General features: G+C 40.6%; 1 protein-coding gene and 1 pseudogene across 1 annotated transcript; both read right to left on the bottom strand.

Annotated features, from left to right (window-relative positions):
* Positions 1-8,426: 8,426 nt before the first annotated feature.
* Positions 8,427-9,859, bottom strand: LOC116622762 (annotated as a pseudogene).
* Positions 9,860-14,987: 5,128 nt separating this feature from the next.
* On the bottom strand, positions 14,988-29,499 carry FMO1 (flavin containing dimethylaniline monoxygenase 1). The gene is given in 7 exon segments (XM_032389393.1): positions 14,988-15,757; positions 17,277-17,349; positions 17,840-18,195; positions 20,257-20,456; positions 22,857-22,999; positions 26,665-26,827; positions 29,317-29,499. Coding segments are annotated over 7 exon segments (1,404 nt in total). The 5' UTR covers positions 29,443-29,499; the 3' UTR covers positions 14,988-15,414.
* Between the last annotated feature and the right edge of the window lie 21,668 nt (positions 29,500-51,167).

Genomic DNA, 51,167 nt, shown 5'->3' with positions numbered 1-51,167 from the left:
TTGAGAGAGAGAGAGAGATTGAGAGAATGAATGGGAGGAGGGGCAGAGGGAGAAGCAGGCTCTGGAGCCCGATGCGGGGCTCGATTCCAGGACCCTGGGATCATGACCTGAGCTGAAGGCAGATGCTCAACCGACTGAGCCACCCAGGCGCCCTGAGTGTAGTCTTTAAACACCAGGGATGCCATCAGGATATTCCAGCATATATCTCACAAGAATAGAGGCACTCGTCCACACATTCACGTTACTATTACCACATCTAAGAAAATCTATATAAATTCAATAATACCAGCCAACATACCCAGTCTACTTTCAAATTTCTTCAGTTGTCTCCAAAGCGTTCTTATCTAGTGGCATACCAGAGCTGGCTTGTACAGTGAGAAGGTGTGCATCTCTTCCAACTCCAAGTTCAATGATATCACAGTAGCTGGACATTCATTGGTCAGGGTGGGAATATTTATACCATGGAAATTGGCAATTACGCTAAGTCTGGGATCCTCTCTATCCCATGGCTAGTTTATTGGCACACCACTCTTTTTTGAGGTATAACTGATACACAGAAAAACCCTGCATATATTTAATGAATGTAATTTGATGAGTTTGGAGTTTGGACACATTCCATACACTTGTGAAACCATCACCACAATCAGGGTAATAAACATACCCATCACCTTCAATAAGTTTCCTCATGCTCTTTTGTTTGTTTTTGGCAAGAATACTTGACCTGAGATCTACCCTTTTAACAAATTTTTATGTGCACAATATGTATTTTAACTATATGCACTGTGTTGGACAGCAGATTGCTAGAACTTGTTCATCTTGCATAACTGAAAATTTATTTATTTATTTATTTATAAAGATTATTTATTTATTTGAGAGAGAGAGAGAGCACAAGGCGGGGGAGCAGCAGTCAGAGGGAGAAGCAGGCTTCCCATGGAGCAGGGAGCCCAATGCGGGGTTTGATCCCAGGACCCAGGATCATGACCTGAGCCGAAGGCAGACGCTTAACGACTGAGCCCCCCAGGCGCCCTTATTGTGTTTTTGATAATAGCCATCCTAACAGGTGATATTTCATTGTGGTCTTCATTTGCATTTCCCTGATGATTAGTGATTTTGAGCACCTTTTTATATATCTGTTGGTCATTTGTATGTCTTTTTAAGAGAAATGTCCATTCAAGAACTTAGCCCATTTTTTAATCAGGTTATTTGGTTTTTTTTTTTTTTTTTTTGCTATTAAGTTGTAGAAGTCTCTTACATGTTTTGGATATTAACCCCTTATTGGGTGTATGGTTTGCAAATATTTTTCCCATTCTGTAGGTTGTCTTTTCATTCTGTTAATGATTTTCTTTGCTGTGAAGAAGGTTTTTAGTTTGACGAAGTCCCACTTGTCTGTTTTCGTTTTTACGTCTGTACCTTTGGTGTTATATCCAAGAGATCATTGCCAAGACCACTGTCGAAAGGCTTTTTCCCTATTTTATCTTTTAGGAGTTTTATATTTTTGGTCTTATGTTTAAGTCTTTAACCCATTTTAAGTTGATTTTGTGTGTGTGGTGTGAGATAAGTTTCTGATTTCACTCCTTTGCAAGTGGATATACAATTTTCCCAGCATCATCTGTCAAAGAGACTGTCCTTTCCCCATTGTGTGTTCTTGGAAGCCTTGTTGGAGATTAATTTCTGGGCTCAAATTCTGTTCTATTGGTCTATGTCTGTCTTGATGCCAGTACTATCTTGTTTTAATCATTGTAGTTTTGTTTATTAGTTCTAGCAGGATTTTTGTTTTTGTTTTTTTGGAGTCTTAAAGGTTTTCTATATGTAAGATCATCTCATTTGCAAACAGATAATTTTACTTCTTACTTTCCAGTTTGGATGCTTTTTATTTCTTTTTGTTGCCTAATTGCTCTTGCTAGGACTTCCAGTACAATGTTGAATGTAAGTGGCAAGAGTGGACATCCTTGCCTTGTTCCTGGTCTTAAAGGAAAAGTTTTCAGCTTTTCGCCATTGAGTATGATGTCAGCTATGGGCTTGTCATATATAACCTTCATTATGTTAAGATAAATACCTTCTGTACCTAGTTTGTTGAGAGTTTTAACCATGAAAGTGTGTTGAATTTAGTCAAATGCTTTTTCTGCATCTATTGAGATGATTACATGACTTTTATCCTTCATTTTGTTAATGTGATGTATCACATTAATTGATTTGCATATTTTGAACCACACTCCACTCTTTATAGTTATATTTTTCCTGATTAAACAGCCAATCCAAATTTACAAATTGCATTTAACTCTGAGGTCTCCTTAGTTTGCCCTATTCTGTCACAGTCTTCCAGCATCCAAGGGTCCAATTTAAGATCGGTCAGTATTTTTTTTTCTTTTTCTTTTTTTTTATTGTTATGTTAATCCCCATACATTACATCATTAGTTTTAGTTGTAGTGCTCCATGATTCATTGTTTGTGCATAACACCCAGTGCTCCATGCAGAACGTGCCCTCCTCAATACCCATCACCAGGCTAACCCATCCTCCCACGCCCCTCCCCTCTAGAACCCTCAGTTTGTTTTTCAGAGTCCATCATCTCTCATGGTTCGTCTACCCCTCCGATTTCCCCCCCTTCATTCTTCCCCTCCTGCCATTTTGTTTCAGAGGTACAGATCTGAGATTCAACAGTCTTGCACAATTCACAGTGCTTACCAGAGCACACGCCCTCCCCAGTGTCTATCACCCAGCCACCCCATCCCTCCCACCCCACCCCCCACTCCAGCAACCCTCAGTTTGTTTCCTGAGAGTAAGAATTCCTCATCTCAGTGAGGTCATATGATACATGTCTTTCTCTGATTGACTTATTTCGCTCAGCATAATACCCTCCAGTTCCATCCACGTCATTGCAAATGGCAAGATCTCATTCCTTTTGATGGCTGCATAATATTCCATTGTATATATATACCACCTCTTCTTTATCCATTCATCTGTCGATGGACATCTTGGCTCTTTCCACAGTTTGGCTATTGTGGACATTGCTGCTATAAACATCGGGGTGCACGTACCCTTTCGGATCCCTACTTTTGTATCTTTGGGGTAAATACCCAGTAGTGCAATTGCTGGATCCTATGGTAGCTCTATTTTCAACTTTTTGAGGAACCTCCATACTGTTTTCCAGAGTGGCTGCACCAGCTTGCATTCCCACCAACAGTGTAGGAGGGTTCCCCTTTCTCTGCATCCCTGCCAACAGCTGTCATTTCCTGACTTGTTAATTTTAGCCATTCTGACTGGTGTGAGGTGGTATCTCATTGAGGTTTTGATTTGGATTTCCCTGATGCCGAGCGATATTGAACACTTTTTCATGTGTCTGTTGGCCATTTGGATGTCTTCTTTGGAAAAATGTCTGTTCATGTCTTCTGCCCATTTCTTGATTGGATTCTTTGTTCTTTGGGTGTGGAGTTTGATGAGTTCTTTATAGATTTTGGATACTAGCCCTTTATCTGATATGTCATTTGCAAATATCTTCTCCCATTCTGTCGGTTGTCTTTTGGTTTTGTTGACTGTTTCCTTTGCTTTGCAAAAGCTTTTTATCTTGATGAAGTCCCAATAGTTCATTTTTTAAGATCGGTCAGTATTATCTAGTTTGCTACTGCTGAAACTGTTCTCCTGAAATAGCCTTTTAATTAGTGTCCTTACTTTCATTTGTTCCACTATAATCTATTCTCCAGAACGATCTTTTAAACTCATGAATTAGATCGTGCTGCTCTGATATATAAAAGCATTTGCTGAAGGGAATGTGTGGTCAGGGAGGGTTTTCAAAAAACAGGAATATTATGCCATATTTATATATTGTGGAGAATGGTCCAGGAGAAAGGGAAAGATCAACTTGGGAGGGTAACTGGACAAATTATAGGAGAGATGTTTTTGGGTAAGTGTGAAAGGATGGAATCCAGAACACTAGTAGGAATTGCCTTTCAGAGCACAGGTAGTCACACTTAGTAACAAGAAAGAGTATATGGACACAGCCCCAGGTGGATTGGGAAATATGGTGGTGGGAACCTGGTGACGCTTTCTGCTAATTGTCACTATTTTCTCATCTGAGAGTGAGCTGAGAAAGGAAGTGGTGGAGGATGTGGTGAGAGGTGATGATATAAAATAGTCATCTAGGAGATCAGACTGGGGAGGGAAGGAATTAGAGCAATCTATCAGGATTTGGGGGCAGTAGTGTTGTCATGAATTGGAGAGTGATCAGTTAGGGGGCTGAGTGTTTTTCCTTTGCCTAAGGTCAAGTGCTCAAGTGGAAGTTTGAAGTAGGTAGAGAGTTGGCTTTTTTTAAATTTTATTTTATTTTATTCTGTTATGTTAGTCACCATATAGTACATTATTAGTTTTTGATGTGGTGATTCACGATCCATTGTTTTCATATAACACCCAGTGCTCCATGCAATACATGCCCTCCTTAATACCCATCACTGGGCTAACCCATCCCCACACCCCCCTCCCCTCTAAAACCCTCAGTTTGTTTCTCAGAGCCCACAGTCTCTCATGGTTCATCTCCCCCTCCGATTTTGCCCCCTTCATTTTTGCCTTCCTTCTCCTAATGTCCTCCATCTTATTCCTTATGTTCCACAAATAAGTGAAACCATATGATAATTGACTATCTCTGCTTGACTTATTTCACTTAGCATAATCTCCTCCAGTCCCATCCATGTTGATGTAAAAGTTGGGTATTCATCCTTTCTGATGGCTGAGTAATATTCCATTGCATATATGGACTACATCTTCTTTATCCATTCATCTGTTGAAGGGCATCTCGACTCTTTCCACAGTTTGGCTATTGCAGACATTGCTGCTATGAACATTGGGGTGCATATGGCCCTTCTTTTCACTACATCTATGTCTTTGGGGTAAATACCCAGGAGTGCAATTGCTGGGTTATAGGGTAGCTTTATTTTTAATTTTTTGGGGAAACTCCACACTGTTTTCCAAAGTGGCTGTACCAACTTGTATTCCCACCAACAGTGTAAGAGGGTTCCCCTTTCTCCACAACCTCTCCAACATTTGTTGTTTCTTGCCCTGTCCTTTTTTGCCATTCTAACTGGTGTAAGGTGGTATCTCAATGTGGTTGATGATGAATATTTTTTCATGTGTCTGTTAGCCATTTGTATGTCTTCTTCAGAGAAGTGTCTGTTCATCTCTTCTGCCCATTTTTTGACTTGATTATTTGTTTTTTGGGTGTTGAATTTGAGAAGTTCTTTATAGATCTTGGATACCAGCCCTTTATCTGTAGTGTCATTTGCAAATATCTTCTCCCATTCTGTGGGTTGCCTCTTTGTTTTGTTGACTGTTTCCTTTGTTGTGCAGAAGCTTTTTATCTTGATGAAGTCCCAAAAGTTCATTTTTGCTTTTGTTTCACTAGCTTTTGGAGATGTATCTTGAAAGAAGTTGCTGTGGCCGATGTCAAAGAGGTTACTGCCTGTGTTCTCCTCTAGGATTTTGATGAATTCCTGTCTCACATTGAGGTCTTTCATCCACTTTGAGTTTATCTTTGTGTATGGTGTTAGAGAATGGTCGAGTTTCATTCTCCTGCATGTGGCTGTCCAATTTTCCCAGCACCATTTATTGAAGAGACTGTCTTTTTTCCATTGCATATTTTTTCCTGCTTTGCCGAAGATTATTTGACCATAGAGTTGAGGGTCCATATCTAGGCTCTCTATTTTGTTCCATTGGTCTATATGTCTGTTTTTGTGCCAGTACCATGCTGTCTTGGTGATCACTGCTTTGTAATATAGCTTGAAATCGGGCAATGTGATGCCCTCAGCTTTGTTTTTCTTTTTCAACATTTCCTTGGCGATTCAAGGTCTTTTCTGATTCCATACAAATTTTAGGATTGTTTGTTCCACCACTTTGAAATATGTCATTGGAATTTTGATCGGGATGGCACTGAAGGTATAGATTGCTCTGGGTAGCATAGACATTTTTTTTTTTTCAAAAAGGCAAAAGTGAAACATTACTTTATTCCAGGACTTCTCAAAACCTTTAATAATGCACACTAGAAATTTCTGGGGTAACGGATGTTGTTAGTAGTTCCTTCCTGAGGTTTTCTTTTCTTTTCTTTTTTACATTTTTAAAAATTTTATTATGTTATGTTAATTACCATACATTACATCATTAGTTTTTGATGTAGCGTTCCATGATTCATTGTTTGCATATAACACCCAGTGCTCCATTCAGTATGTGCCCTCTTTAATACCCATCACCAGGCTAACCCATCCCCCTACCCCCGTTCCCTCTAGAACCCTCAGTTTGTTTCTCAGAGTCCATAGTCTCTCATGGTTCATCTCCCCCTCCGATTTCCCCCACTTCATTTTAACAATGTTTATTCTTCTGATCCATGAGCATGGAATGTTTTTCCATTTCTTTTTTGTCTTCTTTAATTTCTTTCATGAATGTTCTGTAGTTCCTAGAGTATAGATCCTTTACCTCTTTGGTTAGGTTTATTCCGAGGTATCTTATGGTTTTTGGTACTATTGTAAATGGAATCATTTCTCTAATTTCTCTTTCTACAGTTGCATTGTTAGGGTATAAGAAAGCAACTGATTTCTGTGCATTGATTTTGTATCCTGCCACATTACTGAATTGCTGTATGAGTTCTAGTAATTTGGGGGTGGAGTCTTTTGGGTTTTCCACATAAAGTACTATGTCATCTGCAAAAAGAGAGAGTTTGACTTCTTCTTTGCCAATTTGAATACCTTTTATTTCTTTTTGTTGTCTGATTGCTGTTGCTAGGACTTCTGGTACTATGTTGAACAATAGTGATGAAAGTGGGCATCCCTGATGTGTTCCTGATCTTAAGGGAAAGCCTCTCAGCTTTTCCCCATTGAGGATGATATTTGCTGTGGGTTTTTCATAGATGGATTTTATGAACTTGAGGAATGTTCCCCCTATCCCTATACTCTGAAGAGTTTTAATCAGGAAAGGATGCTGTATTTTGTCAAATGCTTTTTCTGCATCAGTTGAGAGGACCATATGATTCTTCTCTCTCCTCTTATTAATGTGTTCTATCACATTGATTGATACCACCTTTGCATCCCAGGGATAAACCCCAGTTGGTTGTGGTGGATGATCCTTTTAATGTATTGTTGGATCCTATTAGCTAGGATTTTGTTGAGGATTTTGGATTCCATATTCATCAGGGTTATCAGTCTGAAATTCTCCTTTTTGATGGGGTCTTTGCCTGGTTTGGGGATTAAGGTAATGCTGGCTTCATAGAATGAGTCTGGAAGCTTTCCTTCTATTTCTATTTTTTGAAACAGCTTCAGGAGAATAGGTATTATTTCTTCTTTGAATGTTTGGTAGAATTCCCCGGGGAATCTGTCAGGCCCTGGACTCTTGTTTTTTGGGAGGTTTTTGATCACTGCCACAATCTTGTAACTGGTTATTGGCCTATTCAGTTTGTCAATTTCTTCCTGTTTGAGTCTTGGCAGTTTATAGGTTTCCAGGAAGGCATCCATTTCATCCAGATTGCTCAGTTTATCGGCATATAGTTGTTGATAATAATTTCTAATAATTGTTTCTATTTCCTTGGTGTTAGTCGTGATCTCTCTCCTTTCATTCATAATTTTATTAATTTGGGTCCTTTCTCTTTTCTTTTGGATAAGTCTGGCCAGTGGTTTAGCGATCTTTTTTTTTTTTTCTCATTAAACTTCTTTTTAATGGGTCTCAAAATTCTGTGACAGATTTTTGGTCAAGTTATTTCCATTAAAAAGTACTGATTTTTTTTTAAATTTTTTTTATTGTTATGTTAATCCCCATACATTACATCATTAGTTTTAGATATAGTGTTCCATGATTCATTGTTTGTGCATAACACCCAGTGCTCCATGCAGAACGTGCCCTCCTCAATACCCATCACCAGGCTAACCCATCCTCCCACCCTCCTCCCCTCTAGAACCCTCAGTTTGTTTTTCAGAGTCCATCGTCTCTCATGGTTCTTCTCCCCCTCCGATTCCCCCCCTTCATTCTTCCCCTTTTGCTACATTCTTCTTCTTCTTTTTTTCTTTCTTAACATATATTGCATTATTTGTTTCAGAGGTACAGATCTGAGATTCAACAGTCTTGCACAATTCACAGCGCTTACCAGAGCACATACCCTCCCCAGTGTCCATCACCCAGTCACCCCATCCTTCCCACCCCACCCCCCACTCCAGTAACCCTCAGTTTGTTTCCTGAGATTAAGAATTCCTCATATCAGTGAGGTCATATGATACATGTAAAAGTACTGATTTTTAAAACTAATAACTTAAAACTGCCACACACACACACACACAAAACAAATCGTCCACAAAACATTCTCCTTTCCTTCTGAAGGTTTTACGATGCATTGTTATCATTAACCAGTCTTTTACTATTGAACTTAAATGGCCAATTAACACAAACAGTTCTGAGACCGTTCTTCCACCACTGATTAAGACTGGGGTGGCAGGTATTGGGGATAATATTCATTTAGCCTTCTGAGCTTTCTGGGCAGACTTGGTGACCTTGCCAGCTCCAGCTGCCTTCTTGTCCACTGTTTTGATGACACCCACAGCAACCATCTGTCTCATGTCACGAACAGCAAAACTGCCCAGAGGAGGATAGTCAGAGAAGCTCTCAACACACATAGGCTTGCCAGGAACCATATCAACAATGGCAGCATCACCAGATTTCAAGAACTTGAGACCATCTTCCAGCTTTTTTCCAGAAGGACGATCTATCTTCTCCTTCAGCTCAGCAAACTTGAAGCAATGTGAGCTGTGTGACAATCCAGCACAGGTGCATATCCAGCACTGATTTGGCCTGGATGGTTCAGGATAATCACCTGAGCCATGAAACCAGCTGCTTCCATTGGTGGGTCATTTTTGCTGTCACCAGCCACACTGCCACGATGAACATCTTTGACAGATACGTTCTTGACATTGAAGCCCACATTGTCCCCAGGAAGAGCCTCACTCAAAGCTTCATGGTGCATTTCAACAGACTTTACTTCAGTTGTAACATTGACTGGAGCAAAGGTGACCACCATGCCAGGTTTAAGAACACCAGTCTCCACTCGGCCCACAGGGACAGTACTAATACCACGAATTTTGTAGACGTCCTGGAGAGGCAGACGCAAGGGCTTGTCAGTTGGACAAGTTGGTGGCAGAATGCAGTCCAGAGCTTCAAGCAATGTGGTTCCACTGGCATTCCCATCTTTACAGGTGACTTTCCATCCCTTGAACCAAGGCATGTTAGCACTTGGCTCCAGCATGTTGTCACCATTCCAACCAGAAATTGGCACAAATGCTACTGTGTCAGGGTTGTAGCCAATTTTCTTAATGTAGGTGCTGACTTCCTTAACGATTTCTGCGTATCTCTTCTGGCTGTAGGGTGGCTCAGTGGAATCCATCTTGTTAACACCAACAATTAGTTGTTTTACACCCAGTGTGTAAGCAGAAGGACATGCTCACGGGTCTGCCCATTCTTGAAGATACCAGCTTCAAATTCACCAACACCAGCAGCAACAATCAGGACAGCACAGTCAGCCTGAGATGTGCCTGTAATCATGTTTTTGATAAAGTCTCTGTGTCCTGGGGCATCAATGATGGTCACATAATACTTGCTGGTCTCGAATTTCCACAGGGAGATATCAATGGTGATACCACGTTCATGTTCAGCTTTCAGTTTATCCAAGACCTGGGCATACTTGAAGGAGCCCTTTCCCATCTCAGCAGCTTCCTTCTCAAATTTTTCAATAGTTCTTTTGTCGATCCCACCACATTTGTAGATCAGATGATCAGTAGTGGTAGACTTGCCCGTATCTACATGTCCAATGATGACAATGTTGATGTGAGTTTTTTCCTTTCCCATTTTGGTTTAGGTTGAGGGAAGGTTTTCACGACACCTGCATTCTGACGGCAAACCCATTGAGAAAAAGACGTGGTTTATCAATCTTATTAATTCTTTCAAAGAACCAGCTTCTAGTTTCGTTGATCTGATCTACTGTGTTTCTGGTTTCTAATTCATTGGTCTCTGCTCCGATCTTAATTATTTCTCTTCTAATGTGTGGCTTAGGCATCGTTTGTTGCTTTTTCTCTAGTTCTTTAAGGTGTAGAGTTGGTGAATTCAAGATTTTTCTATTTTTTTGAGTGAGGCTTGGATGGCTATGTATTTCCCCCTTAGGACTGCCTTTGCAGTATCCCATAGGTTTTGGACCGATGTGTCTTCATTCTCACTGGTTTCCATGAATTGTTTAAGTTCTTCTTTGATTTCCTGGTTGACCCAAACATTCTTGAGCAGAGTGGTCTTTAGCTTCCAAGTGTTTGAATTTCTGCCAAATTTTTTCTTGTGATTGAGTTCCAGTTTTAGAGCATTATGGTCTGAGAACATGCAGGGAATAATCTCAGTCTTTTGGTATCGGTTGAGACCTGATTTGTGACCCAGTATGTGGTCTATTCTGGAGAAAGTTCCATGTGCTCTTGAGAAGAATGAGTATTCTGTTGTTTTAGGGTGGAATGTTCTGTATATATCTATGAGGTCGATCTGGTCCAGTGTGTCATTCAAAGCTCTTGTTTCCTTGTTGATTTTCTGCTTAGATGATCTGTCTATTGCTGAGAGTAGAGTATTGAGGTCTCCTACAATTCGTATTGTTATCAATATGACTCTTTATTTTGGTTAACAGTTGGCTTATGTAGATGGCTGCTCCCATGTTGGGGGGGTAGATATTTACAATTGTTAGACCTTCTTGTTAGATAGACCCTTTAAGAATGATATAGTGTCCTTCTGTGTCTCTAACTACAGTCTTTAGTTTAAAATCTAATTTGTCTGATATAAGAATTGCTACCCCAGCTTTCTTTTGAGGTCCGCTGGCATGGAAGATGGATCTCCATCCCTTCACTTTCAGTCTGGATGTATCTTTAGGTTCAAAATGAGTCTCTTGTAGACAGCATATGGATGGGTCTTGTCTTTTTATCCAATCTGCAACCCTGTGTTATTTTATGGGAACACTTAGGCCGTTCACGTTGAGAGTGATTATTGAAAGATATGAATTTATTGTCATCATGTTGCCTGTGAAGACCTTGTTTTTATAGATTGTATCTGTAAATTTCTATTCTATATAACTCTTGGGGTCTTTCTCCTTTTATAGAACCCCCCTTAATATTTCTTCAGGGCCGGCTTAGTGGTCACATATTCTTTCAGTTTCTGCCAGTTTTGGAAGCTCTGCATCTCTCCATCCATTCTAAATGACAGCCTTGCTGGATAAAGTATTCTTGGCTGCATGTTCTTCTTGCTTAGTACCCTGAATATGTCTTGCCAGGCCTTTCTGGCTTGCCAGGTCTCTGTGGATAGGTCTGATGTTATTCTGATGTTCCTCCCTCTGTACGTAAGGAATCTCTTCCCCCTAACTGCCCTTAAGATGGTTTCCTTGGTTCTAAGATTTGCGAATTTTACTATTACATGCCGGGGTGTTGGCCTATTTTCCTTGATCTTGGGAGGGGTCCTCTCTGCCTCTAAGACATGAATATTTGTTTCATTCCCCAGATTAGGGAAGTTCTCAGCTACGATTTGCTCAAATACATCTTCTAGTCCTCTCTCTCTCTCCACCCCCTACAGGATTCCAATAATTCTGACATTGGAACGCTTCATGGTGTCACTTATTTCTCTGATTTCTATTTTCATGGATTCTGAGTTGTTTTTCCCTGGCCTCCTCTTTTCCCTTTTTATCTATTAAATGGTCTTCTGGGTCACTAATTCATTCTTCTGCCTCACTTACTCTAGCTGTTAGATTATCTAGATTAGATTGGATCTCATTGTAGCATTTTTAAGTTCTGTCATTCAGCTTTCATTTCTGTCCTTAGAGACTCTGTGTTGCCATGAATTGATTTCTCCATTCTAGCTATTGTCTTCAATGTGCTAAAGCACATTCAAGTGTGATATTATTGAATCACGAAGTCTAAGAGGGGTAATGAGGGAAATGAGAAGCTAAGGGGAGGCGGGAAGTGAAAGATAGTTGAGTGTTTGGATTGGAAGGCCCAGCGGTTAGAAGAGAACGTTGCATGAGAAGGACTTAGCTGGAAGACGATGGCGCGGTTAGTGGAGAATGGGATGTTTGTAAATCAGACTGTGGAGAGCTGCTCTTGCTGAGAACGACAAGGCCAAGACCTGCACTGGCTAATACAACAGCCACTAGCCATATATAGCTATTTAAGTTGAGATTTAAATTAATTAACATTAAAAAAATTAAAATATATTTCTTTATTGACACTAGCCACATTTCAAGGGCTTAGTAGCCAAACGAGGAGGGTGGCTATCACATCGGAGAGTAAAGATGAAACATTTCTGTGATGGTGGGAAATTCTTTTGGACATCACTGGTCTAGAGGGTGAACATAGTGATGAGTGGTTGAGACAGGTGGAGGGTAAGATCATTAGAGGTAACGGGTTTAGGGAACTGAGAGGGCATGATGGGGAAGGATTGTATACTTGATTGTGAAATCACTGAGAATTATGAGAAAAGTAATGGTGAAGAGAGAGACGTTGAGTCGGAGATCCATTCACTCCTCCATGCAGCTCTGAGCCTGGGAATGCTGGCTCCTCTCCTGCTCCAGGTGTGGGTCTTTTGATCAAAAGGGAAACTCATTCCCTGAGGAAATGATTGTGTCTGATGCAATTCTGGCCATGAGGACTTGAGAAACGAGGAGAGATTCATTGGAGACTTTTGTACATTTTTGGTCTTGCCAATGATCTCTTGGATATAACATCAAAGGCACAGACAACAAATACAAAAATAGACAAGTGGGATTTCATCAAACTAAAAACCACGAAGTGGAATTCAAGCCTGGCAGGCTGACTCTGTGGCCTGTGCTTTCACACACAGTTCCAGTGGATCCCTGCTCTGCAAGAGAGACACACTGATAGGATTGATGACTGTTAGAGGGGGGGGGGGGGGGGGGAACCAAGGTGACTTCTTTCGTGTTTCAGTGGAAAACTATGGATGAATGGAATTGTTTTTCCCTGAGAGAGGTGCTAAAAGAGAATTCTCAAAGGAGGCAAAATCATGACTCTCATACAAATATAAAAGGAATACAGTTGAAAGACTTTATTTAACTTGTTATTAAAGAGGGAGGGGATTGGTAAGATGTGACCATCAGTTTGAAGGTGACACACATTTATAGATTCAGGGATATTGAAATGAATATCACAAAGTAGAGGCAAAACTAGTCTTTCCCACAGTGGGGAGGGGAGGCCAATTATACCTTTAGTAGATGTAATTTACATGTCTATAGACAAGATAATTTTGCATTGCTATTATCGTCTATAATTTACAGAGTTTTAAAATAGGGGCTTTTTTTATAGTGGAAAAAGAGGCAGGATCTCACTAGAGGTTGTTGGCATGAAGGAGGTGGAAGTGGGCTAGCTAGAAGCAAGGCATCATATATGACTGGTTTTGAGGAGTATATCTGACTTTCTTTTGTTGGTCCTGAGTTGGAAGCAGGGACAAAAGTGAGAAGCTGGCACTCACTGATCAAGTCCTGACTGTTTTGGACTGGTGTGGAGGTTGTGGGTCAGAGTTCTACTGTTGTAGGTGGTCTGGCCATCGTCCATTTGTACATTCAATCCCTCAGATCAATGTATTCAGTGCAATAGAGGAGACTAGGTTCAGGTTCCAGCTTGTGTTCTTGTGGTATGTCACTGTGACCTGGGTAATTTGTCTTGCCACATTTCACCTTGAGCACTGAAACTCTCTAGCCAACTTCATGAGGAATGCTCTGCTTCAAGGGCGAGTATTCAATGGAGCAGTTTTTCATTATGAGTTTCTATGTTAAGGGTTCTGCACCCAATTCCAATGTGTGTGGGGGCTTTTCCCCTACACTGCAAAGTAATTCTTGGACATCAGCTGGGTGTCCTACCATTGAACTCAATTTTGACATTGTCTGCCCAGAGATTGCATCAGATTCCACAGGTGAAGGGCTCAGTCCTACAAGATGCCCTCCCCTCTCACTTCAGCCCAGATTGTCATCCATGCTTCTGAGGACCAGCTGTAGATTGGAGATTCCAATGACCCCTCCTTGGGTTTGACTAATTTGCTAGAGTGGCTCACAGAACTCAGAGAAACCATTTTACTTGCTAGAGAACCAGGTTATTATAAAAGGATATAACCCAGGAAAAATGAGATGGAAGACATACATAGGGCAAGATATGTGGGAAGGGGTGAAGAGCCTCCATGTCTTCTTTAAGGGCATCAGTCTCCCCAAACTTCTATGTATTCACCAATCTGGAAGCTCTCTGAACCCCATGCTTTTGGGTTTTTATGGAAATTTCATTTCATGGAGCCTGGCTCCATGAACGAGTGGAGGTGGTTGATTTTCTGTGGGGTAGATCTGATTTGAGTTGTTATTATGCCAGCTGGAGCACCCCATTTTGTTGTAGAGTGCATTCTAGGGGAATAAGCACTCCCAGGCAGGATCATACCTTTATTTTTATTAAAATAATTTTTTTTTCAAAATAGTGATTCAATGATGATATACATTGCAAAATGCTCACCACAGGCTTAGTTACAGCTGTCAGCATACAAAGTTATTGTAATATTTTTGACTATATTCCCCATTCTGTACTTTTTATCCCCATGACCTACTTATTTTATAATTGGAATTTTGTACCCCTTAATCCCTTTCTCCTATTTTTCCCATTCTCCCACCCCTCACCCCTGTGGAAACACCAATGCCCTGTGTTTGTGAGTCTGTTTCTGGATTTTGTTTCTTTGTTGTTGTTGTTTTGTTTTGTTTATTTGTTATTTTGTTTTTTAGATTCTACATATAAGTGAAATCATATGGTCTTTTTCTTTCTCTACAGTCCTTACATTCCTTTAGACACATTCCAGTAAATTTATTGAACCCCTAATTCTTTTATGGCCTTTATGAGTAGATACCTCATCCGCTTCTCTCCCCTCAACTTGTAAAAAGAGCATAAAAGACCACCTGAAACATTCAATTTCTAGGTTTTTTTCTTTCTTTTTATTTCTAATCAGCTCATACCATAACAGGATCATTTTAGTACAACTAAATCTTTTGTGAAGTAGGGGGTTTTAGTTGAGGCCTATGAAAATAGTTTATGTGAGAGAGAGATATAAATGCTCAGAGTGCTGTCTTAAACAGCTCTCTCTTGTAAAGTCAACCTGGAACTTCCTAGCAGCCTTCAAGTGCACATAAATTGTGATTATCTTCCTCTAGCACTGGAAGCAGGTGGAGCTGGGAGAGGCCCAGGAATACCATTGGTAGCCCTGGGGCCAACCAGGGAAGGATGGGAGGTAGCCGTCACCACCCAAATATGGTTCATGGCTATGAAGAGAATGACATGGCAATGGAGGGACCAGAGCATTGTAAATCTACTATGTGCATCTGAGAAGCCATCTGGGTAATCTTTTATTCATAGGAAAATTAGGAAAATGGCCATAAGCAAAGCCAGAAGGCTTAAGAGTTTAAGTAAACTTGCAAAAGGAGATGGGGATTCTTGTACAATTCAAGTTTTGGTGACTTTGAATGTTCGATCCCACTGGGTCAAGATGGCATTTCTGGCTCCCTTCCATTTCCCTGGGCCAGTCAGGCGGAACTGGTATGGTGTGCATGGGCCAAAGAAGATGGTCAAAGCCAGGCGTGGGTCCGTCAGGAGCAGAGAGAATAGGTTGGGTTTTGCATTGATACTGGTCAGGAGTTCATCTATGTATGTGATATAATCTGATTGTAAAGCTTTGCAGTAGCACAAGCCAAATCTTCATAAAAGGAAAATTGGGGATAAAGACAAAAGGGTAAAATAATGATAATCCAGAACAAGTAAAAGTGCCAAAAAGTAAACAGCGATGTTAGAAAATTTGAAATGGTTAGTGTGTTCTTCCCTCTAAGCCCATAGCTGTCTAATGGTCTCATTATATATATTTTTTTAAATGCAAGATGAGCTCCTTGACAAGATACTCTATACACATGGTGCTCCAAATGCTCGTAATGCAGCTGGTATTTCTTTAGTTCTTTTGTCAAATAATTAACAATTTCTAGAAAGAAAGTTTTTACATAATTTCACTATTCCTAAATTTTTCTAAAACTCAAATATTGTTAGATTTATATAATGTAAAAGTCCGCAAAAATCAATAGGGCAGAATTCCCTGTAAAGCAGGGCTTAGTCCCTAAAATCACTGACTGACCTGTGACAAGAGGCCTTCCACTGTGCAGTTCTTTTTTTAATGCTTTTTTAAAATTTTATTATGTTGTTAGTCACTGTGCAGTACATCATTAGTTCTTGATGCAGTGTTCCACAATTCCACTGTGCAGTTCTAATTAATTATCTGTGTTATAGCAGAATTCCATAGTGGAGATTGAATCATATTCCGGGGTGAGGGTGAAAAAGAGACATCTAAAATGTTTTTATTATTTTGGGATTTAGCACTTTGACAAGGATAGATCAACACGAAGTCTGCAAACATATATAAATTAGAGAAGTGATAAAAATTCTTAAATGCAGTGATTTTAAAACTTTCTTTTGGTCTGAGAAACCATTTTTTAAAGGAAAATTTATGTGAAAGTGCAAAACAGATTCACAGTGAAACAGATAAAACCAGAGATGTTTTAGTTGGATTAGGAGTGAGAATTGGGGGTGTGGGGGAGGCCGAGACTCCCTTCTTTGCTGGCCACCTTCCTTCTCTTATCCCTGGCCCTTGAGTGCCAGCCAAAGAGCAGAGCATAAGTGGAAACCTCTTCTCCGGAAACAGGGTCAACAAACTTATTCTGGCAAAAGGCCAAATGGTAAGTACATTAGGCTTTAAGGGCCATATTATGGTCTCTGTCTCAACTACTCAACTCTGCTGTTGTAACTAAAAAGCAGCTATACACAATCTGTAAACGAATGAGTACGGCTGTGTTCTCATAAAACTTTATGTATGGCCACTGTGATTTAGATTTCCTATAATTTTCACATATCACAAAGTATTCTTCTTTTTTTCCACTCATTTAAAAATGTAAAAGAGGGGTGCCTGGGTAGCTCAGTTGGTTAAGCATCTGCCTTCGGCTTACCATGTGGCACTGGATAATCATGGTGTGAAGTGACGATTTGGGGACACTTAAACTTCTCAATTTCTTCTCTGCCCTCTCTCCTTAAACAAGCTAGGCTAGATTTTTTTTCCCTCTAAGTCTCAGGTGCTTCTTTTTCCTCCAGTGTCACTCACCTCTGTCTGCTATTGTTTTACCAATTTGAGTGATGATTCAAAAAAGATGTATAAGTGGTTAACTTAGTTAACTTACCCACTGGGTTTGTCTTCTTTTCTTGCATTAATTTCATCTATCATGACACTTCGTGGTGGTAACTTATTTATACCTATGAAACATACGCACAAAGAAGGCAATTTAACTTTAAGCCTGCTTGCTTAGTGGGTGAAGATGCTTTACTACTGCTCATCTTTTATTCTTAGTACCCAGTGACTTGGCCAAAAAAAGTGGTATTCTCCTGGTAATAATGCTACCAGCCGAAAAGTTGTAAGCATCTGGTCATCTCACTAGTTATCTGATACAACAAAACCTCACAACTGAATTCTGTCACTTCACTGATTGAAATTTTACATTTTAGTCAAACCTATTGATTCGGTGAAAATAACAGGTAGAAACAACTTATATTTTTTGACTCCTGATTTATCTTTTGTGCTGGTAATGGTTCAAATTCATTATGATAGTGTAATTCCGAAGAATAGAATGGATCCTGCTTTTAAAGATTGTGTTGTTTTAGATAGGACCTGGGGATGTTCTCAAAATTTCCAATATTCCAAATAACATGCCAAAAACATTTGCCCTGCGGTTTCTCGTGCACATACCTTTCAGGACTTGAACAACCCATTGTGCTTGTGTTTCTCCTGTGGGTATCATGGAGCCTAAGGGTTTGATGAGGCCAATAACAGCCAGGGTTGGCTGTGGCAGATGTGCAGGGAAGATGTACTTGTACAGTGATGCCTGGCCATTTTCAACTTTGACTACAGTCTCATCAAGGAAGGGGAAAGCAAAGGTGTAGGCCGTGGCAAAGACAATGATATCAATGGGCTCTTCTTTTGGGGTGTTGTTAAATATGACAGAGTTTTCATTCACCTCCTTTATGCTTGGCTTGATGAGCACTTTCCCAGTGATGATACAGCCCGGAAGCTCGTCATTTAGCACAGGCTCTCTCAGCTGTGTCCTAAACAGAAATGTGGGCAGGGAAGAGATCTGCCGGTGACCAGCATGGCCAGCCCTACCTTCTCCTTCCCTTCACTTCTTCATTCTGGGACTCTCCCCTTGGCCAGGCAGGAGGTGCCAGCCATGGGAGAAGTTCCTTCTGTGGGAGGGACTCATGAATGTCCAAGAATTATGGAATGTGTTTGCCATTTACTAGAGTTTGGAAGCCTGTGGAGAAGGGGGTCAGAGCTTCCTCTGGCTTCTGTTTCCCTTGCTGACTTTCAGCTCTCAGTTATCACTGTCATTAGAGATAGCCCAGTGCTGAAGGACTACAGGGGAAGCTGGGGACTTCTACGTTGGCTGAGAACTGCTGGGAGCTCTCTCCTCCTAGGGAGCAATTGTACAAGAAAAGCAGGCATGTGTTTAAAAGGAACAAGGGAAGGGGCACCTGGGTGGCTCAGTCGGTTGAGCAGCTGCCTTCAGCTCAGGTCATGATCCCAGCGTCCTGGGATCAAGTCCTGCATCGGGCTCCCTGCTCAGTAGGGAGCCTGCTTCTCCCTTTCCCTCTGCCTTCCTCTCTGCCTACTTGTACTCTCTCTCTCTGTCAAATAAATAAATAAAAATCTGTAAAAAAAAAAAAAAATAAAAGGAACAAGGGCAGAATTATCTTTTTCTTCCTATGCCTTTGGGATCACTAAGCAAATACTTTGTGAGATGATTTTAAATAAGCTGAGCCCTTTGAGCTTATGGTGAAGGTACAGAAAGAGACAGTGTGATAAAATGGAAAGAGCCACTGGAATAAGAGGGAGGAAGGGTGGCTTCTTGTCCTAATGTTTATACTTAACAGAGCTTGAGGAAGTCATTTGGTCCCAGTTGGCTTTTATTCATGTGTAAAATAGGGATACTGACCCTTGTCATCCTTAGTTCATTGGGTAGGATGAAGAGCATATGAAATAGGAGCCGGGGATGGTCTCAAAATTTCCAAAATCCTAAATAACATGGCAAACCAAATAACATGGCAGACATGAAATAGTATATATATGCAAGAACTTTGGAAATGATAAATGATTAAATCCAAGAGTGAAGGGATGATAGTTCCTTAGGTTCATTTCACATCTTCTAAGGTTTATGGGATTAAATAAAATTCGTCATAGTCCCCCAGCTGCCATCCAGGTTAGACAAAGCTTATGGTAAACAAAGCTCTGGTGCCAAGAGTCAAAACCCCTGGGGGCTTGGAGGTAGGAGGTAGAAGAGGGCAGGTAAGAAATATGGAAGGAGAAGATGGCAATAGTAGAGGCAAGGGGAGAGCTGGTGAGAGGGAGGTATGGGAGAGAAGGATGGAGAGAGCAAGAGAAAACAAGTGTATGTACACAAACAAGGGGGCTGTGTGCCATCAGTGGTGGCTTGGGTGTCACGTGGTCCATGCTGGTCCAGAGTGAACTCTGGAGGAAAATCAGACATGATCTCCAGGCTATAGTGCCACCCTGGTAATGGAATATCACTGTACAAACTTAATGAATGAGAAAGTAGAGCAGTCAGTTTTTGCTAATGAGATAAGTCGTAGGTGATAACTCAGTTACAGATCGAATTAAGGTCAGACTGAGATCATGGTCCTCTTGGCAAGGGCAAGAAGGCATTGCCATTGGAGAGATGGTGAGAGGCAACTACAGCATTTGATTTTTCCCACGTAGTGAAACAAGGCAAGTGTGTTGCTTATGTCAAAGGAGTCATAGACAAGTCACTCTCTTTTGATCGCTGTAGCGGAGGCTTGTGTAACTTGCCTAGCTCACAGGGCTCGCTTATTACTAAATGAGCTTGGGCAAGTAACTGAACTTTGAGAAGCCTCGGTTTACCCATGATAAGCAGGAGAGTATAATAATACTTTAAAGGGTTATTGACAAGATGAAATATATAGTTTCACTTACTAAGAACTCAAAAACAGTTAGCTCTTATGAAGTACATTTGTATGAGGTTTTCCTTCATATTCAATCATGTGGTTGTGTTATTGCCTGGTTTGGATATGCCAGTGGAAGGATCAAGTTTCTTTCTTCCTAACAACCCTCAGCAGATACACTATATTTACCTGTCTTCTGGTACTAAGCTGTAATTTGCATGATTGAACCAGCTGTTCATCTTTCTTGCCATCAACCAAGTCACAATTGGAGTTGGGAGAGAATTTCTGAACATGTTCTGAAATCGAGTCATGAACACCATGTCCCATGGGTACCCCGAGTCAAAGACTTGGCTCATCACCCAGGCCCCTCCAGTGGTGCTGAGGAACACCTGGAAGCAATCAAAGAAGCCACTCAGTTTGACCCAGGGAACAGGGCTGGCTTTGCCAGAAATTCGGGAAGTTTCATGATTAGAATGGCACCAGAAGTCTGCCACACTCAAAATACATCCTCAACCACATAGTTCTGGCTCCTCCAGCTCCCATCTTAAAGTTATTCTTTTGAGATCGTGGTTTGAGTATCTAGAGTGTTAAGATGCCTTAGAACATGTAACGGAGAACTTATTATTCTTCATACACAGTGCTAGCCACCACAGTGAATGAGATACTGTGACAACCAAGGTCTCATGTGAAAAAACAATGAGCAGGTGGTTACAATTTTGTAGGTATGACAGCAACTGAAAGTTGTCTACAACGAGTTTCAACAGAAATCATCATTTGAATTGACAATAAAGTTCAGTAACACAATTAGTTTTGGTGAATTCTTTTTTTTTTTTTTTGACTTTACAGATTGGCTATTTGAGTTTACCAGCTGACTGAGTTTGAAATTTCCAATCATGAGAGAAATAGAAATAATAATATGCTATCCACATGTGGTGGTCATAGTGGATGAGACTGTATTCTTTTTTATTTCAGGACCTCCTTTCCCTTCTTTCAGGATAACTCCACCAAACCGCTAGTCTCTCCAAATCAATCAATCAGGTCCTTTTTTGAAAGTCTCCAAAAGGAATATTATAGTCACACACTCCCAATCCTTTTTCTTTATGGCTATTTTCACTCTTGCAATTAGTGATCTAATTATCTATACTTATTTAGTTGATATCTGTGTCCCCCATGACTCTATGCTCCACAATGGCAGAAATCTTGTGTCTATTGTGTTCTTCAGTGTATCCCCAGTGCCTGGCACAACATTTGGCACATCAGAAGCCAACAACTCATCTTTATTTGCTGTTAATGAATGCCAACTGAGGAATGTTCATTATAATTATTACATAAATTAGTACTAGAGAGAGATCACTGTGTTGGGGTGAGATAGCTGGGGATGTACATGTGGATTGTAATAAAGGAGAAAAGGCACTGTAGGAGGGAGGGGTATGGTATGAGGAAGGGGAAGACAGACGCAGAATTGGAAAGGGCTCAGAGTAGTGGGGGATAAAGTTGAAAAGGCAGATTTGAACCGGATTAAGGAGAACCCTATAATGCAGGGCTAATCATCTGCAATTCATTAGTATTTTCTTTTGTGTTGCTTTTGTTTTATTTTATTTTATTTTATTATTTTATTTTATATTTTAGTAAAAAGAGTTTCTCTGTACATTTTGGCAGGAGCACGGACCCAGCATAGCTTTCTTAGCTTCTGTGGTTTGGCAAAGCAATCAAAAGTGGCCTGTGCTTTCTCAGATCTGCCTCCTCTGCTTCTCTCTCCCACTTATTTTTTTTTATTTTTTATTTTTTTACTTGAGTATAATTGACTTTTTTTTTTTTGTAAGGGGAGTTATTAGAAGTTTTTAAACACAAGAGCGTCATAATGAGAGCTGGCTTTTCAAAGGATTTGTTTGTCGGTGTTAGGGTGTCTGTAAGGATTGCCATGTGGGAGGAAGGACTGGGCGTGCAGGGATGTGGGTAGAATTAGTTACAGGTGCTTTGGGTCAGAGGGACTTAAACTTGAAGGCTGGCTCTGCCATCTGCAAGTGGCACAACTTCACACAGGCTCCTTAGCTTCTGTAAGCCTCAGTTTCCTCATCTACAGACAAGGGTACTGACAGGACCCACTCTAGTGGCTTCCTTTGATGACTGAGGCCATGCAGTAAAGCATTTAGTGAAATGCTTGGCACAGAGGAAGCCCCAATAAATATGAATTATTTCTACAATTATTATTAGGAGGACAGTGGGGTAGCCTTCGAGTACGGACCTGCTGAGGGTAGTGGCGGTTAACAAGGAAAGGAGGGAGCGGATGGGAGATCTTCACAAGGAAAAAGGACAGGATTTTCTCACCGATGGGACCAGGTAAGACACAGATGTCTCCTGTAGCTCTTGTAGGATGACTGGGAAAATGACAAAAATAGGAAGTCAGAGAAGTTTGTCTTGGAAGAAAAATGACGTTTGGAATTTGCAGTAAAATTTATAAACACGAAAAATACTTTAAAAATCTGTTATTTGGGGATGCCTGGGTAGCTCTGCCTTCAGACCAGGTCATGATCCCAGGGTCCTGGGCTTGAGTCCCGCATCCGGCTCCCTGCTCAGCAGGGAGCCTGCTTCTCCCTCTGCCTGCCGCTTCCCCTGCTTGTGCTCTCTCTCTGACAAATAAATAAATAAAATCTTTAAAAAAATAAAAATCTGTTTTTTGTATGTGTGTGTGTTTTAGGCATATTTATTTCTTTCATCATTTATCACTGTTTGCCTGAGGCATGCATCTTAAGATAAAGTTTTTCATTAAGTAACATGAAGAATGGTACTTTTTTTGCCAGGTGGCTGGCCTCCACAGCAATGTCTGTGTCCGAATTCCCCATTCCAATCACAAGGACTCTCTTGTCCTTAAATATATCTGGATGTTTATATTGCCGGCTATGAAAGTACTGGCCTTTAAAGGTATTTATACCTATAGAAAAAGAAAGTCAAATAAAGAATTTTATAGGATCAGTGAATGAAACATAAATATTGTTCCATTAATATCCTTTTGATGTATTATTTTGGTTATTTTTTAATAGCATACTCTAAGAAAAATCCAAAATATGAATACATGGTTTTATAAGACACAGAAATTAGTGAGTGATTACGTAATGGAGGTACTTACTCTATTTCACTAGATAATCTAGGCCTCTAGGTTTATTTACTGCCAAGTTGAAATATTGTGGCATAAAGACTTGTTAAGCAAAAGTGTAAGGAGTCATTACCATTTAAAAGTTGATAGAAATCAATGGGACAGTAATATCCTACTTACTAATATTTGACTATATTAGAGCTTTTCACAAGCAAGGAACAAGAGCAGAGAAGTTAAAGGAAACTTGGAGTCAAGTGCCTCCACTCCACTCAGCCAACCTTTTTTGGCTTCTATGTGCTTGGCACTGTGCTAGTTGATATTAGGGAAATAAGATAAATAAAATGTGGTTCTTATTCGAAAAGATCCATGTGGGTTGGGGAAGTTCACTGATAGTTCTCCTTGGTGACTGAGTATAACTCAGGTTGAGTTTGCTGAGTCAGCAAGAGTTGGCTCTGAGAAAAAGGGATTATGTTAGTTATACTGTGTTTAGATCTATTGTTCTAACTAGAAAGGATAGCTCAGGCAGTGGATGCCAAATTTCTCACTGAAACATTAAATGTGAATAGAGAGTTTTGGAAAATACTCTCAAGGTTGCATTAACACAATCAATCAAAAGTAACACACACTATACAAAGAACCTATTTTTTCCAGAAAAAAGTGATAAGACATCTAGATTCTCAGGGGATAAATATGGATGATTGTGGCAAGTAGCCTTGTCAAGATCTGGTAGCTCTTTAGTTCACCTTGAATCATTAGAAATCTGATATGAATCTCCGTTAAAACCCACCATAATCCAGAGCCTTTAGAATTTAACAATGATGCAACCAAGTTCAAATATTAATTCAGCCAGGACCCAGTATAGATCAGAGAATGGCTGAGGAGGGAGAGCTAGACAAGTTTAAGGAGAATCATAGAATCATTATCCCTGGATGTTTAATTATCTTAGATTTGCTTAGAACAGGCTCTTTGGGATCACAAATGAGCAAATATGAGACTCTGGCTGAGTCTTCTATCAAACTAATATTTTCTCCTCTTATGTCACAGGAAGACAGAGCAAGCACTTTTATTTTATTTTTTATTTATTTATTTTTTTAAAGATTTATTTATTTATTTATTGAGAGAGATAGTGATAGAGAGCATGAGAAGGGGAGAGTCAGAGGGAGAAGCAGACTGCCCACCGAGCGGGGAGCCCGATGCAGGACTTGATCCCGGGACTCCAGGATCATGACCTGAGCCGAAGGCAGTCGCTTAAACAACTGAGCCACCCAGGCGCCCCAGAACAAGCACTTTTATTAGGTGAATGTGGTTGTGTTAGTAAACACACTAGAATGTGTATATCTGAATGAATACAAGTAGTTATCTTGGGAAGTTATACATTTGTTTTATGATACCTGTTACTTTTACTAAGACTTTTTGGAACATCTTTGGAATTGTCTCCAGAGCAATGTGCCTCCAGACACATGTTTTTAAATGTTTTCAATGAATTTGAATTTTTGTTAACAGTTAACAATGACCTCGGGGGGGCGCCTGGGTGGCTCAGTCATTAAGCGTCTGCCTTTGGCTCAGGTCATGACCCGGGGTCCTGGGATCAAGCCTCTCATTGGGCTCCCTGCTCAGTGGGAAGCCTGCTTCTCCCTGTCCCACTCCCCCTGCTTGTGTTTCCTCTCTCACTGTCTCTTTCTCTGTCAAATAAATAAATAAAAATCTTTAAAAAACAAAACAAAACAAAACAATGACCCCAGGGTGTACGTACTATGTACTAAGCAAGTCTGTTGTGAGGCAGAGAGGGAGTTGGTGAGATTTGGAGGACTCCTTTTCAAATCTAAAGTCACAGAACTTTAGAGCTCAAAGGCTCCTTAATGATTAACTAGCCAGGGATTTCAAATGGCCAATTAGTAGTGGCTGGTAAGATTGGTATTGAGAGGGTGCGTGGGTGGCTCAGTGGGTTAAGCGTCTGCCTTCGGCTCGGGTCATAATCCCAGGGTCCTGAGATCGAGTCCCACACGATCCCCGCATCAGGCTCCCTGTTCAGTGGGGAGTCTGCTTCTCCCTCTCCCTCTGCCCCTCCCCCCCACTCATGTGCGCTCTCTCTCAAATAAATAAATAAACAAATAAATAAATAAAATCTTAAAAAAAAAAAAGACTGGAAAAAAAAAAGACTGCAAGTCCCATAGAGCTCCGTTTGCTTGATTTGTGATGTACGCTGTTGAGTAAGGTGGTCCAAGCTCCTCATATTTGGCAAAAAACCAGAGGCTTAGAAAGGTTAAGTGGAAAGCCCAAGATTGTATAGCTTGTTGACTGTATAGCCTAGAATCTGTACCTCCTGCTCTCAAGCCCATCCTATTCAAACTGAGGACGTTGGTTCAGTTGCTTTCCAGGTACACTTTATCCTAATTTGACCTGAATTGAATGACATGTGGAGGGCAGAGCCAGCACCATTGGATGTACATGAGTTCATCATAAAATGAGTATTGGTATCACTTGCAGGTCCTATGTAGACTGTGATTCCGCCACTGGACTCCTATAAGTCTCTTTTTGTTCCTTCCATACAGGCTACTGTTGTCTTATCCACCTCTGTATTTTTAGCACTTTGTGGGTGCCAAATAAATTGTTGAAGCAGAGGCTGCAGAGCCTCTCTCAGGGATGTTGGAGAATAGTTCCTTGTATGAGGAAGAAGACTGGACTTGGTGCTTTCGATTCAATGACTTTAGTCAAGGGCAGTTTTCAGGATGTGCTTTATCCTGACTTGACCTGTCTTGAGTAAGCTCTGGGGGCATTGGAGGTATGTGAGTTTATTGTAAGATAAGCCTTGAGATCCCTCCAGGTCATATTTAGATGATGAAGAGAAAATTTTCCTAAAGTTTTAAATTTTTGAAAACTTACTGCAGATAAAAATAAACGAAACCATTGCCTCTTCTAGTCCCTCTGCACTGTCATCCAGTGGAAATTTGACATAGATTAACATGAATCATGGTTGCAAAAACTAGATAAGGAAGCTGAGACTCAAGGATGACTTAACTTGGGTCCCAAGATTCTTCTCCCTGTTGACTACTGACCTAGTGACAAATACCTCTGATCTAGCTAAACCTCTACAGAACAAACAAACAAAAATCACACTACTTTTTTCTTTATTCATTGATTGACCTTTGTGGCCTCTAAACTCTGCTTTGGTTGTGTGCTACTGCTGAGGCTAACCACTTGTGTAAGTATCCCGTGACTTAGAAGACTTTCTGAGTGATACCCATCACTTACGGAGGGACATTGAACCTTAGTGAAGCATAAAACTGCTTGCTAGTTATTTATTCTACCTTTGGGCACTTACTGGTTTTTGAAACAAATGAAAGCCGAAAGCTGGCCAGAAAGTGCTGGTTAGAAAAGAATCCCTGTTACCTCACAACTTTAACTATTTAACAGAGGAACCATAGAAATGCATTCCCAGATCAAGCCAGTAACAAGATGGCTCCCTTGAGACAAATTAAGATCAGTTTCAGAAAATGCTGTACCTGGAAAAGAGTCCAGTGGCAAATACGGGTTAGTAAGGAACCCAGTGCAGACCATGACAGCGTCAAAGATGGCAGACTCTTGCTTTCCTTCATGCTGACTGACCAGCTCCCATTGGCCGGTGACAGTAAAATCTGGGCATTTTGTTACTTTGCAGACTTTAGTCTGAAAAAAGAATTATAGTCACAATTTGTTGTCAAGTTTCTAGTAAGGGCTTGCTGTCCAATGTATCAGTTGACATTTCAAATGTTCTAGAGCACAGACTAACCATAATTAATAAGCATAAACTTAGAAATTGAATCGAGTTAGCAGATTAACTATAATTTTCTGGATGAAAGTATTCTAAGCTTAGAGTTTAGAGTGGTGGGGTATTTAAGAGAAGTGATGAGATCCAAAAAGTTTGAGTGATTTGCTCAAGTTCTCACAGTAAGTGATAGAACCAAGAACCATGGTCTTCGGATGTCTTTTTCATTATTTCTGTTATGTATATCTCTCCTAGAGCTATGCTTTAGGAGAGACATGGGTAATATAAATTGAAAATATAAATTTGGATCTTATGAAAGGTCCTATACAATATGTTGCTAAAGCTTTCCCAGATCCCGAGAATGATTGGGAAATGCTAACTTTATGGCCTGAATGTTCTGGGAGGATCCCAAATTTCAGTCTATTTTTTGTTTTAACCGAGTGCATATAAGTTTATAGGTGCGAGGTTCTGATTCAGAAAATATGTAAAATAAATTTACAGTCAAATTTAAAAGCATAAATGCTCCACTGGCCAAGAGACTTTGCTGCCTTTCTTTTTCAGTTCTCAGAGAAGACAGGCATTTCAAGTCTTTCCTAATGGGTTCACTATTTGTTTTATAATATTTGAAGCATTTGTTGGATTCCAAAATTTGTATTAGGAACTCTTCCTTTTTAAAATATGTTTTCAGTTAATTAAAAATTAATTGATTTCAAAATAAAGTTTACTTTTATCTTAAAAATAAGAACTGTTTGTAATTAAAAATTTGGAGTGCACAGAGAGGAAAGAAATTTCTTATGTGTGTACTTTCTTAAAAATTCGGTGAACATCTAGCTTTAAACTTTTTTTTTCAATTATTTTAAAATAGACTTGGGGTACCATGTAAGTAAAGGAAATGCTTCGGATTCAGGAACTCTGATGCATTAAAAAATATTTCTGTGGATCATATACCTCCACTATGGTAGTGTTTCATTTTTAGTGTCCCTTGCAAAATAAGGAAGTGGAGTAAAATACTCTTTGGAAAACTGGAATACTTACAGTTTGATTGAAATATAATTGGCATACAACACTGTGTAAGTTTAAAGTATATGATGTAATGATCTGATAAATGTATATACTGCAAAATAATTCCAACAAACAATAAGTTTAGTTCACATCCATCACCTCACATAGTTATAATTCTTTTTCTTGTGATAAGAACTTTTAAGATCTACTCTCTTAGCAACTTTCAAATATACAATTCAATACAGTTAACTATATTCAGCATGCTGTACGTTATATCCCCACAACTGATTTATCTTATAACTGGAAGTCTGTACCTTTTGACCATCTTAACCCATATCCCCCAACTCCCACCCTTCACCTCTGGCAACCACCAATCTGTTCTGTTTCTGTGAGTTGGGTGTTTTTAGATTTCACATACAAGTGAGATCATACAGTATTTGTCTGACTTATTTCACTTAGTATAATACTCTAAAGGTCCAACCATGTTGTTGCAGATGGCAGGATTTCCTTTTTTATGGCTAAACAACATTCTAGTGTGTGTGTATGTGTATGCCACATTTTCTTTATTCATGTACCCATTGATGGACACTAGGGTTGTATCCATTTCTTGACTATTGTAAATAATGCCGCAGTGAACATGGGGGTGCAGATGTCTCTTAAAGATAGTGGTTACATTTTGGTCAGTACTTTTAAGGTTGTGAATATGAATCTTATTTACTACTAGTTTGGGTCATTTATGTTGCTTTCAATTCCCTGGGAATTCCTTACCATCCCCATCTGTATCAAGGAGAGGGGGAGATAGGAGAAGGAAAACACATGGATTTTCATGTTTCTTGGAGAGGAAAAGAAGGGGAAAAAAAGAGAGTATATTCATTTGCCTCCATCCTTCTACCTTCTTCCTATCTCTGTTCTTGGAAATGGGAAGGGAGGTCGGTAAGGTCTATGAAAAGAACAATATTCAAAGATTTTTCTATTCCCAAGGATATCTAGAAAAGATTTCCTTCAAATACTGAGGTTCTCTTGTGTATGGGCCATTGCACATGTTTATTCCTATAAAGGGATACTCAGGAAGGGGAGACCTAGGTACTGGCAGAAGTCATCAATGTCCCAATGTGCTTTTGTCCCAAGCTGAGATTGTGGTTTGATATTTTCAGGTCTCTTTGGGTACCTGGATGAAGTTATTACTAACTAAAAATGTATACATGTGAATCCTTACAGAAAGTATCCACCTCTACCTCCAGATTTACTTAGGGTGGGTGTGAGTACAAGGGAAAAAGGAATCCAGCCAGGTGTCATCAATCTTGCCAGTTCATGATCTCATCTACAGAGCCAAGGGCTAGGCTATTGAGAGAAATAGGAAACAGGTAGGCAATACTTTCTGACTACTGACTGACGTTTTGTGTCTTACCTTGAATTGAATGCATTCCAGAAGGCTGAACCAGTTTGCATACATTTTGAGATATTCCAGGAATTGAGAATTTGGCACATAGTTTGGATAATCTTCTGGGAATGGAAAGTCTGAGTAACAAGACATCTCCTTGCAGCTGTTGGAAACCACAGACTTATAGAGGCTGGCTCTGCCTTCTTCAACATGTTCCTGTACAAACAGTGTACGCACATGAGTGTGTATGCATTTGTGCATGTGTGCGCACACACATGAAAATGGATGTTAATTTTTAGACATTTCAAACATTGACAGAGATTAAAGTTACCCTTTCTAATGGGATTTGTTATCCTGCACTTGAGGTAGGGTGAACACTGAACACTGAATTTTATGATCTGGATTGCAATTTCATTCATTACATGTGAACAAATAAACCCAGGATGAACTCACCTTTTCAGATTCACATGGCATTATGGCAAAATACAGGAAAATAGGGAAATAGACCAGAGCCAGGAAGTAGTGTCTGGATGATGGACAATTGCTAGGTAGTTTGGTTTCACAGGGTGTTGTTGAAAGGATTATGGAGAAGAGGGTTCAGATTATGAAGGATTTTGCGTCTAAGGTTAAGGAATTTGGATTTTATAGGAAGGTGATGGCAGTCTTCTGAATGTTTTAATGTGGAAGTGATTCCTGTTATATTTTGGAAAGCTAATTCCTGTTCTACAAAAGACGAATGACAGAAGTCTGGAAAAGAAGGAAGGAGGCTGGTGAAGAGCCTAAAACACAAATCCACTCTAGCCATCACTGAAGGCAGCCTGAGCAGAAGCATTGGCAGTTGAAAAAGAGAAGTGGAAATTGAGGCAGCAGAATGACAGAAGGCACAGGATGGTGGAGCGGTTTGGATTTAGGACTTGGGAGAAGAAGCAGGTCAAAGGTTTCTAGACTGGATAACTGTGCACACACATGATGAAAGACCATTTCCCATCCCCAGTTTCGACCTGAATAAATGGCAAATATTCGTATCTCAGACAACTCCCACCAAGTTGAATAATAAGCAGTTTTGGTATATGTAGTTGTTAATATACATTGCCTCTGTCTTTTGGATGTATTATGAAGGATGCTCTGAGTTTAATGGGAAGGCGGGCCTTAGTATTTTAATATTGGTTACCATTTTGTTATGTATAGTTCTTTTTTTAACCTGTGAAACAATAATTATTTTATTTGTGTGAACAAGTGGAAAGACGAATATAAACTTCACATGTAGAGGAGGGCTCACTTTGTTCCCTCAAATGATGTGAATCTAGATCTGCATGAAATGCGTAGTGATTACAGGGAATAAAATTATAAACGTATCTTTGTGGTTTCAATTAATGCTGCCGATCTCATCAACTAATGAGTTCACTGTATCTTGCTTGTCTGTAGCCCCACCTCTGACAGTCTTCATTTGTCCAGAATAAATCTAGAAAACTGGAATCTAAAGTCTTCTGAGAAAGATGACTATTTAAGTCCTGATCTTTTATTCTGCCGGGAGATCTAAAGCAGTGTTACTCAAAGACGTAGTTGGCTGAGCAATATGGAGCTGAATTGATCATTAGCACTCTATGACAAGATAAGTACAGAAATTGAGAGTAAGCATCTGGAAGCTTTTACAGCGGTAATTCAACATTGCTCAATATCCACGCATGTGGACTCCTATATGTTGAATGAGACTCAGATCAGTCTCAGTTTTATCTGACCCCTGCGAGAAATGCTGTGGTGGTTGAGTTGTATACTAGACGTGGGCGGTGGGACTACATTAGTGATGTTTTAAGGTTAGTTTGAAAACTGTTATCCGAAAATGCATACAATTTATCATTTTCTTTCATTGAAAGATAACTGATATTGGAGCATCTGGGTGGCTCAGTCAGTTTAGCGTCTGACTTGGGCTTAGATCATGATCTCAGGGTCCTGGGATCAAGACCGAGGCTGGGCTTACTGCTTAGCAGTGAGTCTGCTTGTCCCTCTCCCTTTGCCCCTCCCCCAGTTCATGCAAGTGAACACGCGTGCTCTCTGTCTCTCTCAAATAAATAAAATCTTAAAGAAAGAAAGATAACTGATATTTAATTATAAACTTAAAGAATAAACTATCAGAACTGGCCACTGATAAAAGGTTGAAGATAAGTTTTGAAAATACAGCACTACTTGCTTCATTTTGGATAGCAGTTACAAGAATGTCCTGGGCACGCCCCCTGGGTGGCTCAGTCGGTTAAGCAGTCTGACTCTTGATTTCAGCTCAGGTCATGATCTCACGGTTGTGGGATTGAGCCCCATGGCGGGCTCTGTGCTCAGCGTGGAGTCTGTTTGAGATTCTCTCTCTCCCTCTGCTTCTGCCCCTCACCCTGCTCTTCCTCTCTCTCTCTCAAAATAAATTAAAAAAAGAATGTCCTGAACTTCCTGAGATCACTTTAAAATTTCTTCTTCCATTCCAATCAATGTACTTTTGTGAACAGTGTTTCTCTCTTTATGTGTGCTATTAGGCAAAACTTAGAAAGAGTTTAGATATACACTATCCCTTGAGAAGAGCATGGTCTTCCCTCCAATCCAGATGAGATAAAATAAAAAACAAGAAGCCAGCTTAATCATCACATTAAAAACTTTAACTATTAATATGTCCAATGCATAGTAAAAGTGTGCCTACGGTGTTTCAAATGGAGACAGTTTCACACACAATGTTTTATTTAGCTAAAAGTTGCAAGCGTAATAGTGATTTTCTATATTAATTGCGTATATATACACTTTCAAAGAAAAATGGGTCCACTTTTTGGAATTATTTTATTTGTATGTTCATTTAATGACATTTGCTGAATTTTTTGACTCCATACGAATTTTGAATTTATATTTTGACATTTTTTTCCATTTCATTTTCATTGTTTTCATAGTTCGTTTTTACTATATCTTACAAATGTAATTGTATATACTTGATTGGAAATTAAACAACAGAACAAAAACTGAATCCTCTCCACAGTTTGAGAAGCACAGCTCTCTAGTCAGTGCTCCTTAATCTTGTTAAGAATCACCTGGGAAATCTTATAACATGTAGATGCTGATTCAGTAGGTCTGCTTGAGCCTGAGATTTTTTTTAAAGATTATTTATTTATTTGAGAGAGAGAGAGAGAGAGACTGCACTTGTGAGAGCAGGAAGAGGGAGGGGCAGAGGGGGAAGAGGAGGGAGAGGGAGAAGCAGACTGTACTGAGCTCGGACCCCACGCACAGGGCTGGATCTCATGACACTGAGATCTTTACCTGAGCTGAAGCCAAGAGTTGGATGCTCAACCAACTGAGCCACCCAGGTGCCTCAAGCCTGAGATTCTGTATTTCTAACAAATTCCCCTGCAGATGCTGTCGGGCCACAGACCATAATTGGAGTAACAAGGTTTTAGAGCAGTCTTACCCAACAGGAATGTGTTGGAACATGCACACTTTAAAGTTTTCTGGTAGTCATATTTAAAAAAGTAAAAAGAACCAGGTGAAATTAATTTTAACAGTATACTTTAACTCAATATATCTAAAATTTTATACTTTCAACATGTAATCACTATAAAAATTACTAATGAAGTATGTTATATTCTTTTATGCATAGCAAGTCTTTCGAATATCAGTGTATATTTTATACTTCTCAATTCAAATGCTAAATGTTAATCAAAAAAGGGAATTCATATACCCAAATTGTTAATGAATATACTTAAAAGTGCTCCAGTAACTGAATTGAGGATTGGTTTTAAAATTAAAATTAATTAAAATTAAATGAAATAAAAAATTCAATTTTTTAGTCATATCAACCAATTCCATAGTTCCATGTGGCTGGTGGCTACCTTAGAGAATAGCAGAGCTTTAAACTTGAAGCTGGGTATTAGAACTAAATTTAGTGTTGGTTTGATTTAATTAAAAGTGAAGTTTCCTCTGGGTTGTAGAAAAAAAGGCAATAGGAACAGCTGTAAAGAGCTGTAATATGGAGAAGCAAGAACAAGCAGGAGGGGAAGAAACTATAGTATAATAAGAGAAACATCAGCTATGAACATTCTGGAGTCAATTAGGCCAAAGCTCCTTTATTGTTCTGTGGCATCTGAGAGCATCACGTAGTGAATCATACTTGGTTAAAACCGTCAATTTCTAGTTAACAATAATAAAAGGCTAAATTTGGAATATATACTATTTAAGAGGAATAGAGATACACATAACACATGTTGTAAAGATTTCCATAAAAATGATTCAAAAATTTTTAAGTATGTTGTAATGGCATGTTTAAATAGCAAAGAGTAATGGGGCTCAGTGGAGTTGGATAAGCCAGGGAATCATGTATTTATGGGAGTTTAGAACAGATGAACAAAGAAACAAATAGAAGAAAAAAAGAAACCAGTAACAACTCTGTTTTGTAAAGCTCTGGGAAATGTAAAGGCAAGAAGAAGAAAACCTTTCAGGCAAAACTGAAGCCTATCTTGAAATAATGTTTCACAGATGTTAGCTGAGGAAGAACCATAGTGCAGAGTGGAAACTTAGTCCTTTGGGTGGAATCCGAGACCACCTCTTTGCTTTTGTCTCTCTTTCTTCCCACGGATTGTTCCTCCTGGAAAAATACACGGTCTGGAGTGTTCAGCTTAAAAAACAGAGAATATGGGTCCGTGCCCCTTCTGAATGGTTTGTGGCTCCTGAGCGCCCCCCTCCTGTGTTTGCCTCAGGGGACCACCTGCCCCAGTGATTCCCAGGCCCTGTTGGGACTTCCGGCTACATCATCCCTGTGTGGGCCAATTGCCCTGGCACTCCAAGTATGGAAGCACATGCCTCCTGAATTGATGGGGCCACTGAGGGGAAAATAAGTGGGAGGGGAGAAGGGATGGTCTGTGGGCAGAGTGCAAAGGCTAAGAGCATGAACAGGGGGGTTCTGGCTTCTTGGTCCACTTTGGTCCTGCAATATAATGGGAAGGTCACCATCATCTGCTAGGACATTGGTGGGATTCCACGAACAGTCCAGGATTTGCCTGCCCTCTTTCTTGAGCCAGACTCTGGAAATGCATGAAGTACAGTTCTTGACAGCACACACCCCAGACTCAGACCACCTGGGTTCATCTTCACGCCCTGCATTTTTAGTTGGGTAACCTTGGGGATTTTCTTAATCTCTCTGTGTCTCAGTTTCTTCAGCTATACATAGCAATAATTATATCCCGTAGGGTAAACTGAAATGATAGCTGTAATGCATTTTGAACAGTGTCTGGTAGGCTCTCAATGAATGTTTATGGTTACTCATATTATTCTTCCATGATTATTATGGAGATTTAATTTCTCAAGCTTTGTGTCCTTCAGAGAGGATTATAGACAATGGGAAGAAAACTTTGTCAGGTCAGAGGTCTCCCATTCCTCATTTTTAAAATTTTTATTTATTTATTTTTAATTTTTTTTTTTTTAGAGAGAAAAAGAACATGAATGGGGGAGGGGAAGAGGGGGAGGGAGAGAGAATCTCAAGCTGGCCCCACGCTCAGCACAGAGCCTGATGCAGAACTCCATCTCAGAACCCTGAGATCATGATCTGAGCTGAAATCAAGAGTCGGACGCTTAACCAACTTCGACACCCAGGTGTCCCTCCCCCTCCTCATTTTAACAATAAATGTAAAATGATAATAAAAGTCACTCCTAAATAGAGACATTCTCTCTATACAGGATGATCACACCTCTTGTTCTCCAAGAGCAATTGTTTCCTTCTTTTCCTGCTCCTTTGCGCAGCCAGAATCTCGCTGGAGGACAGTGCCCAGTTCTCAGATCTACAACCCATACGAGCTGTGGATGCTCAGAAGTGATGTGAGGAACCCCCAAGAGGATGGGGGCCTCTCAGGTGTACCCCCTTGAAACATAATAGGAATTCAATAAATGTTTGTTGAATATGTGAATAAGAGGAAACCTACCAAGACTACTGTTTTAGAAATAGCCTTTTAAAGAAAGACTGGAAGAATTAGGTTTACTAAGCCTAAATAAGAATTAACTGAGAAACTTCTTCAGTGATTTAAGGGGTAAAGTGTTACACATCTTCATTGCCCTCATTGAATGTAAAAATATGTGGTACATAAGGCACATAGTTGGGGCTCAATAAATGTTTGTTGAATAAATGAAAGGATGCATGTGCAGAAGAAAAGACCTTGATGCACATAAGGAGGAACATCATTCCAGGGAGGGTTATTAGGTCCTGGACTATGTTTCAGGGTTGTGAAGGATGAAGCTGAATGTGTTCCTACCAGTAGAGTGTAATTCCCTCCAGGCAACCTCAGTGTGGTTCTACAGGAAGATCATCTCCTAAGATCCCTTCCTATACTAAGATTCTCTAAGAGGAATATTAATTTTGAGTGATGGGGCAATTCTTTACATTTTATTTCCTCAATATTACTTTATAATTGAGGTAATCAACCTGTGGTGACACTACAGGTTACTACTCAAGAGCCTAAGAAAGTTGATTGTAAAATAGACTTTCTGTACATACCCCCAGCTCCCACTTGAGTTAGTGGACAGATGTAGGCTCTTTACCAATGTATCCCTTTTCTTTTTAAAGATTGCCACCCCCTCTCGCACCCCAATGAATGATGGCCTTTCTTTTCCATTGCAACCTTTGTCTGTTTCCTCTTTGCTTCAGCCTGTGGTAGCTGGAAGAGAGAGTCAAATTGAGTGCAGCGGTTAATAATCTCTGTAATCTTTGGCACGTCTCCCTATTTGGAAATGGAAGCGGTCTTCATATGTGTTTTCTTGGGTTTCTGCGGATCACTTGTCCAGTTTTGCATGATGGCCCCTGCTGCCCAGAATAGGCACTATGGATCCCTTTGTGGGCTCTCTGGTAAGTACAGCCCTTGCTAGGGCAGACACTTTAATGTGTAAGTTTTGAGTTGGCCACCTGCTTTGAGTGCAGAGGTACCTCTAACCAAGCCTGTGTGTGTGTGTGTGTGTGTGTGTGCACGCACGTGCGTGCGTGTGTGTGTGTGCATGCTGAGATAGGAGGAGGAGGATGGGATGTCTCTAGAAAGACTTGGAGGTTCATAGCATGTTAGAGCTGGAAGGCCCCTTTAAGGTCACCTAGTGTAGGGATTTTCTCTCAGGCGTTGGAGGAATCTCAAGGTCCAGTTGTCTCAGGAGGCCACTGTGTCAAGAGGGCTGTTGCATGAAGGTGGGGTGGTTTTTCTTCCTTCCCAGCCCCCTAGGTTTTATCTATTTTTCAAACTGGTTCCACGTCTTCATTCAATAAATGAAGCAATGGGGCTGGAATGACTTGTTAATTGGGCTGTTGCTGGGTTACCCTCTTTGCCATCCTTTTGATGTCCTGTCATGGGCTTCACAATAAGTGTTCACCACTATCTCTATTTTTCTTACTTCTCCACGCCACCCCCACTCCTTCTTCACCCTCCACAGATGCTGCATTTTCCCGAAAGCATCCTGGCCTCTGACATGTGCGCTCCTGCATCTTCCTTCCCCTCTACCTCAATGTGTCTCTTCATGTTCACTTTTCCTTCCCCTCCAGTGTCTGAGGAGGTTGCATCTCTCCCCCTTTTCCCAGGCAAACCCTTCCATGTGTGTCCAACTCCACTTCTTCCCTTTTCTGCCAGGATCTTGTCCCAGTTTGGCCTCAGGTATTCAGTAGTTTTCCCACTGTCCAGATATTCTCTCCTTACCTGTAAATGTGTTTGGGTCTTCCCATCATGCAAACAAAAACAATAGAACAACAAGAAGACATCTTAATTCTGTTCCTCATTATCGATTGCTTTCTAAATTGTGTAGGAATCCCTTGCCAGAATATTCAACCACCCTTGTCTCCTCCCATTATTTATCTTACCTGCGCCACTTACACCAATAAGCTCTTTTTATTTTCCAAGCATGCCTGGTACCTTTTCTTTACTGGTTCCCCCTCCATAATCTCCCACTCAATCTCATGTGCCTGTTGAAATCCTTCCAAGTCCATCACACACCATCTCTCCCATGAAGACTTCTCTGACTTCCTTCCAGTGCAGGATATAATACTGACCTCATTTAAATGCCCATAGAACTGTTTCTGGCTTGTAGGATCCTACTTTTTTCCCCTTTACCCTGGCAGCAACGTGAGGGTAGGATGCATCCTTCTCATTTTTGTGCATAGGCGTTTTTAAAAAAATTTTTTTTATTGTTATGTTAATCCCCATACATTACATCATTAGTTTTTGATGTAGTGTTCCATGATTCATTGTTTGTGCATAACACCCAGTGCTCCATGCAGAACGTACCCTCTTTAATACCCATCACCAGGCTAACCCATCCTCCCACCCCCCTCCCCCCCAGAACCCTCAGTTTGTTTTTCAGAGTCCATCATCTCTCATTGTTCGTCTCCCCCTCCGATTCCCCCCCTTCATTCTTCCCCTCCTGCTATCTTCTTCTTTTTTTTTTCTTAACATATATTGCATTATTTGTTTCAGAGATACAGATCTGTGATTCAACAGTCTTACAATTCACAGCGCTCACCATAGCACATGCCCTCCCCAGTGTCTATCACCCAGCCACCCCATCCCTCCCACCCCACCCCCCTCTCCAGCAACCCTCAGTTTGTTTCCTGAGATTAAGAATTCCTCATATCAGTGAGGTCATATGATACATGTCTTTCTCTGATTGACTTATGTCGCTCAGCATAACACCCTCCAATTCCATCCACGTCATTGCAAATGGCAAGATCTCATTCCTTTTGATGGCTGCATAATATTCCATTGTATATATATATACCACATCTTCTTTATCCATTCATCTGTCGATGGACATCTTGGCTCTTTCCACAGTTTGGCTATTGTGGACATTAATAAATAGCTCTTTTTTTAAAATAACATGTAATGTATTATTTGTTTCAGGGGTACAGGTCTGTGATTCATCAGTCTTACATAATTCACAGTGCTCAGCATAGCACATACCCTCCCCAATGTCCATCACCCAGCCCCCCATCCCTCCCACCACCCTCCACTCCAGCAACCCTACAACCCTCAGTTTTTTTCCTGAGATTAAGAGTCTCTTATGGTTTGTCTCCCTCTCTGGTTTCATCTTGTTTCATTTTTCCCTCCCTTCCCCTATGATCCTCTGTCTTGTTTTGCAAATTCCTCGTATCAGTGAGATCACATGATAATTGCCTTTTTCTGATTGACTTATTTCACTTAGCATAATATATATACAATGGAATATTATGCAGCCATCAAAAAATTGAAATCTTGCCATTTGCAATGATGTGGATGGAACTAGAGGGTATTATGCTAAGCAATAAATAGCTCTTGAATGAAACGGTGAGGCCCATTTTTTTCAGGTGTTATATAAAAGTGTGGCAGGGCTGGTTGCTTCCCTGTAGCAACTGGCTCTGACTGGGGAAGAGCTGGTAGATTCCCTGTAGGGGAAGTCATGCTCTAGATCATGATGGACACCCTAGAATCACAACCTTATACAATTTTCCCCTTCCGGGGTCCTAGAGAAGTAAAGTGACCCTACATTTAGAGAGGCAGTTGATGTAATGGAGTAAATGTGGGTGTTGGGACCAGACACATCTGTTTCGAATCCCTGCTCTATCAGTTTGGTGCATAGGAAAATACCCCCTTTGGGTTTCACTGTCCTCATTTGTAAAATGGGACATAATGCTATTCATTTTTGTGGGACATAGTAGGCATTCAATGAAGAATATCCACTTTTATGGGAAAAATGACTCTAGGAATGAAGGGGGAAATTGCACAGAGCACTATGATACTTTTAGCTGTGTGCAGAAGCATGCTGGCCCTATAGAGACAGGGGGTCTGATTATAGCAAGATGCCTGGGCCCTCAGCAGGAGACCAGGAAACAAAGCAGTTTCCCTCCGTGTAAGGGGAGTATGTACAGCCATTTGCAGTAGCTGGACTGAAAAAGAGCCTGGGGCAATTTCCTGAGCTTGGCTCCACCGAAACCAGAGGTCAGCAGGGGGAGATCTAACTTCCCTGGAGAGAAGCTAGTCGGTGTCTATCTTGTATAACGTGTCCAGGGCAGGTCCCAGGCAGGAAGAATGGGCTCTTGGTAGAGCAAAAACCAGTGTGTATGTTTCGTTGACTAGGATGTTGTAGTTCAGGGACATACTGCTGAATGAAAGTACCAAGCTGATTCTGTAAGAAGAAAGGCACCCATAACATTGTATGCCAATGACGCTTCAGTAATAAATTTAAAAAGAAGGAGAAGGAGGAGGAGGAGAAATGCATCCATTCCAACACTTAGCTTGGTCAGAGGGAGGACCAGCCAGAGACCTGGCTCCCTGTGAACTAACCGTGGAGGCCTTGGGCAAGAAAATCAGCTGTATTGGGCTCACTTTGCAAAAGAAGTTAAAGTGTTAACTCTTACTCCAAGGGCCTGACTCAGTTCTGTAAACATTTGCCTATAAACATTTGAGGGATCATTGCAAACAGAAGGATTAGATTTAAGGCCAGTGGGGGAACTGAAGATGTTAGATGAAGGTAAATTTTAGCTCAATATAAGCACTTCCTAGTATTTCAGGCTCTGATATTTGTTCAGAGTCCGTATGATGATTTTTTTGGGGGGGGGTAATATTGTAAGTAGGAGATTAGGTAGAGGGTGGAATCAAATGCCCTATAGGGTTCTGTCAACTCAGATTCCGTGAGTCATTCTCAGATTAGTTCAGCCATGAAACACTCAATGAGGGGCTTCTATGATCCTAAGTCCTAGGCAAGGTATTGGCGGTGCAAAAGATGAATAAGGTGTGATGCTTTCTTTAGAGTCGCTATCACTCTGGTGGAGAAGTCAGACTGATAAATAAATCATTACAACATTCTGTGTCTTGTGTTAAGACAGAGATGTGTATTCTGTACACATTGCAATAAAAGCATGAAGGAAAAGGCTCGTATTGTGACTTTGGGATGATGGGAAAGCAATACTGAGGAATACTAGTTGCTTTAGGGTTTAAAGAACCCTAGTGAACAGAACACCAGTGGGCAGAAGACGGGAAGAAATGAGCGCCAGAGACAGCAGCAAGAGTAGGGGCCAGAGATGGTCCATAACGTCATCTACCACTGCTCAGCTCCGTAACGAGCTTGTCATCCTCTTGATACCTACAGGAAGTAGCATATTCCCCACAAGAGGAGACTAACACGGTGTTGATTCACTGGAACATGTCTGTTAATCTTCTCTCTGCTTAAGGCTATACGTTTCCCCAAAATAGGACATTTTCTTTGACTCATCTCTTATTTTCCCTTTTTCTTATTTTCTAGAGTTGCACCCTTGGACTGTGCTCATAGTTGCATAAATACTAGGCAATGCATTGATTTCCTGGTGGGTAAATGAATGAATTCATCACCATATACCCTCTGCAATGAAAAAAAACCTAATTGAGCAGATATTTACTGGGAGCTAATATCCTGGGTCAGAGTTCCCTTCTTCAAAAGGACTATCAAATGCACAATAAACAGAAATCCTCTCCCTAGCCATCATGGTAACTCAGCGTGGACCAGATCCCGCCAGCCTCCTCTGAGCGGTGTATCTCCTCACCGGACAGTCGGGAAGCTGGGAGTCAGACCTGGGTGTGAAGTTCAGTGCTGGCCAATTACCAGCATATGAGTTTAGGCCACTAATCTGTTTCAGTGTCTCGGTTTCCTTTTCTCTAAAGTGTCTAGAAGTAGAACCTGTTCTAAAAATGAATCAGCTAATGTATAAACAGCATTTAGCCCAGCATGTGGGACATAGATGTTACTATGTTATTTTTATAGCTTCAGGAGATTTTTCCTTAATCTGACATTTTTGTAGATATCTACCCTGGCAATTTGGGGTTTATTTACAGAGACAAAGTTACAGCATATTTGGAATCAGAGCCATGAGGGTAAACTAGAAATGTGTATCTGAAGGTTGTCTCCCAGCAAGAGAAGGAAATGAGTAGGGAAATAGAGAAGGAGAGAAAAAGAAAAAGAAGAGCACAAAATAGGCTTCAAGGTCACCTTCTCCTTTCCTGTGGTGTTTGTCTGATTCACATCTGCTTGCTATCTCCCCAAGGTGTCAGGAGGGTTGTTCCCATGTTTGCAAAGGCAAACTTGTAAGACCACATGAACACATCAGTGCACGAGGTAGTTGCTGCCTTCCCGTGCTGGGAACAAGGAGGGCTTCCCACCTCTTGGTCGAGTATGGGTGAATACATGAGACCAAAGCGTGATCAAAAAAATTTAAGTAGGGACACCTGGGTGGCTCAGTCAGTTAAGCGTCTGCCTTCGGCTCAGGTCATGATCCCGGGGTCCTGGGATGCAGCCCCACATTGGGCTCCCTGCTCCACGGGAAGCCTGCTTCTCCTCTCCCACTCCCCCTGCTTGTGTTCCCTCTCTTGCTGTCTCTCTCTGTCAAATAAATAAATAAAATCTTAAAAGAAATAAAAAAATAAAAAAAACTTGCCCTCTTTTATTTCAGACAGAGTGATCAACGACAGATAGGCACTTTCACTAGGGTGGAAAGGACACTAAAGCCACTGATTATTGGGGAGCTATTTTACATGCTAATGCAAAAAATGACATTTAAAATGTTGTTGCTCCTTATGTGAATATTCGGTAAAAACTGGGCCATTCCTTTGTTGGCAGGTTCTAAAGAAACATTATTATTATTTTTATGAAGAAAGCCCCCTCAAAGCTGACTAAATCCAAAAGAAATAAACAATCAAAATTAAGAAAATATAACTGACTTGGCAAGGTAGGTCTAGTCACTGGTGGAAAGTTGAATTTATATTTTATGAAGTGGGTTTATAAAAAATAACAAGTGAAATGACCTAAGCAACATGAAATTCCTAAGTGAGTTGGGAATCCCTGTTAGTTGCATCAAAGTTCCCAATTTTTAAGCAGGGGCTTAGAAACTGTTGTTTTTTGTCCCCCTGGGCATTCTATACTGCTTCCTCCACTTCAAAGAAGGAAAAGGCAAATATGTAATGTGCCGAAGTCAGATGGAGTGTTCAGTTAGGTTTCCTAGGATAAGGTAGGGGGGTCAGCAGATGAGGCTAGGCCTGCCAGTCCCAAAATGGTATGCAGAGGCTCTCCGAGTTATTTTATTATTTTTTTTTTAAAGATTTTTTATATACTTATTTGGCAGAGAGAGAGACACAAACGAGAGAGGGAACATAGCAGGGGGAGTGGGAGAGGGAGAAGCAGGCCTCCTGCTGAGCAGGGAGCCCGATGGGGGGCTCGATCCCAGGACCCTGGGATCATGACCCGAACCAAAGGCAGATGCCCAACGACTGAGCCACCCAGGCGCCCCTCTCTGAGTTATTTTAAAATAGCAAGGAAAGCACATGTTTAGTGAGTGAGGAGCAAAAGCAAAGGTAGTTGATAGTTTGAGTATCAGTTAGGGCTGTGTTCCATCAGATGGCGGCATATCTTTGCAATGCTGGGTTGTTGGCAGTTGCAAGGTTAAAAAGCAAGTAGCGCATGAACATTGGTTGAGGTGGAAAGGGAAACGAAGGGACGATGTCCCATCTGATTCTAAGGATTGAGAAACTGTACTGTGTCTAGCAGGCACATACACGTCATTATTAAGTAATTGTGGTTATTCAAGAAGGAAATAAAATGATTAATTGTCTTTCAATTCATGTATTATTTTTCAAAAACTACAAAGACATAAGAACAGAAATAATTTGTTTGGACCTGACTACTGACACACTATAGGGCCTCTTGGATCTAGAAAGTTTGGGAACCTCTGGGTTAGAGTCTTACCTTCCAGCTATATTTTATTGTATTTATTTTTTAAGTAGGCTCCATGCCCAATGTGGGGCTCGAACTCATGACCCCAGGACCAAGAGTAAGATGCCCTATCGACTGAGCCAGCCAGACATGCTGGATTTTTTTTTTTTATTGACCTGGGGACGTTATCTATTGGTATCAGGAAAATGCAGGTGATCCCATATCTGAGTCTAGCACTGTATCCATTAAGTAGTGTTTTTTAACTATCTCCATAACTTACCTGTATGTTTCCTAGCATGCCATCTCTACTGGTGCCGTCAGACTTGCATCCAGACCTTTACTTATACATTCCCCATCCCTCTCTCCTTCTTCCCTTTTCTCTCTGTCTCTGTCTCTCTCTCTCTCTCTCACACACACACACCCCATCTTGGCCCATGGGTTCTGGCACTGACTGCACAATGATACAGTATCCTTAAGGGCTGTGCATTTCAGGAGTAATCAGAGATAAGTACACTTAGCTGGATGGATGACAATCGGAGGTGCATGAGGGTGCCTACTTAGCCCCTGGGAACAAATGAGCACAAACTGGTAAGAAACTCAGGTCAGAGCAGTGCCATGCTCTGTGATTCTTATCTCCCAACAGCCAAAGTTCCCTGCCTCCTCAAGCCCGTTCCTAACCACATAAGAAAAATTCTGCTATGATTTACATTTATCTTGCCAGTAACAAGGCCACAGATGTTCCCTAAGCTGGAGGAGAAACTAAGAAATAATACAGGACTGAGACTTAGTTTCTCTGTCTGTAAATCAGACAGCATTAAACTAGTTATCCACAAAAGATTTCCAAAACCTTTGAAACGTATAGTGAATTCAGCTGGGAGTGGGGTTAACAAAAGAGATCTGATAATAGAAACTCAAGAAACTTTGTCATAGCGCATAGAAGGGAGCACTTTTAACCACAGGGAGAAGGACAGCATACCGGCATAAATTAGATTCTAAAGGGGGGTTACTTCTCTCTCCCAACTTGGCCAAAGACAAACCCCCAGACCATGTCTGACACCATGTTAGAAGATATTATATTAACGGAAGCACTTACGAAAAATTACTGATTTCTCTTTGCATTAGGAATCCAAGTTTTCCCTTTTGATTCATTGCTTAATAATCTACCAGCAGCATACTTACCAGTGTATGCAGAAGACTTGGTAATATCTGACTTTACGGTCCCTTTGCAAATACTCAAGCTTTTAACAGTCTCTGTACTTGGGGGCAGGGAGGGGCTTTATAGTTCCTCCCAGGTCACAGACTGAAGGGGGGATGTGAGGGGGAACATTCTGCCAAAGTGATTCTGTCCTGAAGCACAATAACAAAACAGGAAGAGTCTGGGCCCCACCTCCCTGACTCAAAGAAATCAGAGATTGTATCTGGTCACTTACTTTATCTACTTACTTTATGTACGTGGAATTCTGAAAGCCCCCCATCACAATTTGGACTCTGGAGCTAGTAGAAATTCAAATGGATGGTGGGGGGAGCCAGTGTTGGCCTGGGAGTCCCCAGCACACAGGACAGCTGGGTCTAAGAGATAAGGAATGTCATGCGGAATTTGGGACCTAAGGTTAGTCATTGTTTACATTTTAATTTGACTAATGGTAATCATGAAATGCTAAGAGCAATATTGCCTGGTGGGTGATGATGTGGAGAACAAAGGTAAAAGAAATGTAGGAAAATTAAATTTCCTTACAACTTACAGCACATTGACAAGTGCTAGAGACAGGCAGAGTGACCTTCCTCTAGGAACTCAGCTGCCTCATCTTAGTATTTGCTAGAGGCAAAAGGCACCTCAGCTTGACGTTAGACTCATCTCCAGGATCCTGTAAGTCTTTTTTAATGTATAAAAAAATCCCTTTGGGGTGCCTGGGTGGCTCAGTCTAAGTGTCCCAACTGTTGATCTCAGTTTAGGTCATGAGTTCAAGTCCCATGTTGGGCTCTGCATTGGGTGTGGAGCCTACTTAAAAAAATCCCTTTGGAAACTTCCTTTATCTCTGCCCCCCAAGATATATGTTAGCAATCATCCTCTTTCTGCCCACGCGTCCTGTCCCCACGCTTTAATAAAACCACCTTTTTTGCACTGAAGATGTCTCAAGAATTCTTTCTTGACTGTTCACTCCCAGACCCCAACATTTCACATTGGGTGATATGCTCTTTAGGCCCACACTTCTCCCTGAAAAATAGAAATTAACTTAAGGAGTCACAGCAGCATCTTCATTGTTCATCAATTTCACTCTTCGAAGGGAGCAAATAAAATAAGACAATCATGTCAGCAGCTGCTACACCAAATATTCACCTTTAAGGTTTTGGTCCACTTCACATTTAGAGAGAATCGTTATTTTTAAACCACATTGTCAAATTAATCTTTAAAAGCCTTTTTTTTTTTTTTTTTTTAAGTGCAGATGATTGCCCAGACATTTGGGAAATGTAACAAATACATGGGCAGATCATGACCTTTGGAGTCACAAGTCCTGGATTCGAGTATTGTCTTTACCAGTTGTTATCAGAATAATTTTGGGAAAATTATATAACTTTTTGAAGTTTCAGTTTCCTCAATTAAATTAACTATGATAATACCCAACTCAGAAGTTGTGGTGGGGATCAAGCGGGAGAAGCCATGCAGAGTCTTGTACCTAGTAAACACTGTGATCGTCTATGAGGATGATGATGTCATTTCCAGGCCAGATAAGGTGTCTTGATTATTGAATCATAATATTGAAATGACTTCCACAGGCACAGAGAGTAAACTCCAGGATAGATTGGTCAGATTGAAGCAGGGGGAAGGTTCTGGAAGAATAAATCTCTTTTTTCTGATTTCATTATAGTATAATCCTTAAGCTCTGTATCCAGAGGGACTTGTGTATCACGAATCTGTTGCTTGCTCATTAGGCGTACCCTTTACCTTATTTCTGGCTAATTAAAGACTTGGCATGGAGACAGCATTGTTCACTGTGTTGAGTTCAGCTGCCTTCCTGCAGCTACGAAGATGATAATATTTGGATGATTTCAAAGCTTAGTTTTCACCCAGAAAGAAAGCCTTCAAAACTATTGTTAGTTCAAGCATGTTTCTAAAAACCAAAATATCTTTGACATTGAGTCGGGGACACCTTGAGAGCTGGGGCCACAATTAGTGTCTGGAACCCCAGTACTCAGGCACTTACCTTGATACGCACATGCATCTTTGGTACACACCTAGTAGGTCACCGGGCCTGACCAGGCATGTTGCTCATATCAGTAGAAACAAAGAACTTAAAATGTTGGTTGAGCATAAACATGATCATTTATCAGATCATCTCGTTTTCTGTAATTAGCAAGAGACTTGTAGTAATTATAAATTGGAAGACTGGGTTTCAGCAGAAGCTTTTTCTGCCATTTTTAGCGCTTATTGTAAATCAGCTGTCCTTGAGGCCATGGGATGGGGAAAGCTATCCAGGCCCCTTTTTGAAGTGGACCTATACCCTCAGAAGTCAGGTTGGTAGACAATAATGCTCTTTAGAAAATATTTTGGACTTTTTGCCTTCCCGGTGCATGGTAGGATTGAACTTCTTGTCTGTTAGTGTTTGGCTGGGAACATGGGACTAGCTCTGGCCAGTGAACCGTGAGCAAAGGTAATATATGTCCTTTCTGGGCTCAGAGTGGTTAATTGCCAGTATGAGACCCTAGAGCATTTTGTTTGTCTTCAGTGTGTCAACAGCTACTTTCAGCAGGGCTGTTCCATTAGCCTGGATGCCTGAGTGACTCTGATGAGCAGAGCCTGGCCCCAGTGGATATATAACATGAAAAAGAAAGAATCTTTGTCTTATTTCAAGGTTTTGAGATTTGGGAATTGGTGGTTAGTGTACCACACCTAGCTTCTATTGATGGATGCACCAGAGGGATCTTTCTGGCTTTCACTGTATTTCTAAATCATCTTCTGAAGTCTCCCCTCCCTTCCTTCCCCCAGAGCTATGCTCTGATGCATAGCTAGAGCTAGAGAATCTGAGAGCTGAAGGTGAAAATTTACTTAGTTTTAGTCCCAGTTGAAATTAGAACTACCCACTGCAATTTTTTTCTTTCTCCCTCTAAAAAAGAAAGTTAAAACAACCACAAGTCCCTACCTATCATCCCCGACCTGCTAAAAAAAAGTATCAAGAGGCTGCCTACCTAGACAGGTCTTCTCCACAGGTGACTTTCTCGATGGTGATTGATTGATTGATTGATGTTCTTTTTTTTTTTTTTTTGAGAAAGGGCAGAAATTCATGTTTATTTCAATTTAAGGGCCAGTCACTTAAAAATTTTGACTAAAACCAATTTTTTTCTTATTTCAAAAGTATATTTTTAAGGAAGCAGTAGTAGATTTTTTAGTTATGGCTTTGTTTTGTGAAAAATTATAGTGATTTTATCAACAGTATATTGGTAGAATTTTTGTGGAATATTTAAAAACACACAAAAAGTTCAAACTATATAAAATATATTTACTTTTATTAGTAAGATTAAAATAATGTATATTGAGGGGCGCCTGGGTGGCACAGTTGTTAAGCGTCTGCCTTCGGCTCAGGTCATGATCCCAGGGTCCCGGGATCAAGCCCCGCATCGGGCTCCCTGCTCTGCAGGAAGCCTGCTTCTCCCTCTCCCACTCCCCCTGCTTGTGTTCCCTCTCTTGCTGTGTCTCTTTCTGTCAAATAAATAAAATCTTAAAAAAAAAATGTATATTGATGGGAGATGGAATTACAGTTGGATTAAGAGCCTACAAAGTACTTTATTTTTTATTTTTATTTTAAAATTTTTATTTAAATTCAATTAATTAACATATAATGTATTATTAGTTTCAGAGAGGTAGAGGTCAGTGATTCATCAGTCTTATATAAAACCCAGTGCTCGGGGTGCCTGGGTGGCTCAGTTGGCTGGGCGATTGCCTTCGGCTCCGGTCATGATCCTGGAGTCCCTGGATTGAGTCCCGCATCGGGCTCCCTGCTTGGCGGGGAGTCTGCTTCACCCTCTAATCCTGTCCCCTCTCATGTGTTCTTTCTCTCTCATTCTCTCTCTCTCAAATAAATAAATAAAATCTTAAAAAAAAAACAAAAACAAAACCCAGTGCTCATTCCATCATGTGCCCTCCTTAATGTCCATCACCCAGTTATCCTACCCACCACCCCACTCCCCTCTAGCAACCCTTAGTTTGTTTCCTATGATTAAGAGTCTCTTAAGGTTCGTCTCCCTCTCTGATTTCATCTTGTTTTATTTTTTCTTCTCTTCCCCTATGATCCTCTGTTTTGTTTCTTAAGTTCCACATATGAGTGAAATCGTATGATAATTATCCTTCTCTGATTGGCTTATTTCGCTTAGCATAATACCCTCTAGTTCCACCTATGTCCTTGCAAATGGCAAGATCTCATTTTTTTTTTGATGGCTGAGTAGTATTCCATTGTATATAGGTACCACATCTTTATCCATTCATCTGTTGATGGACATCTGGGCTCTTTCCATAGTTTGGCTATTGTGGACATCGCTGCTATAAACATTGGGATGCAGGTGCCCCTTTGGATCACTACATTTGTATCTTTGGGGTAAATACCCAGTTGTGTAATTGCTGGGTCATAGGGTAGCTCTATTTTCAACTTTTTGAGGAATCTCCATAGTGTTTTCCAGAGTGGCTGCACCAGCTTGCATTCCCACCAACAGTGTAAGAGGGTTCCCCTTTCTCTGCATCCTCGCCAACATCTGTCATTTCCTGAGTTGTTAATTTTAGCCATTCTGACTGGTGTGAGGTGGTATCTCATTGTCGTTTTGATTTGTGTTTCCCTGATGCTGAGTGATGTCGACCATTTTTTCATGTGTCTGTTGGCCACTTGTATGTCTTCTTTGGAGAAATGTCTGTTCGTGTCTTCTGCCCATTTTTTGATTGGATTATTTGTTCTTTGGGTGTTAAGTTTGATATGTTTATTATAGATTTTGGATACTAGCCCTTTATCTGACATGTCATTTGCAAATATCTTCTCCCATTCTGTCAGTTGTCTTTTGGTTTTGTCAACTGTTTCCTTTGCTGGCCAAAAGCTTTTTATCTTGGTGAAGTCCCAATAGTTCATTTTTGTCTTTGTTTCCCTTGCCTTTGGAGATGTGTCTAGCAAGAAGTTGCTGCAGCTGAGGTCACCGAGGTTGCTGCCTGTGTTCTTTTCTAGGATTCTGATGGATTCCTGTCTCACATTTAGGTCTTTCACCCATTTTGAGTCTATTTTTGAGTATGGTGTAAAGAAATGGTCCAGTTTCATTCTTTTGCATGAGACTGTCCAATTTTCCCAACACCATCTGTTGAAGAGACTGTCTTTTTTCTATTGGATATTCTTTCCTGCTTTGTCAAAGATTAGTTGACCATATAGTTGAGGGTCCATTTCTGGGCTCTCTATTCTGTTCCATTGATCTACGTGTCTGTTTTTGTGCCAGTACTGTCTTGATGAGTACAGATTTGTAATAGAGCTTGAAGTCCCAGGTTGTGATGCCATCAGCTTTGGTTTTCCTTTTCAACATTCCTTTGTCTATTTGGGATCTTTTCGGGTTCCATACAAATATTAGGATTATTTGTTCCAGCTCTGTGAAAAAAGTTGATGGTATTTTGATAGGGATTGCATTAAATATGTAGATTGCTCTAGGTAGCATAGACATTTTAACAATATTTATTCTTGGGACGCCTGGGTGGCTCAGTCAGTTAAGTGGCTGCCTTCGGCTCAGGTCATGATCCCGGGGTCCTGGGATCGAGTCCCACATTGGTCTTTTTGCTCAGCAGGGAGCCTGCTTCTCCCTCTGCCTTTGCCTCTCCCCCCTGCTTGTGCTCTGTCTCTCTCTCTCTCTGACAAATAAATAAAATCTTTTTTTTTTTTTTTTTAAAGATTTTATTTATTTGACAGAGAGAGACACAGCGCAAGAGGGAACACAAGCAGGGGGAGTGGGAGGGAGAAGCAGGCTTCCCGCTGAGCAGGGAGCCCGATGTGGGGCTCGATCCCAGGGCCCTGGGATCATGACCCGAGCTGAAGGCAGACGCTTAACGACTGAGCCACCCAGGCGCCCCAAATAAATAAAATCTTTAAAAAAAAACCAACACAGTATTTATTCTTCCAATCCATGAGCGTGGAATGTTTTTCCATTTCTTTGTGTCTTCTTCAATTTCTTTCATGAATGTTCTATAGTTTTATGAATATAGATCCTTTGCCTCTTTGATTAGGTTTATTCCTGGTATCTTACGGTTTTTGGTGCAATTGTAAATGGGATCGACTCCTTAATTTCTCTTTCTTCTGTCTCATTGTTGGTATATAGAAATGCAATTGATTTCTGTGCATTGATTTAATATCCTGCCACTTTGCTGAATTCCTGTATGAGTTCTAGCAATTTTGGGGTGGAATCTTTTGGGTTATCATGTCTTTTGTGAAGAGTGAGAGTTTGACTTCTTCTTTCCCAATTTGGATGCATTTTATTTCTTTTTGTTGTCTGATTGCTAAGGCTAGGACTTCTAGTACTATGTTGAATAGCAGTGGTGATAGTGGACATCCCTGCCGTGTTCTTGACCTTAGGAGAAAAGCTCTCAGTTTTTCCCTGTTGAGGATGATATTTGCTGTGCACTTTTTGTAGATGGCTTTTATGATATTGAGGTATGTTCCCTCTATCCCTAACACTGTGAAGAGTTTTAATCAAGAAAGGATGCTTTCCTTTGTCAAATATTTTTTCTGCACCTATTGAGAGGATCATATGGTTCTTGTCCTTTCTTTTATTAATGTATTGTATTATGGTGATTGATTGTGGATATTGAACCACCCTTGCAGCCCAGAAATAAACCCCACTTGGTTGTGGTGAATAATCCTTTTAATGTACTGTTGGATCCTATTGGCTAGTATCTTGGTGAGAATTTTGGCATCCATGTTCATCAGAGATATTGATCTGTAATTCTTTTTGGTAGGGTCTTTGGTTTTCAGATCAAAGTAATGCTGGCTTCATAGAATGAGTTTGAAAGTTTTCTTTCCATTTCTATTTTTTTGAAACAGCTTCAGAAGAATAGGTATTAATTCTTCTTTAAATGTTTAGTAGAATTCCCCTGGGAAGCCATCCGGCCCTGGACTTTTGTTTGTTGGGAGATGTTTGATTACTGCTTCAATTTCTTTGCTGGTTATGGGTCTGTT

The sequence above is a fragment of the Phoca vitulina genome, unplaced genomic scaffold (assembly GCF_004348235.1).
Source record: "Phoca vitulina isolate PV1807 unplaced genomic scaffold, GSC_HSeal_1.0 scaffold54, whole genome shotgun sequence".
NCBI lineage: Eukaryota > Metazoa > Chordata > Mammalia > Carnivora > Phocidae > Phoca > Phoca vitulina.
Note: the sequence above shows the minus strand (reverse complement) of the source record. Positions and strands in the feature narration are given on the sequence as shown.